Source organism: Triticum aestivum, chromosome 4D (assembly GCF_018294505.1).
Source record: "Triticum aestivum cultivar Chinese Spring chromosome 4D, IWGSC CS RefSeq v2.1, whole genome shotgun sequence".
Lineage (NCBI taxonomy): Eukaryota > Viridiplantae > Streptophyta > Magnoliopsida > Poales > Poaceae > Triticum > Triticum aestivum.
The window spans coordinates 253939322-254011410 of record NC_057805.1 but is presented as its reverse complement, the minus strand read 5'-3'; the positions used below and the strand labels follow the sequence as shown (position 1 = coordinate 254011410).

The window sequence follows — 72089 nt, the reverse complement described above, 5'->3', positions numbered from 1 at the left end:
TCACCTCTAGCCTACCCCAACTTGTTTGGGACTAAAGGCTTTGTTGTTATTGTTGTACTCCGGCTTGCAAAGTTATCTAATGCAGGACCCTAAACCGCCATATTGGTGCAAATTTAAAGGTTGTCAGAAAATTTCCGGCTTAAAAAGAAGGATTCCGGTTTAAAATCCGGCTCAAGGGAAAGATGTCTCCCACAAAGCTTTGAAGCTCTCAATATCCGGTTTAAGAAATTCCGGTTCAAAAGAATAATCTCTCGCAATTTCGAGTTCTCAGGAAAAATTAAAGGGACCAAAGAGAGTTTGTTGCACATCACAGCTCAAACATAGGCACCCGGCGAGCAGAGCTCAGAAATATATCACTTGGGGGTTTCCGGCTTATAAAGCGGAGTTCTGTTTACCCATTGATCTGGCTTATAAAGCCATATATATATATATAATCACTTGGGGGCTTGGTCGTATTCGAACCATAGCTACACCTCTTGATCGGCGTAAGGCCACTAGGGAAGTCACTTGGGGGCTTGGTCGTATTCGAACCATAGCTACACCTCTTGATCGGCGTAAGGCCACCAGGGAAATCACTTGGGGGCCAAAGAGAGTGTTGCAAAAGCACAACTCAAACATAGGTACCCACTGAGCACAGCTCAAAATATTGCTCGGGGGTTCTTTGCTTCTCAAAGAACAAAGAGTCTACACCCTTGTAATAGGCTATCAAGCCAGGCTAGGAAGCCAGGTGCATTCACCTAAAACCCCGGGTTATCCTGCCTTTTTTAAGTAAGTCACTCCACCTAGGTAATCCTGGTACGACCCGCCGAATGTTTGGCAAGTCAATCTTATACAGACCCTGAACTTGTCAAAGTTAAAACGACGATTGGTTAATGTGAGGTCCATCTTAAAAGGCTTTGTAAAATGGTTTAACTCAGTGGCCTGGCAGCCCATGAAAAGCCTCGATTTTGGGCCTGGCAGCCCATGAAAAGCCTCGCGTCTTCCCATGCTTTTATTCGACAAATTTTCTCTTTTTGAGGTTTACACCACTTTATGATAAACCGGTGTTTATTGACCCGGCCTAGTCTGGACTATAAGTCGCTAGTATGATGATAAATTATCTGGTGTTTATTAACCCGGCCTGGCTTTCGACTATAAGTCGCCAGTATATATTTGGATTGCGCCATTGGAATCATGCGCTTATAAATCATTGGGTATATTATTCAAATATTTAATAGCCAACATGGCTGGATTTTATTATGGTTATCAATAACCAGTATTATGATCAAGGTTTTCAAAGTCGCTTTAGCGCAATGGCTATCATATTATCAATGGATATGATTTATTCTACAATTGAAGGAATAGTCCCAAGTCGCTGCAGGCTTATGACCCGGCACTTGGGGGCTACATTATTCAAGTTAAGATCACATCAAATATGCAAGTCTCATGTCACTGCAAGCATGCACCATGACACTTGGGGGCTAATGCAAAGTCATTTTTACTATTCTTATCGCAGACCCGACTCATCATATCATAATGAGCCGGCCCTTGGAAGCTACCAATTGCTCCTGTCAACAATTCAAGGTACACAAGTTTTCATCCATTATATTGAAGGATCCACTGCTCAGTTGGTAAAGCACAACGCTCTCAACCTTGTGGTCGTGGGTTCAAGCCCCATGATGGGGGTTACATCATATAATGTTATTCTCAATGAAGTATATATAAAGTCCCGGCTCAATATTATCTTACTGAGCTGGCCCTTGGGGACTACACGTTGTTGTTCAAAGTCTACATGATTATATTCACAAAGTCCCTGCTCATTACGGCATAATGACCCGGCCCTTGGGGGCTACACTGGTTGAAATTTTTATGAGCATAAAGCGATTTCAAGTCCCAGGTTGCTGCAAGCATGACAACCTGGCACTTGGGGGCTACCTATGTGGAATACTCAGTTTATGACTAATGACGGAGATGAACAAATTGGTTTTCTTCAAGGCGGTGACATTTATATTGAAGCAAGTCTTAAGTTGTTGCTACGCTACCTTCTTAAGACTTGGGGGCTACAAGTGATAGGCATATAAGAGGTATATTTTCAAGCTTGATGTTCACTACAATTATGACCCGGTGCTATCAAATTTTATAAACCGGCAATTTTGGCAATGATAAACCGGCAAGTTCTACATCCTTAAACCGGCTGAAGATCAGATGAGTATTTCAAGGACCAATATTTTTGTTAAGCATTGGGAGCTAAGTCAAATGAATTATTCTTCATAATATTTTTCGGTGACAAACCAATGTCAGCAAATTGATTATGAAGCTGGTCTATTGACTCGGATTTTCTAGAAGAAGGAAATGACAAGGACTTAAGGATGATCAGGATCAGTTTAACATGGATAAATCCAAATTAAACTGGGGGCTAATGTCGGGGATATACCCCGCGGTATGACCCGGCCGGAGTTATAACCCGGCTGGGACCTAGTAAACCGGCAGGTGTTAAGTCAGATGATAACCCGGCAGGTGTTAAGTTAGATGATAACCCGGCAGGTGGTAAGTCAGATGATAACCCGGCAGGTGTTAAGTCAGATGATAACCCGGCAGATGTTAAGTCAGATCATAAACCGGCAGGAAGTCATAACCCGGCAGACCATCATAAACTGGCAGACCATCATAAACCGGCATAAAGTCATAACCCGGCAAACAGTGATAACTGGTTGACAGACATAACCCGGCACACAGTGATAACTGGTTGACAGTCATAACCCGGCAGACAGTGATAACTGGTTGACAGTCATAACCCGGCAGATAGAGTCGCCTGGGGTTATGAAGCCCGAGACGTTATGAAGCCCAAGACGTTATGAAGCCCAAGACGTTATGAAGCCCAAGACGTTAAGAAGCCTATGAAGAGAAGTCAGAATAGTTTAAGTCTTAATCCGAGTTGGACTCTACATGTAACCCGCCCCTTCAACATATATAAGGAGGGGCAGGGCACCCCAAGAGAGGAGGAGAAAATAATCTTAGGGCTAGACATAACTGGGAGAGCCGGTTTACGGCGACTTCCTCATGATGATAATGAGACCTAGCCACAAACAGCATGTAGGGTTGTTACCGGATGATGTTTCCCGGGGCCCGAAGCTGTCTAAATCCTTGTCTTGCGTTGCGTCTCTTGACTCCGCTCAACCCCTCTCAAGCTACCACATAGATGCGTTGGCCTCACGACTAAGTCCTCACACGAGGACATCTGCCGTGACAAATCCACGACACAAACTCTCGCAGATTGTACCCCTACTGCGATGGACAGAGAACCAGCTTCACCCAATCTAACCCCAGCAGATAGTAACCCAGTTCCTTTTGACACAGCACCATCTCCACCACAGAGCTCCCAAACAAGAGCAGTTAGTAAGGCAGCTCCAGTGCCCAAAGGGCCAGTACTACCACGGCGAACCCCAACTCCACCAGTTAGTACGCCTATTCCTGTGGAGGAAGCACAACCAGCTAGTCGTAGTTTAGCATCTATCGCATTTGATGTTGTTAAATCGTATGTGCGTATCTTCCCATCTTGGAAATATTATACTGAAGATGAAGGAAAATGCCAGTTGCATGTGTTTGTCCAGGAGTTATGTGTAAGTAATGTTATTCATGGCAATTACTTTGTTTTGTCCCATACATCCTACCTCCATGATGGTAATAATACAGTAAATTTTCCCATTTTTCTCTATAGAGAAGGACCGATTTGGAAACTCAGGATGAGGTAACTTGTGCTAATACCTCTGCTATCTTCAAGAATGCTTGGTGGCAGTATCGGAATTACCTGAAGAAAACGTACTTCACCGGCAAAGAAACTCATCAAATTCCCTTACGTTCTCCTGAGACACATTTACTGGACGATGACTGGGAACGCCTTGTTCTGTACTGGTCCCGAACCAAGAATGTGGTAAGGTCTATGAGCTCATTTTCTATTTTTAAGTACTATATTCTTGCGTCTTACTGTACTCTGTTCATGTAGAACAAGTGCCTAAACCTGAAGAACAACTGTTCTAATTTAAGATTTCATTGCTATCATAGTTCAAAAAAGCGCTAGGCGTTAATTGTGCGTTTTGCCATCGCCTTGCGCTTTACTGACCAAAGTGCATGCTTATGCGCAGTTATGCACAGATTAAGCGTAGTTATGCGTAATGCGTTTCGCCAACGCCTAGAGCCTAGGCACGCTTAAGTGCTCGCTTTGGTGCGCCTTTTTTAACTATGATTGCCATCGTGCATACTGCTTTGCTCTTGTATCACTATATTTACTCATACAAGCTTATTTTTAAATTGAAGGATCCAATCGAAACTCCAATGGCACAACAGGTATGTTCACGCGTGTTTCTTTAACAGGCTTGCTCTTATCAATAGCTCTATTGATTTCAATTTCAATTGTGTGTACAGTTGACTTCTCATATCATGCACATTACTAGCATCACAACAAAGCCAATAGTGTTGTTGTACATGCAGACCCGTGGTACCCATCTGAAATCTTGTTGTGCCGTGTAGTTTCCCACGCTTTGTATTCTTTCACTGCTGCTTTGTCTTGAACTGATATGATTTGAACCGTGTCTCTATATTGATTTGGCAAGACAATGCAGTGACCATAGGACATAGATATATGTTTGTTTGATGCTTTTATTATGTACTAGTACCTGGCAATAGAAGACTTGGTAGTTTAATCCTGTCCACCTTACTAATGAACTGGTTCACCGAAATGAGTTTCATATACTAGTACATGCTAAACCTGTTATGTGTCTGCTTGTTTCTTCTTTTAGAATGCTGGCGGAATATTGGGGAAGAGTGCCTTATTAAGCAATGGTAAAGGAAGTAATGCAGATAAGGTTCAGGATAGTGACACATCCTTGTTGGTCTCCAACAAAGCTGATAAAATAGCTAAGGAAGACTATCTCGAAGACAGTGAGACAACCCCAAAATCCTGTCTTGGTTTAGTGTTCGAGTTACTGGCCACTAGCGCTTGCACAAGCTATTCAAACTCACTGTCTGAATCAGTTTGGTTTCTTGAGTCTCAACTACCAGCTGAAAGACATCGATCAGCTGTGCTGCGACAAGAAGCGGAAGGACTGCGGAAGTCCCTGGAGCATTCAGATGCATACTTTCTGGTGCAACAGCAAGCGTTGGAGGATTTTAGCGCCAAACAGGACAAAGCTAATAAGCTTGCTAAGCTTATTGCTAGCATGGTGGATACCACGTTTCTTGAGCTCTTCTGAAGTTGTTTCAGTTATGCTCTTGTTTTGCTGCCGCCTTTATTTGCACTGGTGGCCAATTTTGTCGGCCAGTGTATGTAATATGCTGCTTTGTTCCCTATATTTGCACTGGTGGCGAACTTTGATGCCCAGTGGATGTAATATGTGTAATAGCGGTAATAGGCTAGCGTTAATTGCTTGCTTATTTATTTCCTTATTGTCTTGTTTAGTTGTTTGCTTGTAGTCACTGCAGTTCTTTTTTTGTGCTTTTCTAGTGGCCATAATAACCTATTTTTGGAAACTAGGCCAAAATAATCATGGCAACACACGGACTGTTGTAACCATGGGCCTCCTGCGGGCCGTATGATCCATGGGCCTTCTACGAGCCGTAGGATCCATTGGCCTTCTATACGGGCCGTACGATCCATGGGCCTTTTACGGGCCGTAGGATCCATGGGCCTTCTACGGGGCGTATCATCATTTCGCCAATCATGGGCCATACTATTCGTGGACAATAACGGGCCGTTAATAGGCCGTATTTGATAACTCTATGAAAACAGCCCAACGGGTTTTTTTCGACATGAAAACGGCCCAACGTATTAACGAGCCACAAACGGGCCGACTGTAACCACGGGCAGAATTTGGCCCACAAGCAGAAAATGACAGTAACGGGCCGTAAGTAACCGAATGCTGGAAATGATCCCAAGAATAAATGGGCCCTAAGAAGGCCGAAAGATAACATGGGCTGGAAACGGCCCAACGGAATAATGGGCCGTTAATGGGTATAAAGTGATACACTGTTCATAACGGGCCAGTTTTACCACGGGCCGTTAAGGGGTCAAGGGTTACTAAGGGCCTCATATGGGCCGAAAGACGTCATGGGCCATACATGGGCCAGAAGTTAAAACGGGCTGGAATTATATTGGACGGCCCAGATGACGCTACTGGGCCTAATTCGGATAGGCCGTAAACGGGCCCTGGGATAGCGGGCTGTAAAGGGGCTATATGCGAACAGGCCGTTAACAGGCTTGCCGTGGGCCGGCCCGCCACCTTTTGACCAAGTCAAACGGGTCGGCCTTTTCATAGGAATGGGCCTCTGTTGGGCCGTGCCACGTGTCGACGTATCATAGGCGCTTTGGGTCCAATGAGTGGATGACATATGTCCCAATGGTGAGCCAACACGTGTTTCCTCCAGCCAATGATGATTTTACACATGGAAAATCCCCATTGGTCGGGGCTGTTAACGGGTTATTGGATCCAAAACCGGACCCGATAGCTTAACGGTGTCCGTTACGGTGGATGCCATGTGTCGGTCACCCTTGACGAAAGCACTTCTGTGACACGCGATTTATCGTCATGGAAGTGGACACTTCCGTGATGATAATTTTGGTAATGTCATGGAACACTTCTATGATAGCACAGGTATGGCTATCTTGATTCTGTCATAAATTTGTCATGGATGTACATGCATGACAGAAAACGTGACCTACTGTGACAAACACGTATCATCACGGAAGTGTATTTTTTTGTAGTGGCTCCTCCAGGGCATCTAAGTTGTCCCGCCAATCGAGCTCGGCCTCTCTCTTCGTACATGCGCACTCGAGGTGAGTCATGAATAATGTCACAGGGTAGTACTGCCTCTGCGCCGTACACCATGAAGAAAGGTGTGAATCGGGTAGTGCGATTGGACGTGGTCCGCAACCCCCAGAGTACGGAGTCGAGCTCCTCAACCCAGTGCTTGTCTGACTCTTTCAAAGACCGCACTAGTCTAGGCTTAATGCCGCTCATAATAAGACCATTGGCTCTTTTGACTTGACCGTTTGTTTGTGGATGATATACAGAGGCGTAATCGAGCTTGATGCCCAGATTAGCGCACCAGGTTTTCACTTCGTCAGCTGTGAAATTGGAGCCGTTATCAGTGATGATGTTGTGCGGAACACCGTAACGGTGTACAACGCCGGATATAAAGTCTATTACTGGCCCCGACTCGGCTGTCTTAACTGGTTTATCCTCTATCCACTTGGTGAATTTGTCCGCCATGACTAGCAAATAATTTTTCTTATGGGTTCCTCCTTTAAGGGGTCCAACCATACCCAGTCCCCAGACCGCAAAAGGCCAAGTGATGGGGATTGTCTGTAGGGCGGTGGGGGGCATATGGCTTTGGTTGGCGAAGAGTTGGCATCCAACGCAACGTTGGACAAGGTCATGTGCATCCGCTCGGGCCGTCTACCAATAGAATCATGTACGGAAGGCCTTGCTAACAAGGGCCCGAGCTGCGGCGTGGTGCCCGCCGAGACCGGCATGAATCTCAGCCAGTAGCTACCGCCCCTCCTCCTCGGAGATACATCTTTGAAGGACTCCGGTAGCGCTTTTCTTATAGAGCTCTCCGTCATGAACCTTGTAGGCCTTCGAATGCCGGACAATGCGGCGGGCCTCATTCTGGTCCTCAGGAAGCTCCTTCCTGTTAAGGTAGGCCAAGAAGGGTTCAGTCCAGGGGGCAATGACTACCATGATGAGATGCGCCGACGGTGTTATTTCGGTGGCTGAGCCTCCGATGATGTCGGTGTTTTCGGAACCTGGGTTATGTTCGGATCCGGACTAGTGTTGCTGTTTTCCCCTGCCACACCACGGATGGCTTAAAAAGCCTTTCCAGAAAGATATTAGGCAGGACGGGGTCGCGCTTAACGTCGATACGAGCAAGAACGTCCGCCGCTTGATTACTCTCTCGAGCCACATGATGGAACTCGAGCCCCTCGAACCGAGCCGACATTTTTATGACGGCATTACGATAATCTGCCATCTTCGGATCTTTGGCATCGAAGTCTCCATTTATTTGGGATATTGCGAGGTTTGAGTCCCCGCGCACTTCCAGGCGTTGTATGCCCATGGAGACAGCCATCCGGAGACCGTGCAATAAGGCCTCGTATTCGGCTGCATTGTTGGAGTCTGTGTATAGTATTTGGAGTACGTACTAAACGACGTCTCCAGTAGGGGACATTAAAACGACGCCCGCTCCTGGCCCTGCCAGCATTTTGGAGCCATCTAAGTACATAACCCAATTGGAATATGTGTCGTACTCTTTAGGGAGTTCAGCCTCTGTCCATTCGGCGACGAAGTCAGACAGTACTTGGGATTTGATAGCTCGACGTGGTTTGTATGTAATATCAAATGGAGGGAGCTCAATGGCCCATTTGGCAATCCGGCCCGTGGCATCGCGGTTGTTTATTATGTCGTTGAGTGGTACTTCAGAAGCCACCGTAATCGAGCACTACTGGAAGTAGTGACGGAGCTTTCGGGATGCCATGAAGACCGCGTATGCTATCTTTTGATAATGGGGGTACCGGGATTTGCATGGTGTGAGGACAGTGGATACGTAGTATACTGGCTTCTGAAGCGGGAATTTGTGTCCGTCCTGTTCTCGTTCAACGACGAGCATGGCGCTCACCACTTGATGTGTTGCCGATATGTATAATAACATCGGTTCACCGACGTTTGGCGCGGCCAGGATTGGGTTGCTCGCAAGAAGGGTTTTTATTTCCTCCAGTCCGGCTATTGTCGCGTCCGTCCACTCGAAGTGATCGGTTCGCCGTAGAAGGCGATAGAGTGGTAGTGCCTTTTCTCCCAATCTGGAGATAAAGCGGCTTAGAGCTGCCATGCAACCCGCGAGTTTTTGGACTTGTTTAAGGTCTGTTGGCGTAGCCAATTGTGACAGAGCTCGGATTTTTGCTGGATTTGCTTCAATTCCTCTGTTGGAAACGATGAAGCCCAGCAGTTTTCCAGCGGGGACGCCGAAAACGCACTTTTCTGGATTGAGCTTAATGTCATACGCGTGGAGGTTGTCGAATGTGAGACATAAATCGTCTATTAGTGTCTCGACGTGCCTGGTTTTGATGACGACGTCGTCGACATAAGCTTCAACTGTCTTGCCGATCTGTTTCTCCAGGCATGTTTGAATCATGCGTTGGTATGTGGCGCCGGCATTCTTAAGCCCAAAGGGCATGGTGTTGAAGTAGAATGGCCCATATGGGGTAATGAATGTTGTTGCAGCTTGATCGGACTCCTTCATTTTGATTTGATGGTATCCGGAATATGCATCAAGGAAACACAGTGAGTCGTGTCCTGCGGTAGCATCGTTGATTTGATCGATGCGGGGGAGAGGGAAGGGATCCTTAGGGCAAGCCTTGTTGAGGTCTTTGAAATCGACGCACAGGCGCCAGGATTTGTCCTTCTTTGGTACCATCACCAAGTTTGCCAGCCAGTCCGGATGTTTTATTTCTCTAATGAATCCGGCCTCAATTAGCTTGGCTAACTCCTCCCCCGTGGCTTGTCGTTTGGGTTCGGAAAAGCGCCGCAGTGCTTGTTTGACTTGTTTATATCCCTTTAATATATTGAGACTATGCTCGGCCAGTTTACGTGGGATTCCAGGCATATCAGAAGGGTGTCAGGCGAATATATCCCAGTTTTCGCGAAGGAAATCCCGTAGCGCGGCGTCGACCGTTGGGTCTAGTTGTGCTCCAATAGATGCTGTCTTCTTGGGGTTCGTTGGGTGGACCTGGAATTTGACTATTACTTCTGTCGGCTTGAAGGAGGTGGATTTGGGTCGTTTGTCTAAGATCACATCGTCCTTATCCACCGTAGAGCGCAGTGCGGTTAATTCTTCGGCCGCGAGGGCTTCAGATAATGCCTCAAGGGCCAGGGATGCGGTTTTGTTTTCGGCGCGGAGTGCTATGTCCGGATCACTAACAAGAGTGATTATGCCGTTTGGTCCGGGCATTTTGAGCTTCATATACCCGTAATGGGGTATAGCTTGGAAGCGTGTAAAAGCGTCCCGCCCCAACAGGGCGTGGTATCCGCTGCTGAAAGGAGCCACTTGGAAGGTGATCTCTTCAGACCGATAATTCTCCGGCATGCCGAATACCACGTCAAGTGTGATTTTTCCCGCACACCGCGCCTCCCGACTAGGAATGATTCCTCGGAAGGTCGTGCTGCTTTGCTTGATGCGGCTCCTGTCTATTTCCATTTTGTGGAGTGTATCCTCATAGATGAGGTTTAGTCCGCTGCTGCCGTCCATGAGGACCTTGGTGAGTCTAAAGCTGTCCACGATGGGACTAAGGACTAATGCGGCTGGCGCTCGGACTGTCTTGTATTTCGGTTCGTCACCGGCATTAAAGGTTATAGCCGTGTCGTTCCAAGGGTTTATCGCGGCGATGTGGCAGACTTCGGCGAGGTCGCAGAGTGCCCTTTTGCGCTTACTGTTTGAAGCGAATGTCTCGAAGACCGTCAATACTCTGGGGTCGCCGTCTTCTGGAGGGTGTTGCTCTCGGGCGTTTTTTGTAAGGATGTCCTCGCCGCTCTTGGCTACCTGCCGGAGTATCCAACATGCTCTAAGGCTGTGGGTTGGTATGGTGTCTGGTGTTGTGTGTATTTTGCATGGGCCATCGAGCCATCCCTCCAGAACGGTTCCATGTCGCGTAATGGGTTTATGTTTCTTGGCTATTAGACTGGGCGTGTCACGAGGATGTGCCCTTTTCGCCTGGACCAGCGGTTGAGTTGGGACCGATGGCTCCCAACAAGCTGCCTGATCTTTCCAGGCGCTTTCCATTGCGCTGTACTTCTGTACGATAGTTTCCAAGTCAGCGAAGTGTAGTATACGGCGGCGATTAATGGCGTTGAGGATTCCTTCGTTCGTGCAATTGTTGCAGAACGCAAATATCGCGTCCTCGTCGAGGCAATCTTTAACCTTGTCCTTGACAAGGAGGAATCTGGCCCAGAAGTGGTGGACCGTTTCCTGAGACTGCTGTTGTATGCTCATGAGAGCGCTTATGTCTGGGTGGGTGGGTGGAATTGGATTCGGACCCTGACCCGGTCGATGATCCGGAGTCTGAAGGTTTTCCAGACTCAAGAGTCCGGGCTCCGGAGTATCTTCTGGTTGCCTGTGCCCGCCGCCCGATTCTATGTTCGGAAGGCTGGTCACCTCCTTTTGCTGGTGGGTGTCCGGCTCTACAGGGTTGGCGACCCGGACATAGTCCGTCTTCAGTATAGGGGAAGAGTCGCCGTCTTGCTCCTCGACTACCGCTATCTGGTGGGTGACCGATGGAGATTTAATTTCTCTTTGGTCGGGTTTAAGCCCGATCCGATTGTAATCTATGGCGATTCCCAGGGCGACGATGCGATCAAGGTGCTCGTTTAAAGACGAAAACTCCGCCGGATCCATCTGCTTGGAGTGTTTGGGGTCGATACAAAGGGGATTTTCGATGGCCCGGGAGGTCATCGTCGGCTTAGCGGCCGAACGGGCGGTCATGGTAAAGCCGCCTAGCCGGAGGGTTTGGCCTGGGGCCAGTTCTCCTCCGGCGGTGATATTGTCTTTAAGGACGAGGCGAGTCATCGACCCTGTCGTCGACGGCACAGTGGAACTCTCAATGAAAGCACCAATGTCGGTGTCAAAACCGGCGGATCTCGGGTAGGGGGTCCCGAACTGTGCGTCTAAGGTCGATGGTAACAGGAGACAGGGGACATGATGTTTACCCAGGTTCGGGCCCTCTCTATGGAGGTAATACCCTACTTCCTGCTTGATTGATCTTGATGGATATGAGTATTACAAGAGTTGATCTACCACGAGATCGTAATGGCTAAACCCTATAAGTCTAGCCTGTATGACCATGGTAATGAGTATCTGCCCTTCCGGACTAAGTCCTCCGGTTTATATAGACACCGGGAGGATCTAGGGTTACACAAGGTCGGTTACAAAGAAAGGAATCTACATATCTGGTCGCCAAGCTTGCCTTCCACGCCAAGGAGAGTCCCATCCGGACACGGGTGCAGTCTTCGGTCTTCACAGCCCATTAGTCCGGCCCATGGCTAATAGGCCGGACGCCCGAGGACCCCTTAGTCCAGGACTCCCTCAGGGGGCAGGGCCCCGATTCGCAGTCGAACAAGAATAAAGGCTCTTCAACTACTGATCGGTGGATCCGGCAGAGGCTGTGGTGCAGCCCCGCCAGACACAATGAGTCTCATCTGCTGGAACTGTCGAGGCCTAGGGTCGGACTTGACAGTTGGCGAGCTTTGCTGGCTTGTGAAGCTCTACCGACCCTCCCTCCTCTTTCTATCTGAGACAAAGATGAGGGATACGAGAGTGAAGAATTTCATGTGGTCTTTGGGATTCTTTGGATGTTATGCTGTCAGCTCTGATGGCCTCAGCGGGGGTCTGGCTCTCTTCTGGACTTCTACTGCGGATGTTACTGTCAAGGCTGCCAGCAAGCGGTGTATTGACACTCATGTTAAGCTTGATGATGGGGTGCCGTGGAGGGCGACTTTTGTCTACGGTGAGCCTCGAAGGGAGGATAGACACCTCTTTTGGGAGCTCCTCCGACGTATGCAATCGGTCTGGAGGGGTCCCTGGATATGCTGTGGGGATTTCAATGGAGTACTAGCTCAAGATGAACACTGCGGGCCCAGGGACCGGTCTAAAGCTCAGATTGCTGCATTCCGTGACTGTATGATGGACTGTAGTCTTATGGACTTAGGGTTTTCGGGCCCGAAGTTCACCTGGTGCAATCGACAGGACCCAAACAGCCATGTTAGATGCCGACTTGACCGTGCCATGGCCAACAATGATTTCTCCAATCTGTTTGCTGCATGTGATGTTGAGAATGTCATCGCCACATCTTTTGACCACAAACCAATTCATGTCTGCCTGGACCGCGGCTCTCGGCAACGTTGTGTGTCTCCGGTTCAGCAAGGTTTCAGATTCGAGGCGATGTGGCTGAGAGCCACGGACTACAAAGACAATCTTGAGCATGCTTGGTCGGCTGGTAGAGATGGGCTCCTGCCGCTTCAGTCAACCTAGAATAATTTGAAGAATGTGGCCAACTCCCTGCGGTCTTGGAGCAAAGAGGCTTTTGGTTCTGTTCGCAAGAAGATCGGGTAGCTGGAGCGTCGCCTGGCCACTATCAAGGCCTCCCCGCCCTCCCCGCCTTCTCTGGCGGAAGAGCGTCAGATCAAGTGTTCGCTTTGTGAGCTCTTCGAACGGGAGGAAATCATGGAGAGACAACACTCCCGGGTGGATTGGCTCAAGGAGGGGGATCGTAACACCGGGTTTTTCCAAGCTCGGGCGGCTGCCAGGAGGAGAACCAACCGAATTCACTCGCTCAGTCGGCACGATGGCTCGGTTTGCTCCACTCAGGGTGAGATCAAAGGTATGGTGTAGACCTTCTATGACAAGTTGTTCACTTCGGATCCTTGTCCTGACGCCGAGGAGGTCCTGCATGCGATTCCACCCAAGGTTACTCCTGAGATGAACGAGGAGCTCTGCAAACCCTATTCCATGGAGGAAATCCGGGCTGCTCTCTTCCAAATGGGGCCTACCAAGGCCCCGGGACCTAATGGCTTCCCGACCTTGTTCTATCAGACCCACTGGGAATTCCTGGGAAATGATATCTACCATGTCGTTCGAGGCTTTCTGGAGGGGAGACCAATTCCTGAAGGGTTTTGTGACTCGGTGATTGTGCTTATCCCAAAGACTACTCGACCGAAGCAGCTGAAGAATTTCTGTCCAATCAGCCTCTCCAATGTGATATATAAGATAGCTTCCAACGTCTTGGCAAATCGCCTAAAATCGATCCTGCATGTGGTTGTGTCTGAGAGTCAGAGTGCCTTTGTTCCCAGCAGGTTGATTACTGACAATACTCTGATCGCTTATGAGTGTCTGCACACGATCCGAAGGAAACGGGTGAAGAAACCTTTCTTTGCTCTAAAGATTGACATGATGAAGGGCTACGATCGTGTGGAGTGAAGCTATCTCCATGGTTGTTTGAGCAGACTTGGTTTGCCCCATCATGGATTGATGCGGTTATGAGGTGTGTCACTAATGTTCGATATGCAGTCAGAGTTAATGGGGAGCTTACTACCCGGGTGGTGCCTTCTGGTGGCATTCGTCAAGGGGATCCGATCAGCCCATACCTTTTCCTCTTGTGCACTGAAGGTTTGTCTGGTCTGCTGTTTCAGAAGGAGAATCGTGGCGAGCTACATGGGATTCGAAACGGGCATCATGGCCCACCTATCTCACATCTCCTATTTGCAGATGATAGCATCTTCTTTGCTAAGAGTGATTCTCAGAGTGTGTGCTCTTTGGAGGCTACCCTCAATTCCTATTGTGTCGGTTCTGGCCAGGCTATCAATAAGGACAAGTCCTCGGTGTTTTTTGGAAACAACTGTCCTGATCATGTCAAGAACCGAGTGAAGAATCAGCTGGGTATATACAATGAGACGTTCCATGATTCATATCTTGGTATGCCCACAGATGTTGGACGTTCTCCCACATGCACTTTCAAGTTTCTCCCTGATAGAGCGTGGCAGAACATCCATGGGTGGTCGAACCGGCCCACGTCTAGGGCCGGGACGGAAACCTTGCTCAAGTCCAAGACTCAAGCTATTCCCACGTTCTTCTCGAGCTATTTTCGACAGTCGGTGGCGATCTGCGAGAGGTTCCATCATATTGTGGTGGATCAGTGGTGGGGACGGGAAGATGGCAAGAAGAAACTTCATTGGCGCTCTTGGGATTGGCTCTTGACGCTGAAATCTTTGGGCGGTATGGGCTTCCGTGAGATGGGGCTCTTCAACCAGGCGATGTTGGGGAAACAAGGCTGGCGATTACTGACTGATCATGAGTCTCTGTGTGCCCGGGTTTTGAAAGGAAGGTATTTCCCGTTTGGCAGCTTTTGGAACGCGGAGGCGCCTCGTTCTGCTTCGGCGACCTGGCGTGCGATCTTGCATGGTCGAGACTTGCTGAAGATGCGTGTCCAGTGGGGTATTGGAGATGGGAGAAGCACACACATTCTCACTGATCACTAGATCCCCTCGACGCCTCCTGCTCTCCTCCGACCCCTCTTTCCAATCCATGCCTCAGCGACGGTGCACTGTTTGATCAACGCAGAGAATTCCTGCTGGGACATGGATTCAGTGAGAGCTTTTTACTGTGAAGAGGTGGCTAATGAGATTCTTCAGATCCCTATCAGTCGGGGGGCGGGTCGGACTTTGCTCGCTGGCCCTTTCACAAGGTTTGGTGAGTATACGGTCCAGTCAGGCTACAACCTGGCCAGGACGACCCGTTTTTTGATCAAGCAAAGTGGTGATGGCAGAGGTCAGCAATCTGGATGGTCCTCGGAAGAGAAAGTTTGGAAGAAGCTTTGGAATGTTAAGGCCCCGGACAAGATGAAAATTGTCTTGTGGAGGTTTGCTCATGATTGTTTACCCTCGGGCGAGCAGCTTCTCCGGCGTCAGGTTCTGACGAGAACAAACTGCTTCTTCTGTGGTAGGCCAAAAAGTGTGGAGCATGCGCTGCTCTTCTGTCCTCATACTCGGGCTATCTGGGATGAGATTAAGGAGGCCTTCTATTGGGGAACGCAGTATTTCAAAAAAATTACCTACGATCACGCAAGATCTATCTAGGAGATGCATATGAACGAGCGGGGAGAGTGTGTCTACGTACCCTCGTAGACCGAAAGCGGAAGCGTTTAGTTACGCAGTTGATGTAGTCGAACGTCTTCGCGATCCAACCGATCCAAGTACCGAACGTATGGCACCTCCGCGATCAGCACACGTTCAACTCGGTGACATCCCTCGAACTCTTGATCCAGTTGAGGCCGAGGGAGAGTTCCGTCAACACGACAGCGTGGTGACGGTGATGATGATGTTACCGGCGCAGTGCTTCGCCTAAGCACTAGGACGATATGACCGAGGTGTGTAACTGTGGAGGGGGGTACCACACACGGCTAAGAGAAACTTTGGTGTGCCTTTGGGGTGCCCCCCTCCCACGTATATAAAGGGGGGAGGAGAGGTGGCTGGCCCTAGGAGGGGGCACGCCATGGGGGGCGTCCTACTTGGACTCCCGGTCCAAGTAGGATCGGTCACCCCCCTTTCCTATTCGGAGTAGGAGAAGAAGGGAAGGAGGAAGAGGAGAGAAGGAAGGAGGGGGCGCCGCCCCCACTCCTTGTCCAATTCGGACTGGGCATGGGGGGCGCGCGCCACCTCCTGGCTGGCCCTCTCTCTTCTCCACCATTATTCTCTGATTTAAATGAATAACCGTCTCGCATCAAACAAGATCCAAATATAACGTTCATGCTTAACGCTGGCACCAAATAACAATTATTCAGGTCTAAAACTAATCCTGAAGGTAGATGTAGAGGTAGCGTGCCGACGGCAATCACATCGACTTTGGAACCATTTCCCACGCGCATCGTCACCTCGTCTTTAGCCAATCTTCGCTTAATCCGTAGCCCCTGTTTCAAGTTGCAAATATGAGCAACAGAACCAGTATCAAATACCCAGGCGCTACTACGAGCATTAGTAAGGTACACATCAATAACATGTATATCAAATATACCTTTCACTTTGCCATCCTTCTTATCCGCCAAATACTTGGGGCAGTTCCGCTTCCAGTGACCAGTCCCTTTGCAGTAGAAGCACTCACTCTCAGGCTTAGGTCCAGACTTGGGCTTCTTCACTTGAGCAGCAACTTTCTTGCCGTTCTTCTTGAAGTTCCCCTTCTTTCCTTTGCCCTTTTTCTTGAAACTAGTGGTCTTGTTAACCATCAACACTTGATGCTCCTTCTTGATTTCTACCTCCGCAGCCTTTAGCATCGCGAAGAGCACGGGAATTGTCTTATCCATCCCTTGCATATTATAGTTCATCACGAAGTTTTTGTAGCTTGGTGGCAGTGATTGAAGAACTCTGTCAATGACACTATCAACCGGAAGATTAACTCCCAGTTGAGTCAAGTGATTGTGGTACCCAGACATTCTGAGTATATGTTCACTGACAGAACTATTCTCCTGCATTTTGCAGCTGTAGAACTTATTGGAGACTTCATATCTCCCAATCCGGGCATTTGCTTGAAATATTAACTTCAACTCCTGGAACATCTCATATGCTCCATGACGTTCAAAACATCGTTGAAGTCCCGGCTCTAAGCCGTAAAGCATGGCACACTGAACTATCGAGTAGTCATCAGCTTTGCTTTGCCAGGCGTTCATAATGTCTGGTGTTGCTCCTGTAGCAGGTCTTGCACCTAGCGGTGCTTCCAAGACGTAATTCTTCTGTGCAGCAATGAGGATAATCCTCAAGTTACGGACCCAGTCCGTGTAGTTGCTACCATCATATTTCAACTTAGCTTTCTCTAGGAACGCATTAAAATTCAAAGGAACAGTAGCACGGGCCATTGATCTACAACAACATAGACATGCAAAATACTATCAGGTACTAAGTTCATGATAAATTAAAGTTTAATTAATCATATCACTTAAGAACTACCACTTAGATAGACATCCCTCTAATCATCTAAGTGATCACGTGATCCATATCAACTAAACCATGTCCGATCATCACGTGAGATGGAGTAGTTTTCAATGGTGAACATCACTATGTTGATCATATCTACTATATGATTCACGTTCGACCTTTCGGTCTCGGTGTTCCGAGGCCATGTCTGCATATGCTAGGCTCGTCAAGTTTAACCCGAGTATTCTGCGTGTGCAAAACTGGCTTGCACCCGTTGTATGTGAACGTAGAGCTTATCACACCCGATCATCACGTGGTGTGTCGGCACGACGAACTGTAGCAACGATGCATACTCAGGGAGAACACTTATACCTTGAAATTTAGTGAGAGATCATCTTATAATGCTACCGCCTTACTAAGCAAAGTAAGATGCATAAAGGATAAACATCACATGCAATCAAATAGGTGATATGATATGGCCATCATCATCTTGTGCTTTGATCGCCATCTCCAAAGCACCGTCATGATCACCATCATCACCGGCTTGACACCTTGATCTCCATCGAAGCATCGTTGTCGTCTCGCCAACTATTACTTCTACAACTATCGCTACCACTTAGTGATAAAGTAAAGCAATTACATGGCGAATGCATTTCATACAATAAAGCGACAACCATATGGCTCCTGCCAGTTGCCGATAACTATTACAAAACATGATCATCTCATACCACAATTTATATATCATCACGTATTGACCATATCACATCACAGCAAGCCCTGCAAAAACAAGTTAGACGTCCTCTACTTTGTTGTTGCAAGTTTTACATGGCTCCTACGGGCTTCTAGCAAGAACCGTTCTTACATACGCATCAAAACCACAATGATTTTTCGTCAAGTGTGCTGTTTTAACCTTCAATAAGGACCGGGCGTAGTCAAACTCGATTCAACTAAAGCTGGAGAAACAGACACCCACTAGCCACCTGTGTGCGAAGCACGTCGGGAGAACCAGTCTCATGAACGCGGTCATGTAATGTCGGTCTGGGCCGCTTCATCCAACAATACCGCCGAATCAAAGTAAGACGTTGCTGGTAAGCAGTATGACTATTATCGCCCACAACTCTTTGTGTTCTACTCGTGCATATAACATCTACGCATAGACCTGGCTCAGATGCCACTGTTGGGGAACGCAGTATTTCAAAAAATTTACCTACGATCACGGAAGATCTATCTAGGAGATGCATAGCAACGAGCGGGGAGAGTGTGTCTACGTACCCTCGTAGACCGAAAGCGGAAGCGTTTATTAACGCGATTGATGTAGTCAAACGTCTTCGTGATCCAACCGATCCAAGTACCAAACATACGACACCTCCGCGATCAGCACACGTTCAGCTCGGTGACGTCCCTCGAACTCTTGATCCAGTTGAGGCCGAGGGAGAGTTCCGTCAGCACGACGGCGTGGTGACGGTAATGATGAAGTTACCGGCGCAGGGCTTCGCCTAAGCACTACGACGATATGACCGAGGTGTGTAACTATGGAGGGGGGCACCGCACACGGCTAAGAGAAACTTTGGTGTGTCTTTGGGGTGCCCCCCTCCCACATATATAAAGGGGGGAGGAGAGGTGGCCGGCCCTAGGAGGGGGCACGCCATGGGGGGAGTCCTACTTGGACTCCCGGTCCAAGTAGGATCGGTCACCCCCCTTTCCTATTCGGAGTAGGAGAAGAAGGGAAGGAGGAAGAGGAGAGAAGGAAGGAGGGGGCGCCGCCCCCACCCCTTGTCCAATTCGGACTGGGCATGGGGGGCGCGCGCCACCTCCTGGCTGGCCCTCTCTCTTCTCCACTAAGGCCCATGGTGGCCCATTAACTTCCCCGAGGGGGGGGAGGGGGTTCCGGTAACCCTCGGTACTCCAAAACTTATCCGAAACGACTCGAACCATTCCGGTGTCCGAATGTAGCCTTCCAATATATGAATCTTTATGTCTCGACCATTTCGAGACTCCTCGTCATGTCCGTGGTCTCATCAGGGACTCCGAACAAACTTCGGTTCATCAAAATGCGAAACTCATAATACAAATCGTCATCGAACGTTAAGCGTGCGGACCCTACAAGTTCGAGAACTATGTAGACATGACCAAGACACATCTCCGGTCAATAACCAATAGCGGAACCTGGATGCTCATATTGGCTCCTACATATTCTACGAAGATCTTTATCGGTCAAACCGCATAACAACATACGTTGTTCCCTTTGTCATCGGTATGTTACTTGCCCGAGATTCGATCGACGGTATCATCATACCTAGTTCAATCTCGTTACCGGCAAGTCTCTTTAGTCGTTCCATAGTCGTTCCATAATGCATCATCCCGTAACTAACTCATTAGTCACATTGCTTGCAAGGCTTATAGTGATGATCATTACCAAGAGGGCCCAGAGACACCTCTCCGATACACGGAGTGACAAATCCTAATCTCGATCTATGCCAACTCAACAAATACCATTGGAGACACCTGTAGAGCATCTTTATAATCACCCAGTTACGTTGTGACGTTTGATAGCACACAAGGTGTTCCTCCGGTATTCAGGAGTTGCATAATCTCATAGTCAGAGGATAAGTCATGATGAAAGCATTAGCAATAAAACTAAATAATCATTTGTGCTAAGCTAACGGATGGATCTTGTTCATCACATCATTTTCTAATGATGTGATCCTGTTCATCAAATGACAACAAATGTCTATGGTCAGGAAACTTAACCATCTTTGATTAACGAGCTAGTCTAGTAGAGGCATACTAGGGACACTCTGTTTTTCTATGTATTCACACATGTACTAAGTTTCCGGTTAATACAATTCTAGCATTAATAATAAACATTTATCATGATATAAGGAAATATAAATAACAACTTTATTATTGCCTCTAGGGCATATTTCCTTCACAAGCTGTTTCGATCTTCTTTTGCTTCACCGAGACAATGGTTGTTCAACTACCTTACTCGCTGTTTCGACCGGGATATTTCTGTTCTGACTGTGACTTTGTGGCACATTTGGGAGGCCCGGAACACTGCGCGCAATGAGCCGGAGGCCCCTCATCCGAGGCGGACAGCGGCGAGAGCTCGAGCTTATATTGACATGGTTTTCCAGCATCTGTTCAAGCCGCTCCCTGCTCCCAGGCGCGAGCCCACTGCTTCCAGCTCTAGTTGGTCTCCGCCACCGCAGGGTACTATGTAGGTGTCTTCTGACGCGGCTGTCGATCTGGCTCGGGGTTCTTCGGCGGCGGGAGTGGTCATTCTGGACCACTCTGGCCAGTGTGTGGCTGCTGCTACCGAGCCACTCCCTGGTGTCTCTTCCCCGGAGGTCGTTGAAGCCCTTGCTCTTCGGCGTGCTGGCAAGCTGGCTCGGGAGGAGCATCTCTCCAGTATGGTGTTTCACTCTGACTGCCTTTCGCTGGTTCAGCGCTTGAACTCTTCGGCCTGTGACAGATCTTTGGTGGGCACCATCGTTGCTGAGATCAAGGCGGAGTGTGTTGCTCTTGCTTCTGTGTCCTTCAAGCATGTTCGTCGGCACTGTAATGTTGTAGCTCATGTCTTAGCTAAGTCTAGTTTGAACTCTGTGAGTCCTTGTATTTTTCTTTCTGGTTCGGATTGCATCCGGAAGATTTTGTGTAATTTGGTTGCTTAATTAATAAAGGCCTACGTTTAAAAAAAAATTCAACAGATCTTTGCGTCATTTGGCGCAACTGGTCGCTAATTTGTTAAACTTTCCGAAAAGAAAAGAGATTCGGTCTCCTCCTCTCTCTCGGATCCCCACTTTCTCCTGCAAATCCAATCCAATCCCATCCCGGCCGATACCCTAGCCAGAAGAAATCCTCCGCCATGAAAGCCGCCGCCAAGCCCAATCCTCCTCCGCTGCCATCGGCGGCGACTTCGACGCAGCCGTCGACCAAGGCGGCATCGTCCTCCTCCTCCTCCGCCGCCGATCCCAACCCCAAGCGCATCCTCCCCACCGCGGCCGACGCCGCGCACTCAACCCCCTCGCACCCTAATCCAAATCCCAACGGCGCGCCCAACCCACCCCCCCCCCTCCCATCCCCGCACGCCGCCCACCTCCAGCCGCCGCAGCCCCTGCCCCCGCCGCGCCCGCTGCTCACCGTCGCGGCGGTGCAGGCCGCCATGGCCTCCATTCCGCCCCCGCCGCAGTATGGTCTCGAGTGCCTCGACCGCCGCACCGTCGCGCTCTCCGACGGCACGGTTCGCACCTACTTCGCGTTGCCCCTAGAGCCTCCACCGCAACTCCGCCAGCCGCCGATATTCCCTGCGCCCCACTTAGGCCCGCCCGGCCCGGGGCCTGGCCTTAACAGGTGGATTCCGCCACTGATGCACGCTGCACCTCCTCCCGGGCCGCCCCAGAAGCGCAAGCGGGAGGGTCAAAGCAATGGTGGCGCCCCCGGTGAGTCCTCGGGCCGCCAACACCAACAGCATCAGAAACCAGAGGAGAGGCGTACTGCAAAGCAGGTCAAGGTCGAGACGTCAGAGCTGGATGCGAAAGCACTCGAGAGCTCCTTTCTTAAGATGGTGAGGGTGATCAATGAAAACACGGAGGTGAAGAAGAATTACCGGGCCAATGGACAGATTTCCCAGCTGAGATGCGTTGTCTGTAATAGGTTTGCTCTTCAATGCAAAATCTTTGCCCGTTGATTTATTTTGCACATACTCTACCAACTGAGCATAATTAGCAGTTTAGTATAGATCAAATTTCTGGAAGCGATTGCAGTGGATACAGCTTTATTTGTTAGTATTTGCTACCACTAGTTCTAGGATATCTGTAGCTATCAATGCAATTTGTTCATTTTTTTTCTCACGGGTGAATGCAATTTGTTCATTAGCTGACAGAGGAAATCTTCTGACTGATGCCTCATGCTCTCTATTAACCCAGAACTGTTCTAGAAGGCAATCCTGTAGCATTAAAAAAGGCCTAGGTGCTAGGCGTCACTCTCCTCTGTATCCCTGAGTAGTCGTGATGTGCCACTCCAGCTTGCATCTTATCGAGCATTGGTAGTTCTATAGTTGTCTAACATTCCTTGTATGAAACTGTTTTAGTTTAGCGTTAGTGTTAGCTATCCACAGCTCAAAACAGTTCTGTTTATTTATGTTTTGGAGCTATAAAGCATGAAGCTCCACCAAATAGTTTATGCAGGGCATGCCTCTGGGTAAATTAGACATCATGGGAAGGGCCATTTTGCCATTTGGGATTTGCTTACTTGATACATGACTTGCTATCATAATTTTTCTCCTGCATGAGTTACATCATGGGTTGACTTCTTATGTAGAAAAGTTACTCGCTGTTGCGGCAGCATCGAGTTCGTCATCGTCTATTGTTTTGTACAAGATTGTTTATCAATGTAGTCCCACCAGTTGGTACCTCATGTACTTTTGATAAGATCTAGTACTATAGATGGTAGATACCCATCTATGCAGAGGAGCATATGAATGAAGAAACAAGGAACCTTGGTCACTCTTGTTTAACTTTCGTGGTTCCTAGAACTTGGCCTGAAACTTTGACCAAGTAGTTTATGCTGCCCACGTTTCCCCACTCTTAATTTTGTGGCAACAATTTGTTCATCATTTTTTTCTTTATATGTGAAAACAAAAGGCCTATCCTTAATTTTCTCTCACATGAGTTTGTTTGCAATGTTTAGTTTTCTACTTGTGGAAACAAATTTGTTACACGTCTTTGTGGTTCTTTATTCAGGTATGGGCTCATGTGCTACGTTTTTTATTTTCTAACCTTGTTATGGTTGTCTGAATTTTGATGTCGAGTTGCAGTAGCAAGCAAAACTATTTTACTAAAAGGGCAGAATCCCCCTTTTTTGTTTAAGCACTCATTCTGCTTTCTTTTGTTCTTTACATTTCTCAACCTATGTTGTTGTTTTTGAAATTTTAGCAACCTTTTGGCTCATACAAAGTTGACCAGTTATATACTTATATACATGTCCTATAAGCCAGTTATCTGCTTGATTTTTTAAGACAATTTCATGCAATTTCCTTTTAAAGATGCCCGTATGGATATAATTTGATTACAGGGACTATATAGATTTGCATGCACTCCTCAATTATTCATACAATACGAAGAATGCAGAGCTTCATGCTGCTCATCCCGAGTTTATGCAGCCTATGCTTCTCCACTCTTAATCAATGTTCAAAAAAGCGGAAAGTGTAAGCGATGCGGAAGGACACAGCTTAGAGCAATGGGCGCTTCAGCGTTTTCAAAATTGGCTGTTTTTGAATTATATGCACAGGAAAATAGGAAACATAGCACATAGGTAATTGAAATAGCATCTAAAGTGCAGTTCACACCATAGAAAATACACATGAGGTTCACACAGCGAGCAAATTAACAACTAAAATGCAGTTCAGTTGAAATAGACATTGTCTAATAGAGATCATGTTGCCAGAGTTTGGCCAGAATCTGTAGGAAATAGTTCCGAAACAGACCCTAATAATAAGATAAATGGCATATGCCATTAATGCTTAAGCAGCCAAGCAGAAGTAGTTCAAAAACAGCCAAATTCTGGCCAAATTTTAAAAAAGCGCTCAATCTACTGCTTAGGGCCAAAGCAAAGCGTTTTGCCATCACCCAGCGCTTAAGCGTACTTAAGTGTCGCTTAAAAACGCTTTCTTGAACACTGCTCTTAATCTCGTGGCAATTATTTGTTCTTCCTTCTTTCTACTTATATTTGAAAACAAAAAACTTATCCAGTTGTCCTTCATTTTCTTTACATGAGTTTGATTGCGATCTTTAATTTCCTTGTTTCAGCATTCTTTCTGTTTTCTTTTGTTTTTACATTTCTCAACCTGTATTGTTCTTGAAATGTCAGCAACTTTTTGGCCCACGAAATTGACTAATTATATACTTATATATATATATTTATGTTTTATTAGACAGTTATATGCATGGTTTTTGAAGACAATGTCATGCGATTTATTTTTGAAGATGCCTGTATGCATAATTTGGTTACAGGGACTCGATGGATTTGCATGCACTCCTCAATCATTCATACAATACGAGGAATCCAGAGCTTCGTGCAGATCATCTTGGGTTGCACAAAGCTATATGTATTCTTATGGGTTGGAACTACTCCATAGATCCTGTAAACAGAAAGGCTTACCAAACATTATCTATTGCTGATGCTGAAGCCAATCGAGGAGATCATATTTTATGGCCACCAACAATCATAGTTGAGAACACATACAAGTCAAATAACGACGGGAAAAAGGATGTCATGACTAATAAAGAGATGGATGGCAAGCTCAGAGGTACTCATCAAATACTTGCTCTGTCTCTGTGACTTTGGCAGTTCAAATTGATTACTTTGTTAATGAGCAGATTGTGATGTTTAGCCTCTTTGTGTTTATTTGAAGGAGTGCGACAAATCAATTGCTTGGACCAAAGCCAAAGCTTTATAAAACCATTTTCCCTAATAAGTCTTAGCCCTGCCAAAAGATAACCTTTGAGGGTTACTTATGAAATTTTGAAAACTATACTGGCACGTTTTTTAAATGACCAATACAACTTTTCTCTTGGAAGGATTAATCACACAATTTGGTCTCTGGAAATTGCATTAGATGGTTTTCTCGCCCCTTACGTTTTTCACCCTCCCTTGAGGAAATTTCCGTGAAGAGCAGGCTTGCTACCCTTAGAGCAACTCCAACGCGACAACCCAAATGGACGACGATTGTGTCCGCTTTTTGTCCGTTTCGGTCGGCCGCCCGCTCGGCGTCTGCCCGGTTTATCATTTGGGTCGGCAGTGCGCCCAACGCGTCGACCTAGATTTGCCGGCGTGGCCGCCCCTTCACAACAAATATGCACACATTTTGCATTATTTCAGAAGCAAACATATAAAAATAGCATAGCTTCACAACCAAACAAAGCATAGTTTCACATAGTTTTAGCCGAATAAAAATTAAATTGTCTCAAATACATGTGAAAAAAAGATACATTTATTGGTTGCCAACATGAGCCCACATATGCTCAACCAAATCATTTTGCAGCTGCATGTGAGTTTTCCAATCACGCATTTCATGATGAAATTGGGTGAACTGTTCAAACATTGCCGCTCCTCCATGCTCAGGCACAACATTCTCACCCTGAAACTGAAACCCTTGATCGTAGATATGTTCTGGGCGCATCTTCTATGATCATATTGTGCATGATCACACAAGCAGTCATCATCTCCCACAACTTCTTGGTGCTCCAAGTCCTAGCAGGATAACGAACGATGCTCCATTGAGATTGCAAAACACCAAAGGCACGCTATGTCCTTCCTAGCACTCTCTTGCTCTTGGGCTAATCTTTTCCTCTTCTCTCCGACAGGGTTGGGGATTGTGTTCACAATAGTGGTCCACTGAGGATAGATACCGTCACCTAGGTAGTATCCTTTGTCGTAGTTGTGGCCGTTGATGGTAACATGCACCGGCGGGCTGTTGCCTTCGGCAAGCCTTGCAAACACCGGCGAGCGTTTAAGCATGTTGATATCATTGTGTGATCCGGCCATGCCGAAGAAAGAGTGCCAGATCCAAAGATCTTGTGAGGCCACAGCCTCAAGTATGAGTGTATGACAGGGCAAGTCTTGACATGGCCCTTATACTGCCCTTGCCAAGCAGAAGAGCGGTTCTTCCACTCCCAATGCATGCAGTCTATGCTGGCAAGCATCCCTAGGAAGCCCCTGCTGGCATTCATCGCCAACAAGCGGGCTATATCTCGAGAAGTCGGCTCTCTCAAGTACTCAGGGCCAAACACAGCAATCAAAGCCTTGCAGAACTTGTACATGGAGTCTAGGCATGTAGACTCGCTCATACGGACGTACTCATCAATGAGATCACCGGGCACTCCGTATGCAAGCATCCGGATGGCTGCAGTGCATTTTTGATAAGATGAGAAGCCAATCTTTCCAAGCGCATCCTCTTTGCACTCGAAATAGTTACTGTATCCGACCACCCCCTCTAATATGGTTGAAAATATGCCTACTCATACGGAAACGCCGCCGGAATTTCTGATGTTTAAAAAGCAGGTTGGTTGTGTCAAAATAGTCCTTCCAAAGAAGGAAATGGCTGCTCTCTCTGTTGCGATTCAACGTCGGAAGGTGCCCTGGGATCGAGCCACGGAACAATGGCCGTTGGCTATTAAGGTGGTGATGGACCAACACGGCAGCCAAGATCTCATCATCGGACGAGGAATCGTCGGAGTCGCAAAGGAAATTGTGGAAAAAGAACTCGTCGGCGGAGTCCATTTTGTACCTTGGCAAACTGTCGAACAACTTGCGGGCGTCGACGAAGGAGCTTGCCGGCGAAGGGACGCGTGCCTCCCATTGGACCAGGTGGCTGGCCTGGAGGCGTCCGACGAGCGTGCCGGCGTCAGGAGGAAGGAGCTGGCCAGGACGGCGAGGCGGCTTCCTGTTCACGGCGGCGTCGGGAGGTGGGGGTGGGAAGCTTCGGTGCCCCGTAGGCGAGACGGTGGTGGCGGCGACGTGGGAGGTGGCGGCGTTGGGGGGAGGTGTGTCGGCACTGGTTGCTGGCAGAGGCACGCTAGTCGATATGGGGTGGGAGAGGATGGCCAATGTGCCACCGACTAGCGGGCCAGGGGAAGGAGTAGGCGGGCGACGCGCGCGTCCGTTTCGTGTCCGCGCCGACGCAAATGAGGCTCAAAATTGGGCCGGGAATGGGTCGGCAGGCGGACGAAAAGCGGACACACGTCCGTTTGGGTTGGCTCGTTGGGCTGACTTTTCTGTCCGTGTCGACCCAAACGGACGCGCGCAGACGAAATGGGTTGGTGTGTTGGAGTTGCTCTTATGCTTCAGCTGAAAATGTTCTTTCCTCTCGGAGGCGATTGCGCTGCCGTTGAGTTTGTGATTTCCCTGCCGCCGACTACCTCCCTGGTCTCATCCTATAGGGGCTGGGGGTCGGTCGTGGATCGTCCCTTGTCTTGAAGAAGCCGGGGAGAGGCGGACATAGGGTCCCCAACAAAACCCGATCTGATCTTCGTCGGGTTAGTGAACTAATGGCATCTGATGGGGCGCCAGGCTCCTTGGGGGTCAGCGATGTGGAACAGATGATGAAAGAGCTAGGTCTTATAGAGGACTTAGATGATGTGGTTTTCGACGAGCAAGAGGCACCTCCGGAGGAACCTCGATGGATCGCGATAGCCAAGGTCAATACCTCAAAAACCTACAGTCAAACATGTTTCTATAGGAACATGTGATATGCGTGGGATATAGCACAGGTAGCAAAATTCAAAGCTCTGGAAGATAATCTTTATACTGTCCAATTCTCTTGCCTGGGAGATTGGGAGAGAGTAATGCATGACGGCCCATGGAACTTCAGAGGGGATGCGGTGATTATAGCGCCGTATGATGGAATCTCAAAACCATCGACGGTCAAGCTGGAGACAATTGATACTTGGATTCAAATCCACGATGTGCCTAATCTATATGCCCACCTGGTCACCCCGCTTGCTGCTAAGGTGGGGGAGGTACTCTTTACAGAATCCCCATCTCATGACTTTGTGGGGAATTTCTATCGAGTGTGGGTTAGAATCAATGTGCTTAAACAAGAACGCAGTTTCAATGATCAGAGATGGCAAGAGACAGATCTACAAGGTTAAATATGAGAAGCTACCCGATTGGTGTGCCGTCTGTGGTATGCTAGGGCACCTTTTTAAGGAGCATGGTAATGGAATCCATCCCAAATCGGCCCTGGTATTCAAGGAGCTCCGTGCGGACTAGGCTACGCGCACGGGAGGAGGCCCTGGAGAGGGCAGGGGTCGGCGTGGAGGACGCAGGGGAGGCCGAGCTGGTGGTCGGTCAGGCAACAGATATGATGCGGACAGAGACAATGATTCAGCAAACCAGAGCAAGGGAAGATCAGAGGAGGAGGAGGAGGAAGATCTGGAGGATATGGAGAAGGACGTGGATGTGGATATGGACGATCCCACCAGAAAAAGGATCGCGGCTAGGGTTCTGCATGGCAACCAGGTGACCCCTCCAGCCCCGGGTATAGACGGTAATGCGCTAGCCATCGTACTATCTCTAGGCTCGGATGTGAGTCCTCTACCTCAGAGAGATCTTAAGAGGACGAGGATCAATAGCGAAGGCAAAGAGGGATCAACTTCAGCAGTGAAAAATTTGGCGGGCTCCTTCGAAGGGCGCCGCCAGGCCCAATGAGTGCCCTATGCTGGAACTGCCGCGGAGGCAAACCTGCGGCAGTCTGAGAGCTTCGCGAGTTCGCGGGGAAGTTTGCCCCTACCGTGCTTGGGATTGTTGAGACTCAAATAAGCGATGCACGTGTAGAAGCTCTAGCAAGTACATTAGGTTATGAGAACTCTTACGCAATTAGTAGTCAGGGGAGAAGTGGTGGAATTGGAATTTTTTGGAATAATGTGAGCAATGTTGAGATTTTGGGCGACTCTTGCTATCATATTGATGCTAAAGTGCGGGAGGAACGACAGGATCCGTGATGTTTTACAGTCATATATGGTGAAGCACAAACGCACTTGAGGCATCAAACCTGGGATCTGTTGAAAGGAATATCAACTTTGAACGATCTGCCATGGTTATGCATGGGCGATTTTAATGAAGTGCTATGTCCGGATGAACACCAAGGAGTAGCTAATCGTAGCAATGCGCAAATACAAGCTTTCCGGGACGCGGTTGACGTTTGCATGCTCATGGACTTGGGCCATCAAGGGCGTTTCTGGACTTTTGAGAAAAGAGTTGCAGGGGGGTCTTATACCCGGGTCAGGCTAGATCGGGCGCTGGCATCTCCTAGCTGGTGCACTCGATTCCCGTTGGCAACACTAAGTCACCACTCGGCTGCATCTTTTGATCATGGACCAATATTGCTCCAGTTTGCGAATACACAAGCAAATAGTTCAGGCCCTAAAGGTTTTCGGTATGAGGTAATGTGGGAAAAACATGAAGAATGGCAGCAGAACATTCCATCCCGATGGAATGCTGTTTCACCTGGTTACGGTATTGGTGACTTCCATGACAAGCTATTGAAAATATCCAGAGACCTTACATCCTGGAGTAGGGACTCTTTTGGCAGCGTGAGGAAGGAAATAAAGGATCTTAATAGTCAACTACAACAGCTGCGTGATGACCCAGCCCGAACTGGTCCAGTACATGTGGAGATAAAAATCTGTGATAGATTGGTAGAGCTATACCACAGGGAGGAAATAATGTGGCGCCAGCGGTCCCGACTACAATGGCTGTCTGAGGGGGAGAAACACAATTTTTTTCCATATGAGGGCGAGTATGAGACGGAAGAAGAACATGATAAAAGCTCTATATAACTCCCTCGACATATATACAGAGGATTCTGTGGAGTTGAAGGCGATGGTTTTGGACTTTTACAAATTCCTCTACACTTCTGAAGGGGTTCAAGGCATTGATGAGGTTCTGAGACATGTTCCACGCAAAGTGACGCCGGAGATGAATGAATCCCTGTGTGCACCATATTCAAGGGAAGAAGTGAAACATGCTCTTTTTCAGATGTTCCCCACAAAGGCACCTGGGCCGGACGGCTTTCCAGCACACTTTTATCAGAGGCACTGGGATATGTGTGGGGATGAAGTAACATCAGTGGTAATGAGAATAATCAGAGGAGAAGAAAGTTCGGAGAGTATTAATGATACAGTCCTTGTTCTGATACCAAAGGTAATGAACCCGTCTCTGTTAACTCAATTCCGGCCTATTAGCCTTTGCAACGTGCTATACAAGATCGCCTCTAAAGTGGTGGCCAATAGGTTGAAGGTGATTTTGCCCGACATCATATCGGATGAGCAGTCGGCTTTTGTTCCGGGTAGACTCATAACTGATAACATTATTTGTGCCTATGAATGCCTTCAATTTATGAAGAGGAACAGATCCAAAGCTAACAGTTTTTGTGTGGTGAAGCTTGATATGATGAAGGCCTATGACAGACTTGACCGGGATTACCTGCAGGCTATCATGGGAAAATTGGGATTTGCAACCCAATGGATTCAGATAGTCATGTCCATGGTGAGGTCTGTCTCTTTCTCGGTCTTGTTCAATGGAGAAAAGCTCGAACAGTTCAAACCTTCGAGAGGTATTCGACAGGGAGATCCTATTTCCCCTTACCTATTCTTACTTGCAGCAGAGGGCCTTTCGTGCCTTTTAAAATCCAGTTCACAGTCGTCTTTGCTTGTTTGCTTGGAATTAAGGTGGCTCCCACAGCTCCAGCTGTTAACCACCTATTGTTTGCAGATGACAACCTGTTGCTTTTTAAGTCTAGCGTTGAGGGTGCAAACCTGGTTTCAAACCTGTTGAACATTTACTGTGCGGTGTCGGGGCAGCGAGTGAACCATGACAAGTCATCAATTTTCTTCAGTAAAGGGTGCCCTGACTCACTCAAGCAGGATGTGAAAAACTGTTTAAATGTGCAGAATGAGTCCCTTAGTGAGAAATATCTGGGCTTGCCAACTGAGGTAGGGCAGTCAAAGAATGGCACATTCAAATATCTAAGGGATAGGATATGGGAGAAGATCAAGGGTTGGATGGAGAAACTTCTTTCAGCTGCTGGACAAGAAGTTCTCATCAGATCAGTAGCACAATCCATACCTGTTTTTTCAATGTCTTGTTTCAGGCTCCCGAGAGGTTTATGTCTCGATCATAAGGCAGTTTTGGTGGGGAAGCAAGCAAGGAAAGAGGAGACAGACCCTGTTGGGTGTCATGGGATGTCATTACTCGGCCAAAAAATCTTGGGGGATTGGGTTTTAGAGATATGGAACTTTTAATCTTGCTATACTAGCAAGACAATCTTGGAGACTACTGAATGAGCCTAATTCCCTCAGTGCGAGACTTTTGAAAGCAGTGTATTTCCCAATCCTGGAGGCGGAGCTTGGCCACCATCCATCTTAGATATGGCAAGCTGTCCTAGATGGACGAGATATCATGTGACTTGGCATTGTGCGCAGAATAGCGGATGGGACCACAACGAACATCTGGACACACAACTGGATACCTCGGGATCTTTTACTCAGACCGATCAGGGCCATGGTTGTCAATCCGCCACAGCTGGTGTCCGAGTTGATTGATGCAACAACTGCGAGCTGGAAGGAGGAGTTGGTTCGTCAAGTTTTCACGCCTTTAGACGCCAAATCAGTTCTAAAGATTCCCTTATGTACCAGGCAAGTGGATGATTTTTGGGCATGGGCCCGGGACCCTAGGGGCATTTTCTCGGTGAGATCAGCGTACAACTTTGTCGAGTTAAAAGGGGTAGAGAAGCCTGGCTGGACGGAATGGAAGATACCTCAAATTCTGAAGGTGAGCATAGGGGCTGGGCGTCGGTGTGGAAGCTACAGGTTCCATCCAAACTCAAGGTGTTCACATGGAGGCTGGCGCAGCACTCTATACCAACTAGCGACGTTCTACACCGACGCAATATGTCAGACTCTCATGTTTGTGCCATCTGCGGTATGGAAGATAGCTGGCGGCACTCTCTGTTGGACCGCACATTATCTCGGAGCGTTTGGGCCCTATCAAGTGAGGAGCTAGTGCAACACATGTGTATGAACAAAGATGAAAATGCTAAGGCCTGGTCATTTGCCATGAGTGACTCGATCTCACAGCAGGAGTTTGCCACTCTGATTACCACTCTGATTACCACTCTTTGGGCTATTTGGTTTGCACGGCGAAAAGTTATTCATGAAGGAATTCTTCAGACACCGTTTGCAACACATGCATTCATAAACAGGTTTCTTGCTGATCTTGATTGCCTTGCTACACCACCTCCTGCTGTACGAGGACCAGCCCCGCCACGACCAACCGGCTGGCTACCACCCCTAGAGGGCCATGTAAAGATCAATGCCAATGCCGCAGTATCAAGGTCGGGTCGCTATGGGGCGGTTGGGGCAATCTGCTGGAATGAATCAGGCATCTTCCTTGGAGCGTCAGCTGTCGTTTTTGGAAGCTTTGGAGATCTGGAGGTACTCGAGGTTTTGGGCATCAGAGAAGCCTTAGCTTTAGCAAATGATCTATACATTCAAAGGGCGTCGATTGCTTCTGATTGTAAAGCTGCGGTGGAGGCGATAGGAAAAGGTTCCTCATCTGAATATGGGGCAGTCGTGCTGGAGATTAATCAGTCGTCTAGAGATTTCATTTCTTGCATTTTCTCTCATGAATTTAGAACCTCGAACGTTGAGGCCCACAAACTTGCAAAGCATGCTTTAACTCTAGGGACCGGTCGCCATGTTTGGTTAGGCTACCCTGAAGATCTTTGCTTCGTCCCTGTAAACGTTGTGACGGGTTAATAAAAAGCTTTGCGAGTTTGCCTAAAAAAAAGCTGAAAATGTTTTTGGTCTACCTGACTTATTCGAGCTCCCCTGTCCATGTTTTATTACACCTTATGTCAGCTGGCTTATCATTAACATGGTTGACAGTATTTTGTCAGCTAAAAATTTATTTACTTTCCAACAATGTAGTCATTTGCCTGTGTCTTATATTGTCTAATGCTGTGTGGTTTCAAAGAGTTGGATTGCATCTTAACGTTTCATGGTCTGTTACCCGTCAGTGTGACCTTGGAATTATTTGGATAGATAGGGGGTTTAGGCCTGCCCGATCCCTTGTGGTGGGAAGTTAAGTTGATTAACATGAGTTCTCATTCAAGGGATTGGATTGTACCCTGTCTGTCAAAATATGCCCTTAGTGTGGGTTTCCCTGTAGTTTTAATCTCAAATGTGCATATACCATATAGTGAGGTTGGTTCTAAAATATGTATATACAAAGTGTGTTAATATTGGCAAGTTATACTACAGTTGTTGCAGCATGGAGCTTAGAATCTTATATAATTATGGCCTGGTAATAATATGGGGTGTGCCCCACTATCTATGTGTGCTCTTTGATGGAAGCAGGCTAAGTAACAGAGAGCGTCGGTTGGGTGGTAGAGAACCACGGCATCAATGATGTTTTCTTGCTTAAATGTCGTTTAGTCACGCAAACCCAGCCACGTCCGCACTAATCCTGGTTTAGGGCGTTGTGTAGATTCTCCATGAGGGGGTTAAGTGATCACACAAATTGTTTGGTCGTCAAGTGAGCGTCACCAATAGAATAATACTCCCTCCGTCTCATAATGTAGGACGTTTTTTGACACTACACTAGTGTCAAAAAAACGTCTTACATTGTGGGACGGAGGGAGTAGTAGATTGGGGAATTGAAGTGTAGTTTCTCCTAGTACAACTTTCAGTTAGTTGAGCCTTTTTCTCTGCTTCAAATATTGTGCATCTTAGCAGTTTGCTCATACCCAGTTAACACTCGATTCAATTTTGTCTGCTGCATTTAGTTTTTTTTAAAATTTATTACGAGTCCCAGGCACTCATCCATGAATATCTATGTGACGTCCAGAAATGGGGTTCGCCGGTGTGAGTGTGAAGCCACTAGTGGGCAAGGATGGAGCCATGCTAGTGACATTCGCAAGCAACCTGGCTGGCCTGAAGGAAGCTGTGCGGCTTGCTGAGCTCTTGGAGGCGGAAGGCCATGGACGAGCGCAGTGGGTCCACGCCCGGGGCCTCACCCCATCTTTTGTTGGGGGCAGTAACCCCATGTTTGTCAAGGTGGATGAGAAGGGCGAACCGACATGGGTCCTCTATGGCTATTTGGCCACGGCATGGGACTTGGACACGCTTGACGCGGAGTTGAGGCAAAATGTTGTAATAAAGAGCATGAAAGAGCTCGATTTATCTGAGTAGGACCCACCCTGTTACAAGTGTGTATTTTATAAGTTATAAAACGGACTAGTTTGTCGACAGCGACAGCCACATTTCACAAGTTTGCTCATCCTTGTTAATCATAAGTGTTGCCTCCTTGACATGGATACGCCCAACCCAAAGGCTACATGTGATAACTTTAGTTTCTACTCCTAAATGGATGTATCTAGAACTAAAATACGTCTAGATACATCCATTTCTGTGACAAGCATTTGGGATGTTGACCTGCATTAAGGGGTTGCAGAGAAAGATTTTTGCATTTACTGAAAGTTTAGGGATTACAATTTCGTCTAACAATATTCAATGACCTCTTCTAGGCTGAACAACAGTTTGGCAATGCAACCTATCAAAATTAGCAATAACATGACTCGTCCTATTACACTAGCTCCGATGAATATGAGTAGTGCACAAGAATCACATCGCCATATATAACATAGGACTTTCATATCATATACATGCACAGTCATATGCCGCGGACTTTACAAATTAAATATCACAACAACATCATTATAGAAAATGCAACAATATAGATATGAATATGGCATACAAGTGACAAGATCTAAATTTATTACAATTAGAGACCACTTGGTCCAACATTATATTAACGCAGCTTAAGATAAACAAAAGCCTGAGTACAAACAAAATCCACATTTGCCTAAGAGGCTAGAATGTAAAGCAGACAATCCCTTCCTTGGGTTCCAGGTTTGCCATTCAGAATCCACTAATCTACTCGTCGACATCGTCGAACTCAAATAATTGCGTCCAAACTCTGCATCCCAGTTGTAGAACTCTGCAAGTTTGTTGTTGTGCCAAGGGTGAGTATAAATGCACTCAACAAGTCTCATTACTTGTGGTACTAGCACTAACAATACAATTACGTATGGAGGGGATAAGCGGTGAAGCTGCATGCACTAAGCATCATATACTAGAACTTACGTCCATCAGATAGTATAAGATAAGAGAGCGTAATCTAAAGCAAGATATCTCTTATACCAATCATCATATTCACTTGTCTACGCAACCATAACACTACCTTGTCCCCCGTTCACTTACCCACAATGAAGTAACGAGACATTCAAGGCACTCACACGTTGGGTAGTTTTAATTATTAGGGTGAAGTTGTTCCACAAACTGTTACCAAGCTCCAAGTCGTCCATAACCGCGGATATGCCTTTTCAGGCTTCGGCGGGACCTCGAAGTCATGTAGAAGAAGCTGGCACAACAGACGACCGCGGCCGGGGGGGGGGGGGGGGGGGGGGGGTGGTGGTGGGCGAACAACAGAACTGTCGTAACCTGGAGGCTGCTGCAAAATATATGGCTCCTAAGATGCCCGTTTTGTGTCTTCAGGAGCCGCTGTCTTGATGCGTGCCCCTTTGTGCTTTCAGCTCCTCTTCCGGAGATTCAGAACGATGACACGGAGGCCCTTCTTCGGGAGGTCGCGGCAGTGGCTGAGAAGATGAAAAACACACTCGAGGTTGTTGTGGCACTCTCTTCCGTGGCGACCCCAGGCTGACAACTGACATTGAGACTGTCCTGACCTTGCTCGAGAAGTCCCGTGAGCAGTTGGAGAGCTGGATTTACTCCGCGTCCTTCAAAGGAGCCCACCAGGTTTTTGCTGGCGTGAGGGTGCACCACTCCAACATGAATATGTGGCCCTTGGTGCGGCCCCTCCTCGAGGTCGCGATCCGCAGCAGTTTTCGATGAAGTCACCGAGGAAGCCGAGTATGCTGCAGGAGTTTGTCCCCTACACAACATTGTTAAGCGGGTGACCAAGCCCGATAGTCCTGCAAATTAAAGTTTTGCACCGGAGACTGTAATGTACTTGTTGATTAGTACAATTTTTTTGTTTGTTTGGTTTGGACCTGTCATTGCTTGTGTCGCGCGACGTCTTTTATATCCGCTGTGAGAACGCTGCTGTTCTTTTTTTTTTTTTTTTTTTTTTTTTTTGCGGGGAAGAACGCTGCTGTTCAACCAATTAACTCATGTGCTAGCGTCCGTTATCTGGAATAGGGGCCCCTTAGGAGCTCGGCATGCTTTCCTGCGCGCTCTTGAGCAGACTTGGCAACGGGTTTTGGGTCGGTCCTCAGCATTTTTTAAGACTATGTCTCGCGACTCAAGCTACAAGGTAGGACATAAGCCTTTGACCAGCCGTCCTATGTATTGGACGACGGAGGTTGGTGTACTGCGAATGCAGCCCCCAGTACTTGTATTTGTAGGGTTACTAGGTGCAGTCCCTATAAGGACTGCGGGGAGATCCGAAAAACGATGCAGGCACCGAGTCCCGAAAATAGGGAGGTCTTTTGAACCAAGCCACAAATATTTCTTGGGGAGGTTCAGTACTAAATGCTTTGTGTACTCCATTTAGCAATCATATGATTTGTATTGAAATAGAAGTGTTTGCGGGACAAATCACCTTTTATTTGATCAAGCTAATATGATTATTCCACGAGGTCTTATGATTGAAACTTATGCTTAAGCAAAAAATAGGATTTAAAGTTACTAAGATAATCATGTTGCGAATGGCTCCGTGACCTTACTTCCTTCTGACCTTTGGTGTGCTTAGAGTTGGCTGAATTTACCAATAGGGGCAGCCTTCTAGTTGGTCGTTATTCCCTGTATTCTGATCTGGATATATCATGTACTCTGGTATTCCGGAGGTCTTCAGCCCCAATCGTGTCGGAGGAGTTTCATCACCCAGGGAGCGTCTGCTACCGCCGTATGTCCCCTCATGCGTCCGTCGACATCCTCCAGGTTTACGGCTTCTTCTTGTATAGCTTGTAAGTGATTTCCGTGGATTATGATGACTGCATGTGACCCTGACGTGTTTAACCGCATGTAGGCATAGTTTGGTATTGCCATGAATTTTGTGAATGATGTCCTTCCTAGGACCGCATCGTATCCTCCTACAAACCGGGCGACCTCGAATGAGAGGAGCTCGCATATGTAGTTGCGAGGCGTTCTAAAGGCGAACTCCAATGTTATTTGTCTGATTGGCGTAACTTGTTCCCTGGTACTATGCCACGAAACTCTTTCATTGAAGGCCAGAGGACTTCCAGTGGTACGTCCATCTTGTACAATGTACTAACGTATAGTATATTGATCCCGGAGCCCCCATCCATGAGTACTTTGGGAAATCTTTAGCCTTTGATGAGTGGGTCCACTACGAGCGGCATCCTACCTGAGCTACCAATGATCTCTGGACGGTCTTCTTGCCGGAAGGAGTTTGTTTGTTCCGACCACTCAAGGAATCGAGAGTGTCATTTGATGCAGTGTAGTGATGTCGGCATATGTGCCTCCTTGGCCTTTGTTCTTCTGTGATCATATTGACCCTTCACATGTCCTTTGTGAAAGCTTTCAGCCTTGCGTTGCGGGGCTGCTGGTCCGGGTGAACACCGGGGCCGAAGGTGCTGCATCATTGACTGTGTCATGGCCTCCGCCAGGGTTGTTCCCCTTCTCCCTCATAAGCTGCTCGTTGAACTGGCATTCCCTTGTGGAGTGCTGAGCCTTGTGAGTCCCGTAGCTATGGTATAGTCACGGTCTGCTCATGATTTCCTCGTACGTGTGGGGAGGTCGCCGTGGCTTGCTGCCCTACTGTTGCTTTTTAACTGCATCCTCCTCCCGCTCGTTCGCTCCGGCGACCAGCTCGAAGTCTTGTTCCTCTTTACTTTTGTGGTCCTCCTTGCTCTTATTACCGCAGTTCTTGGAGGCGTTCTTGCTGGCGGGCTCCGCGATCTTTAGTCCTGTAATGGGATGATGGCCTGCCCTGACAGTCTCCTCTCCTGTGGCAAAGTCATTCGCGACCTTCATGAGGGTTGCCATTGATGTGAGCTTTCATTCCCCTCTTTTCTTACCGAGCTTGTGCCTGAATAAGGGGTCCTATGATGCGCTCATGAATGCCTCTATGGCTATTTCGTCAGAGATGTTTGACGAAGTGTTCTTCTTTTTTAGCCACAGTGCTACGTAGTCGTGGACTGATTCTTTGTCCTCTTGTCACTACAAAAAAACACTTCCGTGATGATACGTGTTTGTCACAGTAGGTCACACTTTCTCTCATGCATGTACACCCATGAAGATTTTATGACAGAATCAAGATAGTCATACCTGTGCTGTCGTAGAAGTGTTCCATGACAAAACTCAAATTACCATCACGGAAGTGTCCACTGCCATGACGATAGTCATACCTGTGCTGTCGTAGAAGTGTTCCATGACAAAACTCAAATTATCGTCAAAGGTAATCGACACACATCCATCGTAACGTGTCGCCATTAAGCTACCGGGTTTGGTTTTGGATCCGATAACCCGTTAACAGCCATGACCAATGGCAATTTTGCACGTGTAAAATTCTCTTTGGCCGAAGGAACCGTGCCAGCTCCGCATTGGGACAGATGTCAATCGTCTAATGGACAGGAGGCGCCTATGATTCAAAGACACGTGGCACGGCCCAACAGTGGCCCATTTAGGTTAAAAAGGCCGATCCGTTTGACTTAGTCAAAATTTAATGATCCGGCCCATCGAAAGCCTGTAAACGGCCTGTGCACGTACAACCCATTTACAGACCGTTAACTCCAGACCCGTTATGGCCTTTTCAAATTCGGCCCATTAGCGTCATGTGGGCAGTCCAATATAATTCAAGCCCCTTGTCACTTTTGGCCCATGTATGGCCCATGACGTCTTTCGGCCCATATGAGGCCTTCTGTTTCTTTGGGCCCTTTAATGGCCCGTGGTGACTCTGGCCCATAATAAACAATAAATTTCTTTATACCCATTAACGGCCCATGATTCGGTTGGGCCGTTTCCAGCCCGTGTTATCTTACGGCCTTCTAAGGCCCATATATTGTCGGGCTCATTTTCGGCCTTCGATTACTTGCGCTCCGTTACTGGGCTGTTCCGCCAATGGGCCAAATTCGGCCCGTGGTTACAGTCGGCCCGTCTGTGGCCCGTTAACACTTTGGGCCTTATTTATCCTGTCATGTATTACGGCCCATTAACGACTCTTTAAGCCTGTGCTGCCTGGTATCGACCCATTATGGCCTGAGCCCAAAAACAGACAGTTCCAATTCTAGCCGTTTACCGCCCAAATCGCGTTCAAACAATGGTCCACGATCAGTATGGCCCGTGTATCCTATGGCCCGTAAGAGGCCCATGGATACTACGACCCATAGGAGGCCCATGGATCCTAAGGCCCATAGGAGGCCCATGGATCCTACGGTCCGTAGGAGGACCATGGATCCTACGTCCGGTAGGAGGGCCATGGTTACGATGGCCCATATGTGAACCATTTTATTGTGGTCACTAGGAAACCGAGGAAAAAGAACTGCAAAACTACAAGCAAACAAATAAATAAGACTATAAGAAAATAAATAAGCAAGCAACTAACGCTAGGATATTACGGAAATTACACATATTACATCCACTGGGCATCAAAGTTCGCCACCAGTGCAAATATAGGGAACAAAGCAGCATATTGCATGCACTGGTTGTCAAAGTTGGCGACTAGTGCAAATAAACGCCACAACAAAACAAGTCCAAAACTGAAACCACTTCAGAAGAGCTCAAGAAACAATATCCTGGGTACCCACCATGCTGGCAAGAAGCTTAGCAAGCTTATTAGCTTTCTCTTGTTTGGTGCTTAAATCCTCTAGCGCTTGCTATTGCACCAAAAAGTTTGCATCTTAATTCTGCAGGAACTTCCTCAGTCCTTTGGCTTCATGTCGCAGCACATTTGTTCAATGTCTTTCAACTTGAAGTTGAGACTCAAGAAGCCGAACTGATTCAGGCAGCGATTTCGAAGAGCTTGTGCCAGCAGTAGTGGCCGGTAACTCAAACACTACATCGGGACAAGACTTTGGGGTTGTCTCACTGTCTTCAAGATAGTTTTTATCAGCTTTCTTGGAGACCAACAAGGATGTCTCACTATCTTGAACCTTACCTGCATTAGTTCCTTTACCATTGCATAACGGGGGTACTCTTCTCCAATATTTTGTCGGCATTCTAAAAGAGAAACAAACAGACACATCACAGGTTTACCATGTTGTATATGAAACTCATTTTGGTAAACCAGTTCAGTAGTAAGTGGACAGGATACCATCATGAAAGAAACATATATCTATGTACTATGGTCACTGTATGGTCTATATCATTCTAGTTTATGTTGCCAAATCAAGATAGAGACACAGTTCAAATCATATATGTTTAAGAGAAAGCAACATAGACAGAATATAAGTGTGGGAAACTACACAACACTAACAACACTTGTAAACTACATGACATGAGAACATAGATGTTTATACAATTGAAACTGAAATCAAAATAGAGCAAGTTACAAAAGCAAACCAGTTAAAGAAGCAGGTTTAAAACATACCTGTTGCGCCATTGGTGTTTCAATTGCATCCTTCAAATTTGAAATTAGTTGGTATGAGTAAATACAGCGATGCAAGAGCAAAGGAGTATGAACCACTGCTACGAAACCTGACCTGAGAACAATTGTTCTTCAGCTTTAAGCGTTGAGTTGGGGTTCAGAGTGGTGGTCCTCGTGCTTTGGGCACTGCAGTTGCCTTACTAACTTCTCGTGTTTGGGTGCTCTGTGGTGGAGACGGTGCTGTGTAAACTAGAACTGGGTTACTATCTGCTGGGAGAACGAGTGTAGCTGGTTCTATGTCCAACTAGGTAGGGGTACAATCTGCGAGAGTCTGGGTTATGTGTGGCGGGGCTGGTTCTTGGGGAAGTACAACCATAGTTCTATCTGGATCGACGGGTAGCACTATATTTTCTGAAGACTTTGTTTTTACTCCCTTAGATACCGCCATCACCCCTCCAATGCAAATGGCTGATAAACAAGAAAAGTAATTGAATGCACAAATATTGTATGATAGACAAATGCAATGGATAGTGGGGAATAAAAGAGGGCATTAAATAATTTACATTTATGTTGTCTAACCAAACATGATAGCATGACACAATTTCACATATATGATGGCTAACTAAAAAGGATAGCATGACACAGTTTCACATATATGATGGCTAACTAAACATGATAGAATGACATAATTCAAAATATGATGACTATGTAAATAGGATGACATGATATAACTATATGTTGTGTTTATTAAATAGGTTGGCATGCCATAATTCACATACATGCCATCTATGGAAACATGATGGCATGATATAATTCACGGATAGAATGACATAATTGAAAATATGATGACTATGTAAAGATGGTGAGATGATATAACTATGTGATGTCTTTATTAAATGGGTTGGCGTGCCATAATTCAGATACATGTTGTCTATATAAACATGATGGCATGATATAATTCAAATATATGATTTATATACTAAGCAAGTAAGCAAATGGCAATCTCATACATGATGTCTAAACTAAGCACATGACATTCAATATTATGTATATGATGTAAAAACCAAACAATGCAAGACAACATATGCATGATATGAGTAATATAACCCTGCCAAGTTTGAGCGTACACCGCAGGGGGGAAATAGGAGAGGTCATCTGTCTCTAAATCCTCCTCCGATGAGCTATCCGTAACCAGCAAGATATCTGCTTCAGCAGGTCGCATTGTCTGCTCTGAAGACCTTGTTTTCACACCAGATTTTTCCATCACTGATTCAAATGGCTGATGCACAGGAATATTAGTTGAATATACAAACGTTGTCGACAAATGGAATACGTAATACAAAAAAGGATGGCATGATATAATTCACATATATGATGCTTGGCTAAACAACATGGCATTGCATAATTCACATATATAATGCCTTGAAACAAGATAACATTGTATAATTCACATATATAATGTCTTGCAACAAGATGAAATTGCATAATTCACATACATGGTAATTAGACACTAAACAGGTGGCATTCACACAAAGCATGTATAAACTAAGCAAATGACATAGCAATGCAAGACACCGTACACATGATATGAGCAACATAACCCTGCCCAGTTAGAGCATACACCTCGGGGGGAGGGGGGATAGGACTGGTCATCTGTCTCTGAATCCTCCTCTGAGGAGCTATCCCTAACCAGCAAGATATGCGCTTCGTCAGATAGCATTGTCTGATCTGAAGACCTTGTTTTCACTCTAGATTTTTCCATCACCGTGTAAAATGGCTGATGCACCGGAAGAGTAGTTGAATGTACTAACATTGTTGACAAATGTAATATGTAATGAAAAAGGATGGCGCAACATAATTCACATATAAGATGACTGGCTAAGCAAGATGGCATTGCATAATTCACATATGTGAAATGTGATGCCTCGCTAATCCAGATGGCATTGCATAATTGACATATACGATATAGAAACTAAACATATCACATTCACACAAAGCATGTCTAAACTAAGCAGATGACATATTTGATGTATAAAGTAAGCAATGTAAGGCACCATATGCATGATATGACCAACATCAGCATGCCAAGTTAGAGCAAAGACCTCAGGGGGTAAATAGGAGTGGTCTGCTCCTTCTGAATCCCCCTCTGAACAATTATCTTCTTCTTGATTACAATCTGGAATGGGAGGCTGCCTTTGCGCCCACCATGGAGCAACGTCTGCATGAAATTTTATTGCCACGCAAGGCTCGTCTCTTTTGCTCTACATGTTCAGTACAATTGTGTACAATAACTGACATGCATAGGAATAAAACATAGTGAGATTATGCAAGGAGTGCATGCAGAAATCCAGAGTGATGCTAGCAACCTATGGATAGATCCAAAACCAATGATAGCAGGCAGATAATAGCTTCATTTAAAAAATACAAATAATGGCTCCTTTACTGTTTGTTTCCCACCCAACATGAAACTCATAGTAGACACCCGAGATTAACCAGATAGTAGACATACACTATTCGTTGCTGCCCCTATATGTACCCCACAACCATTTTAAAACTCAAATTTGAGCATTAGTTTGGACCTAACTCGGGGTCTAAGAGGTGAACATGACGATAAAGTAGCAGGTAATATTAAGCAATGCATAACGTAAGCAGACATGAAAGAGTGTGACCTCTCTTGTGGAACCGTGTAGTCCTCAAGGTCATCTGCTTAGTTGATGATACTAATGTAGTTATGGTGGCTGCCAGCGGTGGGGAAGAAGATCTGAGGAGGTGAAAGACAGTCTAGAGAGCGGATCCCTGCTATGGTGGAACCTTCCGTCGTTGGAGCAGCTGAGCTAGGGTGGACGATGACGTGGTGGGAGCGGGACAAACCACACAAGGTTTTATTTGACACCTATCTATAACAGAAATAATTTTGTAAGGGCTCATTTGAATTGGAAGATTCTAACAACGCAAGGATAGGAAATACACATGAATAGGGCAGGAATGCATGTGCAAAACAAAGAATTTAAAAACACGTGATTTCTGTCAATCTGGGTGTTTGGTTCACACAAATTGGAAGATCACAGGAATGCAAAGAAGCATCGTCAAATTAGGTCAAACCACAAGAATGTACATTATAATGCTATTATTAGTCTTGTTCTTGATGAATAGGAATTTAAAAAGGAGGGTCAAGTGGAAATTAAAATTCCTACAGTTTTTCTTTGAAAGAGACACTAAAGGAACAAATCCTACAATTTTCCTTTGAAAAAAATGCATGAATAGTATTACCATAGGAAACTTGTACAATTCCTATGTTTTTCCTTCACTTTTCCTTTCAACCACTGGCGATTCTAGTAGGCATGCCTGACAAGGAAAAAGCCTACACTCCAAAAATGTTTTTGTGCTACTTCTACTACTTTGGACCCAGGCCACTGCCCTACTAGCTCAACTCCTAGGCCCAACTACACATGCACAGCTCCAACGCGTAGAAAAAATAATGATGGCTTTCGAGAGAGTCCATCACGGATAGCTAACTTGCCTAGTACCTCACTGCTTGTAATATAAGAGAAACTAGTCGTATTTCTCATTACTACGCGTGCTCAGTTGACAACATATATAACATGTAGAGTAAAAAAGCGATGCAACAAGTGTACAACCTCTTTGGCGAAGCCATGTCGATCTCAGCATCATTGGGTTGGTCGCTGAGGATGTTGCGGCTGATGTGGCTGCCGGAGGAGGGGAAGCAGATCTTAGGCGTCTGGAGATGGGGCCGAGGGTACTCCTTCGCTATGATGGATGGTTTCATCGTTGGAGCAGCTCCAGTGAGGTGTACGACGACGAGGCCGAAGCAGGACAAGAGAGACAATGTTAACCTGAAGTGGTATTCTAATAGCATCTCCAATAGATGATGTAAAATACATCACCAAAAAGTGCTAGATGTAAAATACATCAACCGCTCATCTATGAACTTAACTGCCAAAACTGAATTTAATTGTCGAAACTGAAACTGAATTTTGCTGTCAAAACCGAATTTTACCATTGATATTGAATGCACTAGTAGCAGAAAAGTAGTGCACTAATAGTTTTGGCCGCTCGAGCACTAGTGGCAGAGTAGCAGTGATCTAAATCGGTAGCCGCTCCAGCAGGGACGGACTACCAGCGAGCATCCGGGGCGGCTGGTCGTGGAGTAGCAGCAGCGCCTGGAGCAGCAACTGCTACTTCCTGAGCTTGCGTTGATTTTTCCCTTTAAGAGGAAAGGGTGATGCAGCAAAATAGAGATAAGTATTTCCCTCAGTTAAGAACCAAGGTATCAATCCAGTCGGAGGCACAAGCAAGTCCCCAATATATGCACCTGCACAAACTAACAAACACTTGCACTCACACGAAAAAGGGGTTGTCAATCCCTTCACGGCCACTTGCAAGAGTGAGATCTAATAGTGATAGATATAAAAGATAAGTAAAAAGGCAAAATAAAGTAAATATAAATAAATTGCAGCAAGGTATTTTTGGGTTTTTGGTTTTATAGATCTGAAAATATATGATGGAAAATAGACCCGGGGGCCATATGTTTCACTAGAGGCTTCTCTCTTGAAGAAAACATACAGTGGGTAAACAAATTACTGTTGAGCAATTGATAGAAAAGAGCAAAGTTAAGATGATATCTAAGGCAATGATCATGAATATAGGCATCCCGTCTGTGACAAGTAGACCGAAACGATTCTACATCTACTACTATTACTCCAGACATCGACTGCTATCCAGCATGCATCTAGAGTATTAAGTCCATAAGAACAGAGTAACGCCTTAAGCAAGATGACATGATGTAGAGGGATAAACCAAGCAATATGATATAAACGCCATTTTTATCCTTAATGGCAACAATACAATACGTGCCTCGCTACCCCTACTATCACTAGGTGAGGACACTCCAAGATTGAACCCATCACAAAGCACCTCTCCTATTGCAAGAAAAACAATCTAGTAGGCCAAACCAAATCGATAGATCGGAGAGAAATACAAAGCTATCTTAATCATGCACAAAAGTGTTCAGAAAAGACGCAAATAATATTCATAGATAATCTGATCATAAATCCACAATTCATCAGATCTCAACAAACGCACCGCAAAAGAAGATTACATCGAATAGATCTCCAAGAACACCGAGGAGAACATTGTATTGAACATCAAAGAGAGAGAATAAGCCATCTAGCTACTAGCTATGGACCCTTAGGTCCATGGTAAACTACTCATGCATCATCGGAAGGGTAGCAAGGTTGGTGTAGAGGCCCTCCGTGATCGAATCCCCCTCCGGTGGAGTGCCGGAAAAGGCCCCAAGATGGGATCTCATCAGAACAGAAGCTTGCGGCGGCGGAAAAGTGTTTTTTGGTGTGCCCACTGATGTAAGGGGAATATTTGGGAATTTATAGTGCTAGAGTTAGGGTTAGGAGAGTCACAAGGGGCCCACAAGCCTAGGGGCGTCCCCCCTGGGGCGCGCCCCTAGGGATTGTGGCCTCCTCGTGGGTCTTATAGCCTCCTCCCAAAGCTTCCTAGGTGTCTTCTGGTCCAAGAAAAATCATCGTAAAGTTTTATTCCGTTTGGTATAGATTTTCTGTAGAAGACAAAACAAGGAAAACACATCAATTGGCACTGGGCACTAGGTTAATAGTTTAGTCCTAAAAATACTATAAAATAGCATATTAATGCATATAAAACATCCAAAACAGATAATATAATCGCATGTAAAATCAAAAAATTATAGATACGGAGACATATCAGCAACATGTGCGAGAGCTGGGGCAGCTGGTCGTGTAGCAGTAGCAGCAGTTCGAGCGAGAGCCGGAGCTGCTGCTCGTGTAGCAGCAGCGCAAGCAAGAGGAGAGCAGCAATGTAAGCAAGAGCAAAAGCAAGAGCAGCAACGCGGCAAGAGCACCAGTGCGAGTAAGAGCAAGAGAAGACCAGGCACGTGACAGAGAGCAAGAGCAAAGTAGTAGCGCGAGCGAGAGCCGAAGCAGTAGCAGTAGGGCCGGCGAGAGCCCGAGCAGCAGCAACAACTCCTACTGACGTGGACGTCGCCGCCGAGGGAGCAACACCGTGGAGGAAGTGTCCGGTGACGCTGCCGTAGATGGAGCGCGCCATGGTGGCTCGGGATCGAGCGCCGGTAGCACTGTGAGATCGAATCAAGAAGAAAGTGCAGCGATTAGTGTAGAACCTCTTTGGTGGCACCGATTAGGCCTCAGCTTCATCCGAGGAATCGGTGATGGTGCTGCTCTTCCGGTGGTGCAGGTGAAGATGGCGCTGTGGGAATGGAGGTGGCGCGATAGACGAGGCGAACATCGGGGCAACTCCTTGGAGGTGGAGGACGGGGTGGCTAAACCGACAGGACGATGTGATCGACGATGGATCCTCATCCGGTGCGGTGGATGAGGGATGTCAAGCTGTTGCTGTGGACAATGTCCTTGGGGAAGAGGCTTCGGCTGGAGGGTGTGGGGCTTCGTGGGTTTTGGCGGCCTCGGGATATGAATGGGAGGGGGGAACCATGGCCTATAGACGCGCTTGTCCGAAATGTGGGGTAAGTTACGGAAGTACCACCACCGATTTGAACTAGGCGGTTGTTTCGGTTCAGGGGTATAACGAGAATTTTGCGTGTCGGGATTTCGCAGGAGATGGGAGTTTTCGGGTGTGTTGTAATTTTGGGATAGCAAGGCATGGGTTGAGATGGAGGGAGTTTTTGGAGCACAACGAGACAAAGAAAAATAATTCGGGATAACAAGGCACGGGTTGAAATTTTGGGACAAGCCTAATGTGTATTGTACCAAACCAATTCGCACCTCCCTCGACGAAAAAAATCAATTTGCAGCACACAAGAGAGTGTAGTCCTGTTTTACAGTATGAGTTACTACAAATTCCATTCAAAACTTTGAATCCATGTTATCTTCAATTAAAATATTTCGCTAGGTGTATAATGCATGTAACCTGCTACTCAAATGAACATTTTAGTGCATTCCAAACGTATATACTACTGCTTCAATATGAACTAAATTTGAATTAGTTTGTCTATTTGAATAAGATCTACATTCATTATTGTTGTCAAATTAAACCATCGTTTGTATATTATCTTCACAACACACCACATGATTACTGTTGAGTTAGATATGAACTATGTGTACTATGTGATCTCATACTCAAATTTTTGAATCCACTTTAAGCCGATTTCAAATCATAGTACATTTCAAGCTCTAGCTAGATCTTCATAATCTAAACCATGTCTCATATGTATAATGTGTTTATCGCATAATGTATGGTGCCCCGCCCCCTACGCCTACAAGTATTTAGCCATGAGCTACAAACGCCACACATGATCACAAATTCAAATAAAACGTGAGATTGTTCGATATAGTACAGTTTAGATTGTTCGATATTTAGCTATGAGTTGCAAACGCCATGCATTATCACATTATAGTATAACATGTCCAAAACCATACTGATACGTCTCCGTCGTATCTATAATTTTTGATTGTTCCATGCCAATATTCTACAACTTTCATATACTTTTGGCAACTTTTTATATTATTTTTGGGACTAACATATTGATCCAGTGCCCAGTGCCAGTTCCTGTTTGTTGCATGTTTTTGTTTCGCAGAAATCCATATCAAACGGAGTCCAAACGGAATAAAAACTGACAGAGATTTTTTTTGGAATATTTATGATTTTTGGGAAGAAGAATCAACGCGAGACGATGCCCGAGGGGGCCACGAGGCAGGGGGGCGCGCCCCTGACCCTCGTGCACACCCCGTAAGGCGGTTGGAGACCTTCTTTTGCCGCAATAAAGCTAATATCTGGATAGAGATCGTGTCCAAAATTCAGCCCAATCGGAGTTACGGATCTCCGGTTATAAAAGAAATGGTGAAAGGGCAGAATCCAGAACACAGAAACAGAGAGAGACAGAGAGACATATCCAATCTCGGAGGGGCTCTCGCCTCTCCCACGCCATGGAGACCAAGGACCAGAGGGAGAACCCTTCTCCCACCTAGGGAGAAGGCCAAGGAAGAAGGAGAAGGAGGGGGGCTCTCTCCCCCTCTCTTCCGGTGGCGCCGGAACGCCGCCGGGGCCATCATCATCACGCGATCTACACCAACACCTCCATCATCTTCACCAACATCTCCATCACCTTCCCCCATCTATCTACAGCGGTCCACTCTCCCGCAACCCGCTGTACCCTCTACTTGAACATGGTGCTTTATGTTTCATATTATTATCCAATGATGTGTTGCCATCCTATGATGTCTGAGTAGATTTTTGTTGTCCTATTGGTAATTGGTGAATTGCTATGATTAGTTTAATTTGCTTGTGGTTATGTTGCTGTCCTTTGGTGCCCATCATATGAGCGCGCACGTGGATCACACCATAGGGTTAGTTGTATGTTGATAGGACTATGTATTGGAGGGCAAGAGTGACAGAAGCTTCAACCTAGCATAGAAATTGATGCATACGAGATTGAAGGGGGACCAATATATCTTAATGCTATGGTTGGGTTTTACCTTAATGAACGTTAGTAGTTGCAGATGCTTGCTAATAGTTCCAATCATAAGTGCATAGAATTCCAAGTCAGGGATGACATGCTAGCAGTGGCCTCTCCCACATAAAACTTGCTATCGGTCTAGTAAAGTAGTCAATTGCTTAGGGACAATTTTGCAACTCCTACCACCACTTTTCCACACTCGCTATACTAACTTTATTGTGTCTTTATCTAAACAGCCCCTAGTTTTTATTTATGCGCACTTTATATTCTTGCAAACCTATCCAACAAAACCTACAAAGTACTTCTAGTTTCATACTTGTTCTAGGTAAAGCGAACGTTAAGCGTGCGTAGAGTTGTATCGGTGGTCGATAGAACTTGAGGGAATATTTGTTCTACCTTTAGCTCCTCGTTGGGTTCGACACTCTTACTTATCGAAAGAGGCTACAATTGATCCCCTATACTTGTGGGTTATCACATACCATGCGTATCACCACTGTATTCATGCATGCATAGGTTTAAAACACTATGATCTCTTATTTAAATATATGAATCCACTTTTATAACGAATTATGATCTCTGTTAGTCTTTTACACCCACACAATCCTCTTATCTTTGTAGCTAGCACTAACTTTCTCTTGTGCATGCACACGCCCTCCTCTCCCTCCTCCTCCCTCAGCATTCTATCCATCGTGCACATTCATTAATTTTCTTTAGGTTGTTCTCCCACAGTCTCCACAACTCCTTTCCGACACACACCAATTGATAAACCTCTCCAGCGATGTCTGCCTACCACATACGCACGCACCATCCATCTCCTCCTTTCTGTGTCCATGACTCGTGTCTCTCATACGGCCCCACACACGTGTAAACTCTCGCCCCTCTTTTCATCGATCTCACAATCGCACACTCCTCCCCCTATCTAGCTAGTAGGCCTCTCGCACCACCTCCTAGCTCCATTCTCTTTGTCTATCCGTCTCGCTGGGCCTTATTTGCCTCTAACAAATGGATGTACACCGAACGATCTCCCGCTATACATATAGCTAGCTAGGTCATTATAACTCGTTTTCCCCACGCGCCGATCGATCTACCTCATTAGTTATGTCTCTCCCTTCCTCCGACACACAACAATTGATCTATCGATCTAGTTAGGTCTGCTTACCAAACACATGGTATCCCTTCATCATCCATGCAAAAAAATACACTTCCGTGATGATAAGTGTTTGTCACAGTAGGTCACATTTCCTGTCATGCATGTACATCCATGACGATTTTATGATAGAATCAAGATAGTCATACCTGTGCTGTCGTAGAAGTGTTCCATGACATTACCAAAATTATCGTCACAGAAGTGTCCACTTCCATGACGATAAATCGCGCGTCATAGAAGTGCTTTCGTCAAGGGTAACCGACACGTGGCATCCACCATAACGGGTCGCCGTTAAGCTATCGGGTTCCGACTTGGATCCGACAACTCGTTAACAACCTGGACCATTGGTGATTTTCCACTTGTAAAATTCTCATTCGCCGACGATCCACGTGTCGACTCAGTGTTGGGACAGATGTCAACCGTCCATTTGACAAGAATCGCTAATGAAACTTTGGCACGTGGGATGACCCAATAGAGGCCCATATAGGTTGAAAAGCCGGCCCAGGAATAGGCCCACAAGATTTCGTCAGATCTAATGGGCCGGCCCGTTAACAACCTAACATTTTCTGGACCAAATTATAGCCCACATCAGATACGGGCCGATAAATGATTGCAATATTCTGGGCCAGTTTACGGCCCATATCAGATCCGACCCGTTAACAACCTGCAATAGTTTGGGCCAAATTACGGTCCATACGTGATCTGGCCCGTTAACTGACTTCCATTTCTGGGGCCAAATTACGGCCCATAACAGATACCACCCTTTTAACAGCTACTGTGCCATTGGGCCCATTGGGGGCCTGCTTTGCTCTCCGGCCTCTTAATGGCCCATTTAACAGTTCGACCCGATATTAGTTTCGTCCTGTCAGCGGCCCTGTCTACATATCGGCCTCTTTCGGCCCGGTTTCACTTTTGGCCCGGTTTCACTTTCGGCCATTTAAAGGCCCGAGTTGCACCTGGGCCCTAATTATGGTCCGTAGTTACTTTCGGCCTCTTAACGACCCATAGTCTTCGTGGATACATTCTAGCCCAAATTGCCTATCGGCCCATTAAAGGCCCTTGAGAGTGTTGGGCCTAATTTTGGCCCGTTATACATCCGGCCTGCTTCCCGCCCGTCATGTAATTGGGTCAGCCAAGTCCCAAAAACATTTCACCCTGTTAATGGCCCGTCACCTGAATGGGCCAATAATGGGCCGATTTATATTACAGCAAGCTATCGGCCCGTGATTTGTTCGCCACAATTAAGGCTGAATCTAGTTTTCAACCTGTTAAAACCCTATTTAATTTTCCGACCCAATTAAGGCAAGCGGTTTACTCAGCCTTTTAAAGGCCCGAAACTAATAGTGGGCCAGATTAAGACTAGACCTAACTAATGGCCCAAGATGATTGTAGGCCCACGGTTTGGCCCGTACTAGCGATTGGCGACCGACCAGTTTTAGTACAGAAATTATTATTTTATAAACCTAACCTATTGGCTTATTGCGCACCGATCGAAGATTACGACCTTTTCTCAGAGCGACGATAGCATAAACATCAAATAAATTACATCATCATGACGAAGAATAAACCTAGACTATACAACAAAGAAATTACAGCATATTACATCCCCTGGGCATCAAAGTTTGCCGCCAGTGATAATAAAGGGCAACCAGACAACAGATTCCATAAACTGGGCAGGTCGCCACGAGTGGAAGTTAACAGGCCGACAAAATAATAGACATAATCGACAACACCTCAATATAGTTCAAGAAAGGTTAGCCCGGCCCAGGAGCTGCAGCGCAAGCAGCTTAGCAACCCGATGAGACTGCGCTTCTTTGATGCTTATATCCACCACCTTAAGATGCATAACATCAATAGACGTACTATACTTATGGTTAGTCTTGCATAGAGATTGGAGTTCCAGCCGTATTTGAGTGGAAGCATGTCTTTCTGCTTGAATTTCAGACTGAAGAAGTCGAATAGATTCAGGTGGCGACTTCATCGAGCTTGTGTCACCGAGTAAATTCGACACTACATCAAGGTATGACTTTGTGGTTGTATCCCTACCCTCAAGATGTGTTGCCTTCTTCTCTGGAATATATGTTAGAGGGACAAACAATGGGTTCGTCTCACTATCATTGTGGCAGTTCTTCCTAGCAGCAGTGCTGTCACCCTGAAAGAGAAACATGTAGGTAGATAACAGGTTTTGCACGTATAAGCATCAATGCTATCAATTCATCTCATTTCTTTGTCAGAAATAAAGAGACACAGTTTAAAATAGCATTAACATATAGGCATTATTCGTAGTTAAGACGGCAGGAAATGGCATTGTGCAGCAGCGGCCAGCTTCACCAAACCACTGGATTATAGATCAAGAACACAAGCATACATGTAGTTCTAAACAACGTATAAGCATGAATGGTGAGTGTATTGTCAATTTATACCATTTCAGATTGTTAAATAAAGAGACACGATTTAAATAACATTAATATAATATGGCATTGTTCATAGTTCAGACATAGCAGAATATGGCACTGTGCTGTTGTTAGTAGTTTCACCACACCACTGGATTACAGATCAAGAACACAAGCATACACATAGTGCTAAAGAAGATAACTTGCTATGTTTAGTTTAATTTTTTTTGACTATGCACTGTAGGGAAAACCCCCACAGCCTTACTTTTATTCCACTCCAAAAAGTTACAATATATACAAGGTTATGAAGGATAACCCCAAAGGAAATCTATCCTACACAACAGAAGAAAAGGATGTACATCAAGGGGGAAGAAAGGTTACCCAACGCACAAGGCTATCCTTGAATCTAGTCTTAATCCTAAAGGAGAGTAAAGACATATCATGTATGAAAGATCTCCTCCAATGATTGAAGCTAGGACTGACATGCCTAAAAACTTTGGCATTCCTGATTAGCCATATATTCTAGCAAGCAGTGAACACTACTTCAGCAAAAAAAGGGTTTATTGAAGTCTCTTCTAGCATTGACAGCAATTTCAGACATGTTGTTTCCATGGGACCAATCAATCTGAAGATAGTTCCACACACACTGACTAAAAAGGCAGTTGAAAAAGAGATGATCCCTGTCTTCCCTGATTTGCCAATGGCAGAGCACACATGAGATCCCATCATCAATATGCCAATGCCTTCTCTCAATCATGTCCTTGGTGTTCAACCTGTCCAGGCAAAGACCTTGATTTTCATAGTACAAGAGCTAGCCCAAATCTAGTTGAGCAGAGGGTTGAATGGCAAATTCAAATGCATTTGGATATAAAATCTCTTGGGGGTATAGAACTTGTCAGATCCATGCGAGAACCACACATCCTTGGATTTAGGTTGAACCTCATGAAGCAAAAGCAAGTTTTTAAGAACAAGGAACTCCTTGAATGCTTGCTCAGATAGAGGAAGATTAAACCAGGAAATTAGATCTGAACAATCCAAGCCCTCTTTAACCGTGGACAAATCATCTTTGCAGTAAGAAAAAGCCTTGGAAATCTGTGTTGCAAAGGAAGAGCATAATTTCCTAACTGCCATTTGTGAGACCAAAACAAAGCAGTATCCCCCTGATTAACCTTAACCCAAGTCACCTCTCTGAAATGATCCACCAACTTTAGAATGTCCTTCCACCAGAAAGATCCACATGAGATGTACCCTGTGGTACAACCCCATGATAGTAGGAATTCCAGACAAGATTAACCCAAGGCACATCGGCCTTATTAAAAAATTTATTCACATGCTTGAGAAGAAGTGCCACATTCTGAATGCCAGGGTTTAAAATTCCCAATCCACCTTTGTTTTTTGGCCTGCAAATGAGCTCCCAAGCAGCCAAAGAGGGAGCAAGCTCTTGCCTGTTCTTTCTCCGTAAGCACTGCCTCTGAATTCTTTGCAACTGCTTCAAAATTCCAGGATTAATGAGCAGACCGCATAGAAAAAATATGGGCAGAGAGGACAAAGTAGAGTTCAGATACTGCAGCCTCCCCCCTTGTGCCAAAAAAGAGGAGCTAGCAGTCATTCTTCTTTCCATGCAATCCACCAGAGGCATGAGATCTATCATTTTGGGTTTTGTAGTGCCAACTGGAAGTCCCAAGTAAGTAAAAGGCATTGTACCAACCTGGCAGCTAAAGATATCAGCCAATCTCTTTGTCTCCTCCTGAGAAACATTAATAGGTATCATGCAAGATTTATGATAGTTTACATCAAGGCCAGTGGATTGAGAGAAGACAAGCAACATTCTCTTAAGAGCCAGCAACTGACTGTCCACAGCAGGCACAGTAATCAAAGTTTCATCAACATACTGGATAATAGGATAATCTTTATCATGGCAGGGTATGGGCAACTGCAGGTCACCCAGAGCATACATCTCATTAACCACTGACTGTAACAAATCAACAACCAGAACAATGAGAAGGGGTGAGACAGGATCACCTTGCCTTACCCCCCTTTTACACAAGAACTATTTTCTAGGAACACCATTAAGCAGCACAGAGGAAGTACCAGTAGTCAAAAGCTCTTTAATCCAACCAATCCATCTGTGGTTAAAACCTTTAAACTTCATGATCTAAAAAATAACAGGGTGCTCAATGGAGTCAAAAGCTTTCTTAAAATCAAGCTTAAGAATGAGGATTGGCCTCTTAGATTGATGGCACTGATGCAAATACTCCAAAGTCCACCCAATACAATCCTGAATTGTTCTTGATTTAATGAAGCCATATTGGTTTTTTGTGAATGCATTTCATAATGAGCTCTTAAACCTATTTGCCACAATCTTTGAAATGAATTTAACTCCCATGCCAGTCAAAGACAAAGGTCTATAATCCCCCACTCCCTCAGGAGCTAACTTTTTAGGAATCAAAGTAATGTAAGAGGAGTTTAAATTAGCTAGGTGAGCAGTTCTATCATAGAACTCTTGAGCAAGAGCATGAAAGTCCTTGCTAATAATAGGCCAACATTTCTTGAAGAAAAGGCCATTAAATCCATCAGGGCCAGGGGCCTTGTCCACAGACATATGTTTCACAACATTATCAATCTCCTCAGCTGTGAAAGGCTTGGTTAAAGCATCTAAGCCAGGAACTAGTTTAATTAGGGATTGCAAATCAAACCCCATATTTACTCCCCTAGAAGTGCCCATTGTCCCCTTGAAAGTAGACCAGATAATTCCTTCCATCTGACTATGCTCAGAGATTATAGTGCCATCTTGCATCTGAAGAGTGGCAATGGAGTTCCTTCTGTGCATCTCAGTAGCCATGGCATGGAAGAACTTTGCATTCTCCTCACCCACTTTAATATATCTGATGGTGCACCTTTTTTCCTATATAGAAACTGTAAGTGTAACAAATGCTCCACATGCAACTTAACAACCTTCCTGAAATTAAGCTCCTGTCTAAACAAAGGCCTCAACTCCTCAAGATTATCCAGGATGATCACAACCTTATTGCATTTGTCAACCAAAATTTTGAGCTTAGAAATCCCCAACTTCCATTTCTTTAGATCCTGCTTGAGAGTTTTCAACTTATCAGCAATAATAGCAGATATATGTGTTTTTCTAGAAGGTTTCTCCCAAGAGTGCTTCACACAATCATAAAAACCCTCCATCTTTACCCAATAATTCTCAAACCTGAATATATTGGATTTAGGAATGTTTGTGTTAATAACAACCACACAAGGGACATGATAAGAAGCAGTTCTTGCTAATGGGAGCACCATAGAAAAAGGATAGCAAGAAATCCAGTTGGTTGAGGTACAAAACCAGTCAAGCTGCTCTAAGAGAGGAGCATCCTGCATATTAGACCATGTAAAAGATCTGCCCTTCAGAGGTAACTCAAGTAATCCTAGGTGCCCAATTATCTCATTAAAAATAAAAATGTCATTGAGATCTCCTCCAGGTAGATTCCTATTCTCAATGGATCTGATGAAATTAAAATCTCCCAGAAGCAACCAATTATCATCTACAGGGATATTCAGCTGATATAGCCAATTAACAAAATTATCCCTAGGTTCACCTTGACAAGGACCATAAACAGACACAAGTGTCCACTATTCATTATTGTGTCTGGAGGTAAAATTAACTACCACAACAAAAGGTTGAATTTCCACAAGCATGCCAAACAAGATTGTGGAGTTGCAGACCACAAGAATTCCACCAGAAGCACCAACAGAGGGGGCATAGGCAAAAGAATCATACTGTTTGGGACAGAAATCCCTAATCTCTCTGATGTCAAAATTTAGTTTCTTGAAAGCAAGCCACCACACATTGACTTTCCTCAATTTTTGGTTTAACAGCACGCTGCCTAGCAAGTGAGTTTAGACTTCCCACATTCCAGCACAGAACACTCCATTTCCTAAAAGAGGACTGATTCATGATAAACAATATAGGAGAAGCTATAAAGCAACACTATGTAATAGTGCTCAAAATAACCAAGCAAGATCCACCACATGTAGCAAAGTGCATTATTACAGACCATGACAAACACCAGCAGTTCAACATATAAAACTAGAGATAAAGACACTCCAGAACACATAAAAACAACCCAGACATAAACAACCAACTTAAGGGCTTGCCAAACCCAAAAATTCCTTCTGGAATCAATCATCAGACGCTGTAGGACAATCTTCAGCTGGATCGGCCATAAGCTGCTCCACACTTAGCTTCTCTGGTACAATGCCCAGGTCCTCTCCAACACGCTGGAGTGTGGGAATTGGAGTCTGGGGAGGCACATCATGAAGATTTTCATCATCCTTGTCACCGTGGCCCAGATCTTCAGCATCCTTAGATGGAACTGCCACAAAAGGCTTGCACCTTGGCTTCTTTTTCTTGGGCTGAGATTGGAGCTCCTAGAAGACAGGCTTATACCCATCCCGCTTGACCGATCCTCTTGTACATCTGCGCACTGAGGTTTCCACAATAGGTGTTGGCGCCAAAGTTTTGCGTCGACGCACCTTCATGTCTTGATGTTGAGCAGAGAAGGAAAAAACTCTCTTCTGAAACAGTAGTTGTCACCTCCTCTGAAGAAACTGGACCTAGTGCAGTAGAGTCAATAAGTGGGAACAAATTTCTTGCAACAGGTCTTGCTCTAGCTGGACTGGCAGAGAGTGACTGAACAAACTGCAACTTGGAAAGGACTTGAACATCATTGAAAGCCAGGGCCCAACTCCTCTTGGAGAGCATAATGGGCTCAACAGCAAAAGTGGGCATTGGCATGGGCTTGGCCAGAAGAGGGCCAACCTGAAGCAGAGAATCAAAAGTCCTCTTCCATGCTAGCTCTGGTGGCAGAACAGGACCAAAGACAACCTTGATAGCACCAACAAAAATCCTCTCATACTGAATCGGTGGAGGATGATATGGAACTATAGCCCACTCATTAGCATCAAAGACAAGAGGGGAAACCTCCTCATTCTCATGCACTGGCTGCTGCTCAATCTCAGGCGCCTCCATCTGAACTTCTGACTTTGAAAAAACTGGTTGATGAATCACCATGGACTCCTGATCTTGCACTGGCTGTTGCTCATCAGCATGCTGCACATTATCATCTTCCCCCAAACTGCATTACCCCAGTTGTCATTGCCCACATGATCACCAGCTGGCGGCGGGATTGGTGGAAGATCATTCCAACCAATAGCTGGGTAGGGAGCCAAAACAAAATTGTGTTCCTCAGGTGGTACATGACGAGGAAGCGGGTGAGGGTTCCCATCCAAAGGCATCGGGTCCTCATCTTCAGGCATCTGCTCAGCAAAGTTTGCACCCAGAATGTAACAAGGTGCAGTCCAAGAAACCTTGGCACCTCCATAAGGTGCATAATCAGTGAAAACAACATCGCGAGGGACCAAAATATCCTCTGGAAAGGAAGCAAAAACAATGGAGCGAACCAGGTATGGATCATCGCTCACCCAGTGCTGAAATTTCCCAAAAGTATTAACTACAGCTCTGATGTTTTCAGTAGTCCTCAGATCCAAAGGAATTCCAAGAAACATCAAACAACCATCTCAAAAACCCTGAATGCCTCTATAGCCTACTCCCTCATCATGCTTGAGAAACCACACAAATCTATCGCCACCCAAAGGCTGAGGTGGCAATTGCAACAAACGAAAACAAACTGCAGCATCTCTAAGTTGGAAAAGCCCAACACCACAGACCCAAGGCTGAGCAGACCGAACCTAAACTCCCATGTTCTCCAACAAATCGACCACTTCCTCTCGAGCAGGCCCAACTTGATCGGGATGCGGCAGAGGCATTACTTCCGCCACCATAAACTCCTCATGGCGGCGAACAATGGGAGAGGGAGGAGTGACAAAGGTCCGTGGCAACCTGTTGCCACCTCCATCGACGATATGATGGCCAGCCAAAACATAGCGGTGGGCGTCAAGAGCAAAGTTGGCCATTGGCTCCGCAGAGGGCAGCGGAGGAGAAGCAGGAGGTGGAGGTGTCGCCGACGGAGAGCCAGGTGGTTTTTTTTGGTGGATTGGAGCAATGCATAGATGCGACTCCTGTGTCAGAGGAGCATGAAGCGTCCCTTGCTTGAGAAAAGGAGGAGGCGGCAACTTCGATACCGGTATTGGGAACCAGAGACGTCGGGGAAGATTTTTGCTTCCAAAACAAACCCTGCTCCAAAGAAATCTTTTGACAGTCCCTGTGACTATGGCCCACCCGCATACATGCCAAACAGACTAAAGAAGAGGGGCAATCTTTTTCAAAATGACCAGGCAGGGAGCATTTTTGACAAGTAAGAATTTTCTCCACCATATTATCAATCATATTATTGAAAGCGATATTTGCATCCTGCGAGGAAGGGATATATTCCAAAGGCCCACTCGGGTTAGGAGTTGGCCCAATAACTGGAGCCACATCAATGCTAGGCCCATCTGGCTGGCTAACTGAAGGCCCATCATGGGAAATCAAAACAGATGAGATCTCGCCCAATGATTGCGCCGAAGATGACAACTCCTAGGATGGTAGATCATGCAAGGCAAGCCGGCGGTGCACAACCAGAGATCCAACCGTACCAAAAATGATTGGCGGCGACGTCACCGTCCAATTAAGATCTTGTTGAAGGGATGCATGAATAACAACCATTTCACTCTCTGGAATCTCATAACCAACATCTTGGACAACAACAATGCAATTATCCATAACAAGATACCTATAACCCTTGCAAACCGAATAATTCTGAAACGTGGCAAATCAGAGCTTTTTTTGAACACCAGAGTTTGATTTGATAGTAGCCTTAAGTTGTGGCTTGTGCATGGCTAAAAGACCAAGAGCAGCCCTACGCTTAGATGGACTAACGGGAATCCATTCAGCATCACACTCCTTGTTCCAAATCTTGAACTCACGAACCCAATTTGGGCCACCATTACCCCAGAGATGAAAATAGCATTTGAATTACGGGCAAGAAAAGGATCGAAGATCCACAATGTAAAACCCCACATCTTTGCAAGAAACATTAAAAATAAACACTTTATCACCAATCTGAGCAACCAGAAATCAATGGCAGAACCTCCAAGGGCAGATTCAAGTGATGCCGCCACAGAATGTTCATTAAGGCGAAAATCATGCCTACTAAAAGAGACAACCAGAGTGAAGGATCCCATATTCTCCATAGGATGAACTGTGAACCCCAAGGCATTATAGATCTCATATGCAAAAACTCTACCCTTGGAGAAATCCAAGCCTAGGGTAGATCCAGAAGGTGAACACATTAAGATGGGTATTGGAGAGAAGATCAGAGGACGTCAAAGAGGATGACTGGATCAGAAGACCAAATCAGTGGCTAGAGGTGGAGATCGCCGGTAGGAGGTGGGCTAGGGGTGGGTGGGTGGGAGGTGGGCTAGTTTAATTTACATGCTACGAATAAGGAACTAGGTTGTACAACTAAAGACTGAAATTGAGAAGGATAAAGTTATGTTTATGTACTTCTTATTTATAAAATTTGAACAAGAAATTTGGTGCGGATGACAAAAATAAATAGCATTTGCACCCATAGCTATCCAAATATACACAACAAAGTTTGAAGGCTCGAGGAGGAGAAACTTACATTAGTAGTGAAGACATGCTCTATAAATCCCTTGTCCACATTGATGGGGGGGGGGGAATTCAAGAATTTTACCGCACACTCTTCTTCAAGAGCATTGCCTTTATTCTACATTTTGTTAAGAGTAAATATAGATGAGAAAATATATGAACAAATGGTGACTATTTAACTTAAGATGCAGAGTACAAATGTAAATACATCATACAGGCAAAAGGCACTGACAAGAGCAATGCGGAGCTAAACTTCTTCAGTAACATTGGTTTTATTCAATATTTTGGCAAGATTAAATGTAGATCCGATGTCTAGAAAATGGAGGGCAAGGGAAAATAAGCTGCAAAGTGTACATGAAGAACTAGCTGACAAATATAAGTACAGTGATGAAGGACCACAGATACTTACAAGAACAATGCATAACTAAATTTCTTCATAAGCATTGGATTTATTCTACATTAATTTAAGCATTAATATATATCTGATAATTTGGAGCGAACAATGGATAAGCAAGCTATAATGCACAATGATGTCATATAGTCCACAAGGTATGAATGTAAGGACAACGATAGGACAATAGGTACTCACAAGAGCAAAGCACCGACCAACATAGTTGCGATATCCTAGGTTTTGCGGCACTAGTTCTATCGCTAATATACGTCGGGTGCTATGTGATTGCTCTAGTAGCACCACCTTTTTCAAGGACTTTGCTTGTACTCCTTCAGGTTCTGCAATCACTATAGCGACCAGACCTCAGACAGTCAAGTCTCTGTGCTTCAGTGTCATCCCTGGATTGGTAATGCTGACACACACAGTACTCGAAGGATTTATAACAGAGTAGCAATCACACACTTATTACATCGATAGTCTCCAAAGAGAACTTATTACAATAAATATGGCTTAAGGCCATCTAAATATGATAACAACGGAAGGCTTGGAAGATAAAGTGAGTCCATCAACTCCAACGGCATAGCTGAGTGCACGACAACGGCCTAGCGAACCTCACTCCTCGTCTGAGAAGTCTGCAACATGATACGTTGCAGCCCGAAAACGGGTCAGCACATGGAATATGCTGGCAATGTAACACAGTAGAGGAATGAACAGATAAAGGCTATCACTATATGCATATATGGCTGGTGGAGGCTCTAAGGTTAATATGTTTTTGCGAAAAGCCAATTTTTTCCTACAACAAAGGAATCATTGAGAAGGTTCCTCCAACTCAATCCCAATTAAAAGTAATTATAAACCCAACAAGTTAAATTAGAGTTATGAGATCCATATGATAATCCAAGAACCAGATACTCAAGATGTCCATAACCGGGGACACGGCTAACCATGATTAGTTTGTACACTCTGCAGAGGTTTGCGCACTTTTCCCCACAAGACTCGATCTCCTCCGTTGGATTTCTCGCACTACATGGTGTTTGAGAAACGGATGACCGAGACACAGTCTTTCAGAAGCATTAACTCTAACCCCGGGTGGACAGTTAGACCTACTTTCCCTCTACATCTGCTAGTCCACCACTGGAAGAGGTCATGCAACATACTCAACTATGCTAGAGCCCATAATAGCTTGTGGCTGCACACGGAAGTTTCTAGCATGAATAATCTTATGATCCCTTTGAGCCTGGGTGGCGGACCGTAGGATGATCACACGGGTACTCCGGGATATCCTAGGACAACACTGGATTCTCCAGGTGCCCACAAGCAATCCACCCAGATGTGTATTAAAGTTGCCACCTTAAGTTGAACCATTAATTAACGACTCACATCTGTCATGGATCTCTCAAACCAAACCACGTCTACGAGCATAGCATAGCAATATAAGCATACGTAGAAGTAACTCCCAAGGGTTTGATAATAAACAGGGCAATAGGTTCTACCTCATCAACTACTTCCCAAAACCCACAAGTTAATCACATCCTAATCATGCAATGTTGGAGGATTGGAACTAATGCATAAAAACTGGGTATGAAAGAAGTATGATCAATGTGTTACTTGCCTTGCTGACGATCCGCAAAACCTAGTGACTCGTAGTAGCACGCTTCGCACTCCGGGAATTCTATCGCAAACAAACAATAGCATACATAAGCAATCAAGCAATGATGCACGGGTAAAACTCAAATAAGAAGATCTAACCAGAAAGTTCAACTGAAGAACTCCGGTTTGCAAAAAGAATCAAATCAAACGGAGCAACGAAACTCAAACTACGAAAGAAACAAGATCCGATTACTAATCTGGACTAAAGTCAAATTTTACTGTATCAAAATCTTGTTCAAGTTGGTTAAAGAAAGAGAACTTCGAGACGAAGATCTAGGCGCTTGAATCGCCTGATTCCGATAAACGAGCGAAAAGATAAACTAAAACGAAAATCAGGGCAGAAATCGCGATCGAAAATAATCGCGGAAAAACCCTGGAAAAAGAAAAACTGACGAACAGGCTAACGAACGAACGTTCGCTGTCTGCGGCTAACGGGAACAACGTTCGTTAAAACGAACGTACGGACGAACGTCCGCTATTTAACCGAACCGAGAAAAAAAAACCGATCTAAAAAAAAGATCTAGGTTTTGAAAAAAACGAACGGTTTTTAAGAAAACCGGCGGCGGCGGGCGGCTACCTCGGCGAGGCCGGCGGGCGGCGGCGGCGGCGCGATCCGGCGGCGGCGGCTGCGGGGCGGCGGCGGCTGGCGCGGGCGGCGGCGGCTTAGGGTTAGGGTTTGGGCGCGGGGCGGCGGCTGGGCTCGGGGTAGGCTGCGGGGTCGCGGGGCGTGACTTATAAAGGGGCCGGCCTGGGGAGTCCTGGCCGGTTACGGCCCGGAGTTGGTTAGAACTTTTTTTTCTAAAATATTCTGACGTGCAGAAAAATGTTTAAAAGAAATACTAAACGGACTCCAAAAATCCTGAAATAAATTTCCCCCGTCCTCTAAAAATATAGCGGACAAAGTGAACATTTATTTGGGCCTGTAATGCAATTTTGAAAAATGCATATTTTTTCTAATTCAAATAAAATAGCAATAAAATCCAAATAAAATATATTAATTGATTCTAATATTTTTCCTCCAATATTTCATTTATTTTGGAGAAGTCATATTATCTCCTCTCATATATTTGGTATGAAATATTTTCAAAGAGAAAAATTATTAAAACCAAAATGATCATTGTTTCGATATTTGAGAAAAATTCAAATATGAAAACTAGGAAATCCCCAACTCTCTCCGAGGGTCCTTGAGTTGCTTAGAATTTCGAGGATCGCAAAACAAAATGCAATAAAGTATGATATGCATGAATGACCTATGTATAACATTCCAAATTGAAAATTTGGGATGTTACAAACCTACCCCCCTTAAGATGAATCTCGCCTTCGAGATTCGGGTTGGCTAGAAAACAGGTGTGGGTGGTCTTTCCGTAGATCATCCTCTCGTTCCTAGGTGGCTTCATCCTCGGTATGGTGGCTCCACTGAACTTTGCAAAACTTGATAACTTTGCTGCGACTAACTCGGCTGGCAAACTCGAGAATCTTGACAGGTTTCTCCTCATATGTCAAATCACTGTCCAACTGAATTGCTTCCAGGGGCACTGTATCTCTCAGGGAATATCGGCCATCTCTGCATGACACTTCTTCAACTGGGAAACGTGAAACACATCATGAACTCCTGACAGTCCTTCGGGTAACTCCAACTTGTAGGCAACCTCTCCCATGCGTTCCAAAACTCGGTATGGTCCTACAAATCTCGGGGCTAACTTTCCCTTAACTCCAAAACGCTTAACTCCTCGCAGAGGCGACACTCGCAGATATGCTCTGTCTCCGATTTCATAGACTACCTCCTTGCGTTTTGAATCTGCATAACTCTTCTGCCTGGACTGAGCTACCTTCAGTCTATCTCGAATCAGCTTAACCTTCTCTTCAGACTCTTTAATCAAATCCGGTCCAAACAACTGACGGTCTCCAACTTCATCCCACATCAACGGTGTTCTGCACCTTCTTCCATACAGGGCTTCGAACGGTGCCATCTTCAAACTGGCCTGATAGCTGTTGTTGTATGAGAACTCCGCGTAGGGCAAGTTGTCATCCCAACTAGATCCATAATCTAGCGCACAAGCTCTCAACATGTCCTCCAGAATCTGATTGACTCTCTCAGTCTGTCCATCTGTCTGTGGATGAAAAGTTGTACTGAACTCTAGCCTGGTACCCAAAGTCTGGTGCAACTGATGCCAAAACTTTGAAGTAAACTGTGTTCCTCTATCTGATACGATGGTCCTCGGAACTCCGTGCAGACATACGATCCTGGTCATGTATATCTTGGCCAACTTTGCACTTGTATAGGTGGTTTTCACTGGGATAAAGTGAGCTACCTTGGTCAAGCGATCCACTACTACCCAGATAGAATCATATCCCGATCGGGTCCTGGGTAATCCGGTGATAAAATCCATGCCAAGCTTATCCCACTTCCATTCGGGTATCGGCATAGGCTGCAGTAATCCTGCTGGCTTCTGATGTTCTGCCTTCACTCTCTGACTTACATCACATACGGCTACATACTCGGCAATATCCTTCTTCATTCCGGTCCACCAGAAACGCTCCTTCAAATCCAAATACATCTTAGTGTTTCCGGGGTGTATCGAGTATGGTGAGTCATGAGCTTCCTGTAGTATCAACTTCCTGATCTCTGCATTATTGGGCACATAAACACGGTCCTATAACCACAAGGTGTCGTGCTCATCCTCACGAAAACCTTTGGCCTTTCCTTTGCTCATTCTCTCCTTTATCTCAGCAATTTCCTTGTCATCCTTCTGAGCTTCTCGAATCTTTTCCAACAATGTAGACTGAACTTCCATCGCTGCAACAAAACCTCTAGGAACAATCTCCAAACGAAGTTCCCTAAGATCCTCGGCTAAATCCTTTGGCATCCCTCCCATTAAGAGAGTACTGACATAACTTTTCCGGCTCAAAGCGTCTGCTACGACATTGGCCTTTCCTGGGTGATAATGCAGCTTCATGTCATAATCCTTTATAAGCTCCAACCATCTCCTCTGCCTGAGGTTCAGCTCCTTCTGGGTGAATATGTACTTCAAACTCTTATGATCCGTGTACACATCACAACGGTTTCCAATAAGAAAGTGTCTCCATGTTTTGAGCGCATGCACTACTGCTGCTTACTCCAAGTCATGCGTGGCATAATTCAACTCATGCGGTCGAAGCTGTCGTGAGGCATATGAAACAACTCTTCCATCTTGCATAAGTACTCCTCCAAGTCCTAAGCGAGATGCGTCGCAATACACTTGGAAATCCTTGCGTATATCCGGCAAAATTAGCACTGGGGCTGTAGTCAAACGTTTCTTCAACTCCTGAAAACTGGCCTCACATTCTTCTGTCCATTTGAACCTGGTGTCCTTCTTCAGCAACTCCGTCATGGGTTTCGCAATTTTAGAGAAATTCTCAATAAATCTCCAGTAATATCCTGCTAGTCCAAGAAAACTGCGGATCTCTCCAACTGAGGTGGGTGATAACCAATCAGTGACTGATTTAACCTTGGTGGGGTCTACTACTATACCTTCTCCTAATATAACATGTCCAAGGAATCCTACTTCCCTCAACCAAAACTCACATTTGCTGAACTTGGCATACAACTGATGCTCCCTGAGCTTCTCGAGAACTAAATGCAAATGCTCCTTGTGTTCCTCTTCATTCTTTGAGCATACCAAGATATCATCAATGAACACCACAACAGACTTATCCAAGAACTCCATGAACACCTTGTTCATCATACTCATGAAATAGGCAGGGGCATTAGTCAATCCGAATGACATAACCGTATACTCGTAAAGCCCGTACCTTGTGGTGAAAGCTGTCTTAGGTATATCTTTCTCTCGAATCTTCAACTGGTGGTATCCTGATCGCAGATCGATCTTCGAAAACACTTTAGCTCCTTGCAGCTGGTCAAACAAATCATTGATCATTGGCAGTGGGTACTTGTTCTTGATCGTCACTTCATTCAACACACGATAATCAACAACCATTCTCAATGATCCATCCTTCTTCTCAACTAAGATTACTGGGGCTCCCCATGGTGATGAACTTCGTCGAATGTAACCTTTCTCCAATAACTCCTTAATCTTTTTCTTGATCTCCTCCAGATCATTCGTGGGCATCTGGTATGGTCTCTTCGATATAGGCCCGGTGCCTGGCAACAGCTCTATCAAAAACTCGATGTCTCGATCTGGCGGCATGCCTGGTAACTCCTCTGGAAATACATCTGGGTAATCCTTCACAACATGCACTTCCTCCTGAACAACTCCCGTGAGAGAATTTACTTGGGTTCTCCTTGGAGCATGCCGGGATACATACTTGATCCTTTTTCCCTTCGGGGTGGTAAGCAGAATTGACTTACTGGCGCAATCGATGTTTCCTCCATACATCGACAACCAATCCATTCCTAGTATCACATCCAATCCTTGCGACTCCAGAATTATCAAGTCAGAGGGGAAAACATGACTTCCTATGGTTAATGGCATATGAAAACATCCACTGCTTGCCATATACTCAGCTCCGGGTGAGGTTACTAGCATAAGTGTCCTAAGAACTTTAGTGGGCAACTTATACTTATCCACAAATCCCCTTGATATGTATGAATGCGATGCACCAGTATCAAAAAGAACGATTGCAGTAAATGACTTAACTAAAAACTTATCGATAACTGCATCTGGTTGCTCTTCAACCTCCTCCACGTTCACGTGGTTCACTTGTCCTTTGTTAAATGGATTGGGCTTCTTCCCAGATCTCCCATTACCATTTCCGTTCTTCGCTTCAGGGCACTCAATGGCATAGTGTCCAGTCTTCCCGCACTTGAAACAAGTAATGTGACTTAGGTCCCTCTTGGCGGGTGTGGCTGGATTGGAGCGGTTCTGATTGCTGCTTGCTCCATTCCCATTCCCATTCTTTGGGCCATTATGATTATGAGAACTTCCTCCATTGTGAGTGTGGCCTCCATGGTTATGGGTAAGTCCTCCCGAGTTCGGGGTAAAGCGAGGCTTCTGCTGAGCTCCTGAATTGTACTTCCCTTGTCCATACTTCCTCTTGCGGCTCTCTATCTGCTGCTGCTTCCCTTCGATCATGAGAGCTTTATCTACCAACTCCTGGTAGTTGTTAAATGTTGCCACCATTAACTGCATACTCATCTCATCATTCAGCCCTTCCATAAACTTCTCCTGCTTCGCGGCATCTGTGGCCACATCATCTAGGGCATAGCGGGATAACTTGCTAAACTCATCCACGTACTGCCCCACAGTACGGTTCCCCTAGCGTAAGTTGCGAAACTCACATTTCTTCATGCTGATAGCTCCAGTTGAGACGTGGGCTATGCGGAATGCTTGCTGAAACTGCTCCCAAGTGACATTGGCTATAGGAAAAGTGGCTGTGTAATTCTCCCACCATGAGGCTGCTGGTCCATCCAATTGGTGTGCGGCAAAACACACCTTCTCAGCATCTATGCAACCTGCGGTGGTCAACTCCCTTCCAATCCTGCGTAGCCAGTCATCAGCAAGTATTGGCTCGGTGCTACTGGAAAACACCGGCGACTGCAACCTCAGAAAACGGGCTAAGTTGTCAACTGGAGGTGGTGGCGGTGGGTTGTTGTTGTTGTTGTTGTTGTTGCCTTGGTTCTGAACTAACAACTGCATCAAGGCATTCTGCTGCTGGATCAACTGAGTGAGCTCCGGTGGGAAGACAAATCCGGTATCACGTCTCGGAGGCATCTGATGGGTTTAGAGGGAAGAGATTAGAATAGAATGAGGTCTAGTGAGAAAACACTACCCATATGCACATGAGACAAACACAATCATATCATATCACTCAATCAATCAAGCAAGGGCATACAATCGATCTAACTATCGTTACAGTGCTCAGACTATACTGTATACATGGGGGAAAACTACTTGTCATATGGTGGTCTACTAGAAATTTTGATCGGTGGAAGACTCCATAATATCTGCTCCAGCTTCATCTTCATAGTCATCATCACTACTGTCGGGGTCGGAGTCGGTGTCGTCGATGATGATGTAGTCTTCAGAACGAATCTCCTTGGGTTCGTCGTCATCTCCTCCTGGCGCGGGATCTCCCATGAACACTCCGATCTTCTTTATCAGGTCGTCATTCTTCTCCAATAGTATTGCGATTTCCTCCTCATATCCGTCACGCGTAGACTTGAGTTCCTCTTCTATCTCCATGTTCCTGGTCATCGCCTTCTTCAAATCTATCATGTTAGCGCACATCTGGTTCTCCTGGCGTCGAATGTGCTGGTTTAGCTCCTGGATGAAAGCTGCAATAGACCTGTCCTTCCTGGTACTGATCATCTCCCATTGCTCATCTCGGCACCCACATATCTGGTAGATAGTGTCCTTCAGCTCCTGTTTGTAGACTTCTCCAATACGCCCTATAGCAATGTGGGCTGCCATACTCTTGCCTAGATTCCAGGTTGGTGCATCGAAGGAAAACTCTATGGGCTGAGTGACTGGTGTGAATGTCCTTCCTGGACTTGAACTCGAATCATCCAGCGCTCCTCTTCTGGTAAAGTGGTGGTGTAGGTCCCGGTGAAGCTTGGTATTCCAATGTTCAGGTACCTAGTGACTTCCTTCAAGTGTCGTCCAAAAGGTGTATCTTCATCCGGTTGTGCAAACTTGTTCCTTGAGTCCGCCATCCTAAAGAGTAGAAAATGGAGAGAAGTCAGAAATGAGTAGAGAAGAGTGGCCTATGGCTTTTCTTAGTGGTCGTGTCCTACATTCAGTGTGTGCTCTGATACCATCTTGTAGCGACCAGACCTCAGACGGTCAAGTCTCTGTGCTTCATTGCCATCCCTGGATCGGTAATGCTGACACACATAGTACTCGAAGGATTTATAACAGAGTAGCAATCACACACTTATTACATCGATAGTCTCCAAAGAGAACTTATTACAATAAATATGGCTTAAGGCCATCTAAATAAGATAACAGCGGAAGGTTTGGAAGTTAAAGTGAGTCCATCAACTCCAACGGCATAGCTGAGTGCACGACAACGGCCTAGCGAACCTCACTCCTCGTTTGAAAAGTCTGCAACATGATACGTTGCTGCCCGAAAACGGGTCAGCACATGGAATATGCTGGCAATGTAACACAGTAGAGTAATGAACAGATAAAGGCTATCACTATATGCATATATGGCTGGTGGAGGCTCTATGGTTAATATGTTTTTGCGAAAAGCCAATTTTTCCCTACAACAAAGGAATCATTGAGAAAGTTCCTCCAACTCAATCCCAATTAAAAGTAATTATCAACCCAACAAATTAAATTAGAGTGATGAGATCCATATGATAATCCAAGAACCAGATACTCAAGATGTCCATAACCGGGGACACGGCTAACCATGATTAGTTTGTACACTCTGCAGAGGTTTGCGCACTTTTCCCCACAAGACTCGATCTCCTCCGTTGGATTTCTCGCACTACATGGTGTTTGAGAAACGGATGACCGAGACAGAGTCTTTCAGAAGCATTAACTCTAACCCCGGGTGGATAGTTAGACCTACTTTCCCTCTACATCTGCTAGCCCACCACTGGAAGAGGTCATGCAACATACTCAACTATGCTAGAGCCCATAATAGCTTGTGGCTGCACACGGAAGTTTTTAGCATGAATAATCTTATGATCCTTTGAGCCTGGGTGGCGGACCGTAGGATGATCACACGGGTACTCGGGGATATCCTAGGACAACACTGGATTCTCCAGGTGCCCACAAGCAATCCACCCAGATGTGTATTAAAGTTGCCACCTTAAGTTGAACCATTAATTAACAACTCACATCTGTCATGTATCTCTGAAACCAAACCACGTCTACGAGCATAGCATAGCATAGCAATATAAGCATACGTAGAAGTAACTCCCAAGGGTGTGATAATAAACAGGGAAATGGGTTCTACCTCATCAACTACTTCCCAATACCCACAAGTTAAACACATCCTAATCATGCAATGTTTGAGGATTGGAACAAATGCATAAAAACTAGGTATGAAAGAAGTATGATCAATGTGTTACTTGTCTTGCTGACGATCCGCAAAACCTAGTGACTCGTAGTAGCACGCTTCGCACTCCGGGAATTCTATCGCAAACAAACAATATTATACATAAGCAATCAAGAAATGATGCATGGGTAAAACTCAAATAAGAAGATCAACCAGAAAGTTCAACTGAAGAACTCTGGTTTGCAAAAAAGAATCAAATCAAATGGAGCAACGAAACTCAAACCACGAAAGAAACAAGATCCGATTACTAATCTGGACTAAAGTCAAATTTTACTGTATCAAAATTTTGTTCAAGTTGGTTAAATAGAAAGAGAACTTCGAGACGAAGATGTAGGCGCTTGTTTCACCTGATTTGGATAAACGAGTGAAAAGATAAACTAAAACGAAAATCAGGGCAGAAATCGCGATCGAAAATAATCGCGGAAAACCCTGGAAAAAGAAAAACCGACGAACAGGCTAACGAACGAACGTTCGCTGTCTGCGGCTAATGGAAGAACGGCGTTTGTTAAAACGAATGTCCGCCCGAACCGAAACAAAAACCGATCTAATCAGAAACGAATCTAGGTTTTCGAAAAAAAAACCGAACGGCTTTCTAACGAAAACTGGCGACGGCGGGCGGCTACCTCGGCGAGGTCCGGTGGGGTCGGTGGCGGTGGCGGCGAGCGGATCCGGCGGCGGGGCTTGCGGGGCGGCGGCGGCGGCGGCGGCTTAGGGTTAGGGTTTGGGTGCGGGCGGCGGCTGGGCTCGGGGTGGGCTGCGGGGTCGCGGGGCGCGACTTATAAAGGGGCCGGCCTGGGGAGTCCTGGCCGGTTACGCCCCGAAGTCGGTTAGAACTTTTTTTTTAAATATTCCGACGCGCAGAAAAACGATTAAAAGAAAAACTAAACCGACTTCAAAAATCCTGAAATAAATTTTCCCCGTCCTCTGAAAATATAGCGGGCAAAGTGAACATTTATTTGGGCCTCTAATGCAATTTTGAAAATCACATATTTTTCCTAATTCAAGTAAAATAGCGATAAAATCCAAATAAAATATATTAATTGATTCTAATATTTTTCCTCCAATATTTCATTTATTTTGGAGAGGTCATATTATCTCCTCTCATATATTTAGTATGAAATATTTTCGGAGAGAAAAATTATTAAAACCAAAATGATCCTTATTTCGATATTTGAGAAAAATTCAAATATGAAAACTAGGAAATCCCCAACTCTCTCCGAGGGTCCTTGAGTTGCTTAGAATTTCGAGTATCGCAAAACGAAATGCAATGAAGTATGGTATGCATGAATGACCTATGTATAACATTCCAAATTGAAAATTTGGGATGTTACAAACACCCTCTTCCTTTTGGATGTCTGAAACACAAGAACATCATTTGAATGGAAAGACATGGTATGACGACAAATGGAATAGGTGTTGATAATGGATGGGCATGGAATCTTCACATATATCATGAGTAAATAAGCAGATGGCGGTGCAACGAAGCAAAAGAAATGCAAGACACCTTATGCAAGATATGTGCAACCAATAAAACCTTGCCAAATTAGAACAGACACCTTATTGGGTGAACATGATTGGCCATCTGCCTTTGAGTCCTTGAGCTCCGAATAGTCATACGAATCGGTGACTCTGAGTGCTCCTCACCCAGAGGGTTCGAATCTGACACTCTAGCATCTATCAAGCAATCAAAGCAACAAATGGATGTCCTCGAATGAGAAAAATATGCAATCAACATGCTCACACAATAAAATAGCAAATGAAATATGTGGCAAAGCATGC

The 72089-nt window shown here is 45.7% G+C and overlaps 1 protein-coding gene across 1 annotated transcript; it reads left to right on the top strand.

Moving 5' to 3' along the window:
• Window positions 1-21256: 21256 nt before the first annotated feature.
• Window positions 21257-34350, top strand: LOC123097404 (formin-like protein 14). The gene is made up of 3 exons (XM_044519117.1): window positions 21257-22133; window positions 24491-24786; window positions 33888-34350. The coding sequence occupies exons 1-3, from the start codon at window positions 21346-21348 to the stop codon at window positions 34229-34231; spliced, it is 1428 nt and encodes a 475-aa protein (XP_044375052.1). The 5' UTR covers window positions 21257-21345; the 3' UTR covers window positions 34232-34350.
• Window positions 34351-72089: the final 37739 nt, after the last annotated feature.

Coding starts and splice junctions, on each gene's coding strand:
- LOC123097404 (XM_044519117.1), top strand. CDS start 21,346: ATGAAAGCCGCCGCCAAGCCCAATCCTCCTCCGCTGCCATCGGCGGCG. Junction 22,134..24,490: donor AGATGCGTTGTCTGTAATAG/GTTTGCTCTTCA, acceptor ATTTGGTTACAG/GGACTCGATGGATTTGCATG. Junction 24,787..33,887: donor GATGGATGGCAAGCTCAGAG/GTACTCATCAAA, acceptor TGTGACGTCCAG/AAATGGGGTTCGCCGGTGTG.